General features: G+C 41.1%; 1 long non-coding RNA gene across 2 annotated transcripts; it reads right to left on the bottom strand.

Annotated features, from left to right (window-relative positions):
- Window positions 1-43870: 43870 nt before the first annotated feature.
- LOC146755708 (uncharacterized) lies at window positions 43871-71464 on the bottom strand. 2 transcript variants are annotated; one of them, XR_014937969.1, is made up of 4 exons: window positions 69875-71464; window positions 65168-65252; window positions 63653-63873; window positions 43871-44182 (listed from the first exon to the last, which is right to left on the bottom strand). It is a non-coding gene; the product is annotated as an uncharacterized LOC146755708 (long non-coding RNA). The 2 variants fall into 2 exon arrangements; XR_014937970.1 differs by lacking the exon at window positions 43871-44182 and adding an exon at window positions 54918-58161.
- Between the last annotated feature and the right edge of the window lie 625 nt (window positions 71465-72089).

Below are 72089 nucleotides of genomic sequence, written 5' to 3'. Positions count from 1 at the left end.
AGAGGAAGGAAAACACATGGAACACTAAAGAATCAAACTCCAATCCAATAGCAGCACATAGCCTTGAGTGATACCCTTGATTTTTGAAACATTTAAGTTACATCATGATCTTTTTTTACTTGAATCCCCCGATTTTTTTAAAATGGAGAACAGCTTCATATGTGATACCTCAATTTGCTTTTAAAAAAACTCCAAATAGCACGAGGCTCCTGTGGCTGTTCAAGGGAACACAGGAAAAATGAGAATTAATCTCGTATTATTCAATGAAGTGAAACACCGTAGCAAGCACACCTGTAATATACTTTCTGCCCAGTTCAGCAGCCCAACCAGCTTCAACAGGGATGAGGTGCCAACCATGGCAGAAGAGCTGCATCTATTCCACCTTCATTGTGGATCATGCATCATCTGGTGAGGAACTGGCAGAGCCTACGGCAGGGCCCTGTGGCATCAGCCCATCTGGGGGGGACCCAGTGAGCCTCCCACAGGAAGGCCAGTAACTACTAGGATCTGCCATCACCAAGGAAGACTCCACCCCACCAGCAGCAGCAATACAACAGTGGTGGAGCTGGCAAGACTGTGGCTGTGTGGCAGCTGGGACACAAATCAGCTCCCATGGACTCCTGTCATTGCTGTCCACTTCCACCATGGAAATCAAGCAGAAACAGAGATGCAGAATCGTGTTGGTGCTGCCAACAGCATAGTGGTCATTGCCTCCCTACCCCAAATGCTTTCTCCCCTTTTTCCTGCTGCTGTGCCACTGTTACATTTCAGGCAGGATCCCCGTGGGTCTCAGTGAAGGGAAGAGCAAATTTCTGCAACTGAGGAGAAAAATCACCAGGCTCTTTCATAGATGGTGCCAACCATCTGGACAGTAAGTCAGAGTTCTGCTGGACACTAGGCAGAACCAGCAGGGAGCCCTGGCCACTAAGGTGAATGGTGTCCTGGGCTACATGAGGGCAAGTGCTGCCAGCAAGTGAAAGGTGGTGATCCTGCCCCTCTGCTCAGCTCCCAAATGCTGCACCTAGAGTTAGGCAGCCTAGCACATGATGGGATAAAGATGCCAAATTCTGTGATGTCTCTTTGTGGATCTAGTTCAGCTTTACAGAAAGAAAAGGCCACAAGCGTAAAAACGAATCAAGTTGGCCTAATTTTATTATGAACTTGCATCAAGAGTGGGAGCAAGACAAGAAAAAGCCACCAAGAAAATGTAAGGAAATAGATTCTGGTAAAATACACTTTTCTTTTTGATATCTGCAACATATGCATGTAGTGCAGAGCCAACAAAATCCATCAAATTCAGCAATGGCTGCATACATGACCATGCATATGTTGATTCACAAAATAAATAAGAAATCCTAGTTCAATTCTGCATCTGATGACGGTACTCATATTAGCAAACAACTCTCTGGATACCGAAAATAGATTATTTCCTTCCTCACATAGCCATCTTGGATATTTGAAAAACATTACCACATCCCACCCTGTCACCTTCCCTCTATGCTGAGAAATTGCTTCATTCAGGTGTGTCTTTCCCACTTTGATTATTCTCTTCTGTGAGCTCTCTATAGTTTGTTCACATCTTTCTTTAGCGTGATATCCAAAACTGAGTAAACCACACCAGGTGAAGAGTTTGGCAGTATCTCAGGTACTCAGCAAAGCAATTACTTCCCATTTCTGCATCCTAGAATTATCTTCTTTTGTTTGTTTGCTTTGTGTGGGGAGGTGACTTTACAAGCTTCCCCTTCCTATTGGTCTGTTTTCCAAAATGCTTATCAGTCTTATCAGTTTGCATAGATCAGCAACTGCAAAGTGCACAGCTGTAAAGAGTATTTTTCCTACTTTCTCTTGAAACTTTGAGACATTTACTTTAACTGTACAGCTACATGATCTTTCAATGTATTCTCATGCACATTTCTCCCTTTCATTCTCAACATGCAATATGTGGATTACTTTATTATTTCACAGATTTCAGCTGACCAATACCACTTGCAGTAAAAGAATCTCCTTACATGTACATACATAGATACTTATACCTATGTACACTCCACATATATGACGCATACAAGTTTTCACATTTATGTATACACGCACTTAGATATTGTGAATGCAACCCTATTCCATACCTTGTATTTGCTTATTATATTATTGCATTGCTGACAGCTCAAATGCAATATTCTTTCCAAAAATTTGCTCGCAATGGCAATTACACAAGACATTATTTGGAGTCCTGAAGGAGGAAAGGAATAGAGTTAAATACGCTTGAGAAATACATCCATGAAAATAATCAAGCCTGGATTTTTCCATGACAGAAGGCATGCTTAACACAAGTTAGAGTGCAGAGGCTGACATAAATTCGCCCCTAAAGGCCACTTTAAAGTCCTTGCTCACTTTCAGACTAGGACTCCTGTGGAAGTTACGTTTCCTCTGGGCTCAGTGATGGCCCTCTGCACGAAGGGAAGTTCAGCCACCTAGGATGACCCCTGTACCACTGCAATCACACCATGCTGTAGAAGCAGCCCAAAGGAGAAAGTCCAAGATATGCATCAGTGGGATTGTTGGGAAAGCAGACCTAACTTAATGTCACTTTGTATAAGAATGAAAATAAAAGGTCTTTCTTATACGTGGTAGCAAAAAGAGAATACAAAAGGGTCCTGTACACTTCAGACACTCATCAGCAGCATGGGGTAAGTGGTTCGGGGCTGCTCTTCCTGGTTTAGAACTGAGGCTCCCTCTCCAGGCATATTTACAGCCAGAGAGAAGAGCTGTAAAGAAACCACCAAATCACTTCTGTTTTGACAAAAATAAACTACCAGAAACTTTCAAACAGCTTTGTTGTATCTTTTCCTTCAATTGCTGCATGCGTCAACAGGAAGACTTATCTCCTCAACTGGGTATTGGATTAAGCTCATATAAGCAGAAATAAAAGAGGAAATCATAATCATGTGAGGCCTAAAATACTTGGCCTCCTGGTCTCTGGAAAGACAAGTCCCATTTATCAACAGGAGGCAGTTTTATAACCCGGAACAAACTTAGGTCAGTGGTAATATTTGTAGGCATGTACCCACACAGCAATAAAAAGGTTAAAATACTTCAGTGGTGCGGCTATAAGAACTCCAACAATTTTCATTTCCCTGGCCTTTCCTTAGAAAGATTCTGGGAGATGTACCCCCTGGAGTATAAATTAAGGAATAAAATCTCTAAGCTTGTACAAGCACTCTCTGGATATTATTGGTACAAGATAGAAGAGGAAACAAGTAATGTTCAAGAGTAAAAACAATGCTGTGGTTAATCAAACTGGGGTGGGGAGGGGAAGAATCCTTCTTGTCTTCAGTATAACTGTGGCATTTACTTTTTTTTTAATGTGAAATATGTCTTCCCCACAAGAGACTTAGGACTGACAATTATAAGAGGAAAAAGAATGTTTTAACACTTTATATTCTTATAAATCAGTGTTTGTCTGTGATGTTAAACCCCTCCTGCCTTATGAATCACCAGCCTTACAGGTAGAGCAGAGCATTCCAGAAGAACCCCAGACTCATCTTAAATTGGACCATAAACCCATTCATGCATCAACTGTATGGAAAATGTCCTCACATAAAGCAAATGAATGGAATAACACTCATTCAGCCATCACAAAGAGGAACTTGATGCATTTAAAATGACAAGCTAACAGAGCCATCAGCAGCCAAAACTAAGAAGCTTAGTTTCTACAAAGTTTTGATCCAAAGCACAGCTCTGCACTCTGTGTGCATTTTCCAAGGATTTTCGCTTTGTGGGAGCACGCACAAGACCCATCTTCTTCAATGAGACACCTCTGCTCAAGAAACTAATGTGAACTCATTCTTTTTTATTATTCTACCTCTCCATCAGTTAATTGGGTCAGGAGGTAGTTAGGAGGGAGAGAGGAAGAAAAAGACATAGCAGCAAGTGCAGCACAAGCGCACGGTTTTCATTTAGTTTTCAGTGATCTTCTACAGGAAAAAGAAGAATTGTAATCACTGTCCTTACTTAGCAAACCACAGAAAACTGAGGAACCATGGTCTGAGCTAACATTATACATTCAGTTCACCAGGTTCACTTAGGAAGACCAGAAAAAGTCTCCTGTACGCTGAAAATAGTAAACAGCTGAGCCCACACGATTACTTTCCCTCTTTCTTGCCTTTCTATGCCTTTCATATCATTCATGGAATATCATTTCCATTCCTGCAAAACCAGCTGGGCTTTGTGCAGCATCAGCAGCAGCTCAAGCAGACAGAGGAAAATCAGCCTTGTTAACAGCACAGGACCAAGGCAAATCTTGGTTTTCATTTGCTCATAAAACACCTGAGATTCACTCTGCAAAGAGAGGCGGAAATCTCAGGGAGCAAACTGTGGGGTCCTATCACCAGGGGAAAATGTATCCTTTTACAATTCATGGGATCTGAACAGATGTCCAGAAAATTAACTTACTAATGTTGTTGGACCCATAGCTGGTTCTTTCACCTCCCTGCAGTCCTACTTTTGCCGTGCCTCTGTGTTTGCCTGGGTAAGGCACTTTGCTTTCCATCTGCAAAGCATCAGTCCCATGCAGTCCCTGCCAGGCTGAAGCCCTTGCTGTTGTTTCTCGCTACATGAAAAGAGTGGCTGGATCCAGAAGACAGAAAATGGAGCAAAAACACCTGCGTGTGCTGTGTGCCAAACCAAACTGCAACAGAACTTCATTAAAAGTTTTCAGCCTGAAAGGTAACTCCCATTTTACCACAGTGTCAAGAAACATTTTTTCAGTAGGACCACAGTCACAGTACCAGGCACATGGCTCAGTGAAACAACAAAATCCCATTGGATTTTGCTGCTTCCCTTGCTTTTTCATTTTTTTAACCACTTTTATGTTCAATGTGTCTACTCTAAAGGGCAGAGATTTGAAACAGTTGGTTCTATGTCCTACTTATTAGAGTCCTTTAAGTTACACAGTATGCACAGTGAGCTTAATTATGAGACAATGATAGGAAATTAAATTTTTCCAAAGAGCAGTAGATGTTAAAAATGAAAATGTGATGTTTAATTTGCAAATGGACTAAAAATGTGAATTATTAATGGAAGAAGTAACTCAACTTATAGTGGTCTCAAAGATAATGGCTCTATTATTTTTTAAAACCGATATACTATTAGTCCTGCATTGGCTAATAAATAAAAATAAGCAGCAAGACCAGCAAAACCACTAACAACCTCCCATTACAGGAAGGAATGCTGCAAAAATAAGATGCATAGGCAAGGATGATTAATACCAGCGTAAGGGAGCATGCACTTTGTGTAGACCTCCACGTTTAGAAGAAACTCTGAACAGTATGGACACCTGTGATATTCTCACCCCAGACAATTAATCAGACCAATGTACTTCAAGAGAAAAATTGACCAGATGTGAAGGGGTCTGGAGCACCAGCCAAAACTGAGAGATTCTACGTACCCAGCAACAGTGTTTGTGCTCACTGGGTCATTCTTGCCAAAAGTTGGAGTGCAAAAGAGCTTCTAATACTAGCAAATAAAAGTTGGTTCACCATAGAGTAAAAAAATATATATATAACAATGACTGGGGAATCTTTGTTGAAGCTGAACATCCTGGCCTCCTTCCCTGTGTTCCACAGGAAAAAGATTGTTTGTTATCAGAATGCCTTTATAAGAAGAGTCATAAATTCATTACAACCATGCAAGAAATATCTCTATCACATCACTGTCTGTAAGCTAATTGTACAAGACTCCATTCATGTTAAACACAAGGAAGACAAACCAAGAAAACACTGAAATAGCTTCAAAAAAGAAACAGAAACCCAGTCGCGCCGCTATGCGGTAGAAATTCCTTCAAATCTGATAAGGTACTAAAATCTCTGATAAAAACAGTAATGGCCAGAAGGGTGACCGAATTTCTGATGCACCTGTCACAGTGCACTGAGACATGAGCAAACTACAACCCTGCTCAGTTTAAGACTCTTGGGAAGCAGATCACAGGATAAAAATCCAAGTACATAACGTCTTTTTGTTACTGTTGTCAATCAGACTGCATCTTTTAAAAAGTACATGTAGCTGGTCACAGAACAATTATATCCAATTTTATTAAAATAAAGAGAAAATGCTCCTCAGAATAACACTATCTATAAGCTCTTCAAAAAGTAGTAACATAATTCAAGGAAATACGACTTTTACTATCTTCCCTTCAGAGAAAACCAATGTAGATGTTACTGCTTACTTTGTCCTCGATAAGGAAAACTATGAAAGCACAGAATCATTAAATGCCTTGTGTTAGAAGGGACATCAAGGATCACCAACTTCCAACGCCCCACTGCAGGCAGGGTTGCCAGCCACTAGATGCTGGTAAACGCTTCAGCATCACCGAATAGGTTTCACACATAAAATTCTTTCCAAAAATTTCCCAGAATTTCCAAGGGGAAAGCACTGGAAGTGTCTGCACCAATACTGGCAGAGTTTGATTTCAGTAAATTAAAATGTTTCTCCTCCCTCTGTGCTCACACTCTAATAAAACACATCTGGAAAATAGTGAAAATATTCAGAGAAGCAAAATTTTCTTTGATTATGATGATTCATTGAAAGCGAAATCAAATCTGTTATTAGCCATTAGAGTCTAAACGCTATGATGAATGTCTGGGATTTACATGGCACTTTGCATCTTCAGAGTACTGTAATTAATTACTCTTACACTGTGAGGCATTGTTTTCACACAAGGCTCTCTCCAAGACCAACTAGATGTTAATTATAAGGGCCCCTCTCCTCAGATGGCATAATACAGTAAGACTCTGTTCATGTACCTAACACTGATATCAAACAGTGCTCTACTGAACCCTGCAATGACATAGCAGCACTTCTGATGCTTTTTATTAAAATCTCCCTCTAAATATGTTTTAAAGGGTTTTCTTTCTTTTTTTAATAAGAGAAAGCTCCAGAGGGAGCCCATGCACAAAGAATATATACATAAAATAGCTTCCAGACTAATAGTAAAACTGTGTGCAGAAAGTTCTTCAAATCTATTGTTGAGGTTTCAAGGCAATCTATATAGGGAACTATAAATTCCAATATATGGAATAATGCTCCAAAGAACTTTTACAAAACAGGGCTTAACATTGTTTTATTTAGTGCATGTATGTCAATAAACAGAAAGAAAAAACACTACAGAGTTGTAATGGAAAGAATCTCTAATATCAAAGATATTAAATCTCAGATAGAGAAGAGCTCAGGATAGCCTGTGGTTAGTTACTCATGGGAGATGAGAGACATCTAAAAGAAATATTAAAATAACAGTAAGAGATTGGGGGCTGAAGAGGAATGGCTATATTGCAGCACCCCAGGACAAGTATCCAGAAAGCCATCCAGCCAGAAAGCCATCCAACAACAGCCTGCCACAGAATACATCAAGGTAATCAGGTGCACAATGGACTGCTTTTCCACCTCGCCTCTGTCAAGAACTGTTCCATGAAATATATCTTACATTCTGTTCTCACATATACACAATTCATCAGCTTTCTCTGGAACTCCTCTTTCTTCTCTAGCCCTTTCTGACACTGCAGATTAGGCCCTCTCCTAAGGCCTCTTCCTCTCTGTTTCAGTCCCCATGGAATTAAAGAACCAAACCCCTCTACTAGCATTTCACTTTAAGTCTACAGAGAATTTGAGCCAGTTTGGAGACTTAATAAAAAGGTTAACCCAAAGGAGAAAGTGCAAGAAGAGTAAAACAGTGAAGACGAAGATATTTCAGACAATGCCACAATGACATTCCTCTAAGGACTGGTGTTGAGAAGGAGCATCTCATTCCCTTCTCCTCCAGCACTTGCATAACATTTCTCATCTTAATCATTGTGAACCTTCACATCTTCATTTTACAGCCAGGAAAACCCAAAGCTAGAGGTTCAGTAAATGAGTTGTCCCAGATTAGAACACACGTCAGGGAACAAATCAGAAGAACTCCACAGTTACTCTCTCTAGATCCCAGCCTGAGCATTGTTGATCTTAGTGAAATTTGGGCTCTTTCTCTTCAAAATATCCACTATTGCTTTGCTTTGGCTAGAAACTACAAATCCTCCAGCAACTAGTCTTAAGACAATTTACCATATGGGTTCCCTTCTGATATTAAGCGTTCTTCTAACCCCAAACTCTCCAGTGGACTTCAGTTTACAGTTACTGTGGAGTATCAGGCAGCAAGGGCAATAGCAACAGTTCCTCAATGGACATCGATTTTAGCATGCTCTTTGCTAAGAGCAGAGATGCACAAACATACAGATGAACTAAAATAATGCTATTGCTTTGTCTCGTTTGGAAGGGCTACAGGGAAAAAGAAAAAACTACCCGAGTGAAGAATGGAAATATTTGCTATGTTTGACAGGGGAAGCATGATTAAAAAGCACTGACGCTGAAATAATGACTAAACTCTATCAAGACTAACACACACACCAGCTCATACCACAAGTACGTACCACAATTTGTAATGTGGGTAAGAATATATAAAAGCCATCCTGTCTCAAGGCACACCTTATAACTTGTGGCTATTACCATTAAAAAGACATTTCCCAGAATATCTCACAAGACTCAAAGAGGTAGAGTTGCCTATCAATGCATCTCTGGAAATGGGCAGGAATTTAGCCCTGCCAGCAGACGCCCCTACATAACCATCACTTCTCTGCTTGCTTGCTCAGTACTCTCTTGAAATTCCCACCCTACACGAACTTCATTAAGAGTACTTCAACCAGGTGTAGCTTGGGTCAGAACATATTGGGATCCTCCCTTGTGCCTAATTCAGTGGCAGATGAGAGCACTGTCCCTGTAACTCAGGCCTGAAAGGGTCTTGTGGTCTTTCTGTCAGGTTTCAGAAACACACTGCAGAAAATGAACTTAACAGCCCCATTCAAACATGTGAGGTCCCAGGCAGATCAGCAGCAGTGAGGTGAGTCTGGCCCTCCTGGGATCGTTTCGTATTAACAGTTCAACGTGAGTTCCTCCTGTTTCAATCCTTAGCTGCTTTTTTCTTCCTTTTGAAGTTTTGCCCAATCACTTATAATAATAATGAATAATTTACTAAAAGAAAATCAAAGAAAACATAAGTCTGTCTTAATATTGGCATGTCAAATGATGTTTAACAGTTGCTTAGCACCACGGATTTCAGTAGAGCATTTCCTCATCCTCATTAGTGTAAGTCAGAGAAGCAGCAGCAACACAATGAAACATTTGCAGAATTTTCTAAGTGGCTTACTTCATCTAAGAGGAACAGCACTTCACTATAATAGGAATGATTATATGTGGATTTAGCTCAATTAAGCATCACCTTGGTAATGCTCTCTCTTTTGTTATCCAAACATCCTTGTGTATGTTTATCAGGACGACTGAAGTTTGCCCAGGAAGCCAAGTTAAATTTCTAGCTTTATAGTTAAAGGAGCCAAGTTTAAAGAAACATTTCAAACACGTACTGGCTGTATTCCCTGACAAATCCCTTCCACCTTTTTTCTGAACCTTACCCACGAAATTAAATATATTAGGTTGCATGATCAGAGAAAGAGTGGCTGGTCATGCATTCCCACTAAGCATACAAGGTACCTATAGAAACTAAGAAAGACCTCTCCCAGGCAGCTGCACAGATAAACTCATTTTTCAGAGTTGTTCTGGACTCTATGCTTCTGTAAAAGATAATACACATTTCCAGATAAAAATCTCATTTCCCATCTGTGCTGCATCCGATGCATCATGACAAACATCTTGAATAAAAAGAAATATAAGGGACTCCTAGAAATAAAGTATAAACTCAAAGGGCATTTGATGGAAACTTCAAGAACAACTTGTGAGTGGTTTTTTCATGTTTTGTATTTGCACCTATGTGGCATATTAACTTGGTACCAGCCTGCACATGCAGACCCCAGAAAATTATGCATGAATGCTCTGTGTCCTATCATTTATAGGGAGCAAGTTCCAAACACACTGCCTACTTTTTCCTTGTCAAATGGCATACACAAGAGGCAGTGTTTACCATATTTATAACACAATGTTCAGGTTTGTAAGGCTTAAATCCTACCTATGGCAGCAAAATTATTCTGTGCTCAAGTTACTCATGTCCCCTCGTTAACTCTTTACTACAATTGGTGCCTCATGGCAGACAAGCAAAAATCTAAATTCCTGCATTAAGGTGTCATAAATCACAGTGTGGCAGACTCAGATTACACCAGGATTCATGCAGGCTTTTAAAAAATTGCATAGTCAGAATGAGCAAGCTAACTGCTGGGAGGTTAAAAACCATGGCATGTCTTTGCGGCAGCTTTTCCTCTTCTGGTCTGTGTCCGGACAGTTTCTTAAAGCTGATCACACATTCATGTGTTCAAAACTAATAGTGACAAAAGCAAAAAGATAAACAAAGAGACATAGCAAGTTCTCTTAAAGCATTCTGAATTCATAAAAAATTAAGGTGATAAACAAGAAGTACAAAGATCATGCTCCTTTAAAATAAGAAGGCTCATCACGAAAGAAAACTCAAACGACAGTCACCTCACAACAGAAATATCCTGGTTTTCAATGTTTCTTTAACTATTCAAGCGCTCCAACAGCCAATAAGATCAAAACACAATGTATTTTTAGTAAGGTACCCAAATTTGACGTATTTCATAACAAAAACTCTCAGAGAGCATTCTTGTTCTTCTATGTCAGCTACTGCATTTGCATCAGTTTAAGGGCAAAGTTCTTCTAGTTCAGAAGAGAGCAAGCAGTGCGTCATAGAATGGCTCAGGTTGGAAAGGACCTTAAAGAAAATCCAGTTCTAATTCTCCTTAATATTCTTAATATTTTTTTCCCCACTGAAAAGGACCGTGCTTAGTAGAAAAAGGTTTAGATACCAGTCCCATGAGGTCCTTCGACAGTGCTAGTACTTATTTTTCTCCTTCACAAGGTCATTTAAATTTCAAACATTAATTGACGTGGTCCTTCATGTCAAAAGAAAACAAACTTGTTGTCACTCAGTCCATAGGTTTCAGATTACTTCTCAATGAAACATCTTCTTAGACATTTTATATACATTCACCCAAAATGGTACATGAAAAGAGGTAGATGTTCCTATCTTCAAGGAGCTTAATTCATCTTGCATTTTATACCCCTCTGGACAGGAATTAAATAAAAAATACCCAAAAAGAAGCATAGAACTTTCATATGACACGGGAGGAAGAAGGCCCAAAATGAAATTATACTCCAAATAGAACAGAAATACAAGCAAGCACTAGCGAGGGGACAGTTCATCTTTTTGCAGTAGAATTTTCACCTTCAGCCAGGAATTGCTGCCCCTGAGCCTTCAAAGCTAGCTGAAAGAGAGAAGCCTCAAAACCACTTGCTGGGAGACAGCATCAATTCAGCCACAACTCAAATAGGACAGTCCTTATGCAAGTCACAAGGCAAGTCTGATACTCAGTAGCACTTTGAAAGCAGTAACAAAACATCCATTCACTTATGTGGGTGCCATTTTCTACATAGTGCCAGTACAGCATTCAATTGGGCGATATTCTGTGACAGTAGATATGCTCTCCATACAAGTGAAGGTGTAAGAATCATAAAGTACCTTTGTCTGGAGATCAGCTAGAGCTGAACTGTTGTTGGTAATGCACTACATTTTCTCCACTGAGTGCTAATAACTTGATGTATGTGCATTTGACTTCTGTTTTGTATCTCTTCCAAAACAGAAAAACAAGACACTGGATGTAAGAAGTAACTTTTTTACTCTAAGATAAATCTACTCCAAGATGGCTTATGAAAATGGCTAAAGCACAGTGTTATGTACAGGAATAAAATTTATATACTTACTAATAAAAACATCACTTTACTAAAAAACAGAAAAAAAAAATATTTTTAATCTTCCATAATAAAAAACCATGTAACTTTCCTTTACACCAGCAGCATATGTCCAACTAAATACTTGGATAGAAAATTGTTTCTTATTTTACCTTCTTCAAACTACTTGATATAAAAATCTTAAAACAGATTCCATACACTGGCAGTGAAAATTCATTAACAAAGGTTTCCCTCAGCATCTAAATCAGAGTGATCTTGGGTAACACAAAATCATAGATTCATGAAGGCCGAAAAAGATCTCCAAGATCACCAACTTCAAGAGACAGAGGGAAGCAGGAAATTTTATTGAATAATAAAACGTGCAGCACGTGAGGCTGGCGCATAGTGATGACCAAGCAGTGGATGACGGCGTCGCTGTGGGACGGGTGGTGATGTCCCCCAGTGAAGGCGAGGCCCAGCAACACGGCCAAGCCCTGGTCTGTGACATCTCCGTGCGATGGATTGTGACTGCTTGGCCCACACTGCTCCAATGCGGGCGCAGCAGCCCAGCCCAGCAGTTCGTGCCTGGCCTCCAACCGAGCGAGTGTGCGAGGACTGGAGTGTGGACAGGGCGAGTTTTGGAGCTGGAACGTGATCTGGGTGTTGCTTGCGCAGCACTCAGCCGCCGTCCCAGAGCCTCTTGAGCTGTACCCCGACCCTGCTGGTTGCAGGCGTCTGGGACATCTAGGAGAGGAGCGTGCAGCAGCGCAGGTGGGCAGCGTGGCAATGCCTGACGCCAGAAGCTGGGGGTGCTTCTTGAGGGCCCCTCCCCAGGCCGGCCTATGCCCGTGGGGACATGGCCCCCGCAGTGGCAGGAGGGGAACAGGGACCGGGAGGGTTTGCTGATGAGAGACTGGGACAGTGAGTGACCGTGGCCTCTCTCTGTCTTTTGCAGTTGGTGACACCGTCTTTCTGCCTGCTGCAGCACCTGTGAGGGGAGCAGCTTCCCGACCTCAGCTCTCCCCAGCCCACCGAACAGCCCGGGCCATGGATGCGACATCCGACTGGACCTGCCCCATCTGTGGGCAAGTACGGGAGGATGTGGCTTACGTGACCCCCTGCCAGCACCAGCTGTGCTACGGCTGTGCCGTCTGGTGGGCACAGAAGAAGCCGAGTTGTGCCATATGCGGGCACAAAGTCGCCACCATCCGATACTCGGTGAGGTCGGACGAGGATTACCTGGAGTGTGCTGTCCCGCAGCCCGCAGCGCACTCAGGTGACGGCCTGCAGGACGAGCAGGGGCCTGCAGAGCCGGTGCTCATCCCAGCTGAGCACAACTTCCCAGCCGAGGTCTGGGCTGCCTTCTTCCAGCAACATCCGGAAGACCTCGGACCCCTGCTCCGATGGCTGCAGGGAGAGATCCATGAGGTGTCCAGCGACGACTGGTGGGAAGTCTACGTGGCACAGTGCACCACCGTGAACTTCCTGTGCCAGCACGGGCTGGACCAGGAGGCCTTGGTGCAGGCGCTGCAGATGACCACCAGTGGTGACGTGGTGCCCTTCGTCAGAAGGCTCATCGGCATCGCTGCAGCCCTGTACGGCCCCACCATCCGCCACCAGCTGGACCACCAGGACACCCGTGCTGCTGGAGGGAGGGAGGACAGTCCTGCAGCCAGCACCATCACCAGCACCTCCCATCAGGAGCCTCCTGCCTCGGGCCCAGGCCGCTCCACCAGCACCGCAGGGCCCAGCACGGAGCCAGGGCAGGCGGCCACAGCGGGTCCCTCTTCCCAGGGCAGCGACCGCTCGTCTGGGGGGCCCCGGCGCCCCCCGAAGAGGAAGGCCCGCAGCAGCCCCCAGGACTCTGCGCCGCCCTGCAAGAGGCGGCCCCGGCGGCGGCACTAGGCCGGCACCGCAATGCCGTCACAGCACGGCTCCGGCGGGCCGGGAGCCCAACATCTGCCTCTCGGCCTGCTGCTTATAATACCTAATAAACATCCCTTAAAACTTAGAACAAAAAGTCTCTGTGTTTTTGACAAGACTGCTGGCGTTGCTGTTCCTACCCATGCTGCCCATGCTGCTTTCTCCATATTTCTGTCCTTATAGATAGAGGGTGTTAAATTTCATCTTTGAAATTTATGACCGTAAATCAGCACTCCTGATATTACTAATAAAAGAGACAAAGACCCTAATAAGCAGAAGATGGACCGATTATGATTGCATGTGATGACACTGCGTGATGACATCACAAAATCAGACCCCATCCCAAACCATCCCACTGTGAGTAATGCAGGAACTCATCAGAGGAAGGAAAACACATGGAACACTAAAGAATCAAACTCCAATCCAATAGCAGCACATAGCCTTGAGTGATACCCTTGATTTTTGAAACATTTAAGTTACATCATGATCTTTTTTTACTTGAATCCCCCGATTTTTTTAAAATGGAGAACAGCTTCATATGTGATACCTCAATTTGCTTTTAAAAAAACTCCAAATAGCACGAGGCTCCTGTGGCTGTTCAAGGGAACACAGGAAAAATGAGAATTAATCTCGTATTATTCAATGAAGTGAAACACCGTAGCAAGCACACCTGTAATATACTTTCTGCCCAGTTCAGCAGCCCAACCAGCTTCAACAGGGATGAGGTGCCAACCATGGCAGAAGAGCTGCATCTATTCCACCTTCATTGTGGATCATGCATCATCTGGTGAGGAACTGGCAGAGCCTACGGCAGGGCCCTGTGGCATCAGCCCATCTGGGGGGGACCCAGTGAGCCTCCCACAGGAAGGCCAGTAACTACTAGGATCTGCCATCACCAAGGAAGACTCCACCCCACCAGCAGCAGCAATACAACAGTGGTGGAGCTGGCAAGACTGGGGCTGTGTGGCAGCTGGGACACAAATCAGCTCCCATGGACTCCTGTCATTGCTGTCCACTTCCACCATGGAAATCAAGCAGAAACAGAGATGCAGAATCGTGTTGGTGCTGCCAACAGCATAGTGGTCATTGCCTCCCTACCCCAAATGCTTTCTCCCCTTTTTCCTGCTGCTGTGCCACTGTTACATTTCAGGCAGGATCCCCGTGGGTCTCAGTGAAGGGAAGAGCAAATTTCTGCAACTGAGGAGAAAAATCACCAGGCTCTTTCATAGATGGTGCCAACCATCTGGACAGTAAGTCAGAGTTCTGCTGGACACTAGGCAGAACCAGCAGGGAGCCCTGGCCACTAAGGTGAATGGTGTCCTGGGCTACATGAGGGCAAGTGCTGCCAGCAAGTGAAAGGTGGTGATCCTGCCCCTCTGCTCAGCTCCCAAATGCTGCACCTAGAGTTAGGCAGCCTAGCACATGATGGGATAAAGATGCCAAATTCTGTGATGTCTCTTTGTGGATCTAGTTCAGCTTTACAGAAAGAAAAGGCCACAAGCGTAAAAACGAATCAAGTTGGCCTAATTTTATTATGAACTTGCATCAAGAGTGGGAGCAAGACAAGAAAAAGCCACCAAGAAAATGTAAGGAAATAGATTCTGGTAAAATACACTTTTCTTTTTGATATCTGCAACATATGCATGTAGTGCAGAGCCAACAAAATCCATCAAATTCAGCAATGGCTGCATACATGACCATGCATATGTTGATTCACAAAATAAATAAGAAATCCTAGTTCAATTCTGCATCTGATGACGGTACTCATATTAGCAAACAACTCTCTGGATACCGAAAATAGATTATTTCCTTCCTCACATAGCCACCTTGGATATTTGAAAAACATTACCACATCCCACCCTGTCACCTTCCCTCTATGCTGAGAAATTGCTTCATTCAGGTGTGTCTTTCCCACTTTGATTATTCTCTTCTGTGAGCTCTCTATAGTTTGTTCACATCTTTCTTTAGCGTGATATCCAAAACTGAGTAAACCACACCAGGTGAAGAGTTTGGCAGTATCTCAGGTACTCAGCAAAGCAATTACTTCCCATTTCTGCATCCTAGAATTATCTTCTTTTGTTTGTTTGCTTTGTGTGGGGAGGTGACTTTACAAGCTTCCCCTTCCTATTGGTCTGTTTTCCAAAATGCTTATCAGTCTTATCAGTTTGCATAGATCAGCAACTGCAAAGTGCACAGCTGTAAAGAGTATTTTTCCTACTTTCTCTTGAAACTTTGAGACATTTACTTTAACTGTACAGCTACATGATCTTTCAATGTATTCTCATGCACATTTCTCCCTTTCATTCTCAACATGCAATATGTGGATTACTTTATTATTTCACAGATTTCAGCTGACCAATACCACTTGCAGTAAAAGAATCTCCTTACATGTACATACATAGATACTTATACCTATGTACACTCCACATATATGACGCATACAAGTTTTCACATTTATGTATACACGCACTTAGATATTGTGAATGCAACCCTATTCCATACCTTGTATTTGCTTATTATATTATTGCATTGCTGACAGCTCAAATGCAATATTCTTTCCAAAAATTTGCTCGCAATGGCAATTACACAAGACATTATTTGGAGTCCTGAAGGAGGAAAGGAATAGAGTTAAATACGCTTGAGAAATACATCCATGAAAATAATCAAGCCTGGATTTTTCCATGACAGAAGGCATGCTTAACACAAGTTAGAGTGCAGAGGCTGACATAAATTCGCCCCTAAAGGCCACTTTAAAGTCCTTGCTCACTTTCAGACTAGGACTCCTGTGGAAGTTACGTTTCCTCTGGGCTCAGTGATGGCCCTCTGCACGAAGGGAAGTTCAGCCACCTAGGATGACCCCTGTACCACTGCAATCACACCATGCTGTAGAAGCAGCCCAAAGGAGAAAGTCCAAGATATGCATCAGTGGGATTGTTGGGAAAGCAGACCTAACTTAATGTCACTTTGTATAAGAATGAAAATAAAAGGTCTTTCTTATACGTGGTAGCAAAAAGAGAATACAAAAGGGTCCTGTACACTTCAGACACTCATCAGCAGCATGGGGTAAGTGGTTCGGGGCTGCTCTTCCTGGTTTAGAACTGAGGCTCCCTCTCCAGGCATATTTACAGCCAGAGAGAAGAGCTGTAAAGAAACCACCAAATCACTTCTGTTTTGACAAAAATAAACTACCAGAAACTTTCAAACAGCTTTGTTGTATCTTTTCCTTCAATTGCTGCATGCGTCAACAGGAAGACTTATCTCCTCAACTGGGTATTGGATTAAGCTCATATAAGCAGAAATAAAAGAGGAAATCATAATCATGTGAGGCCTAAAATACTTGGCCTCCTGGTCTCTGGAAAGACAAGTCCCATTTATCAACAGGAGGCAGTTTTATAACCCGGAACAAACTTAGGTCAGTGGTAATATTTGTAGGCATGTACCCACACAGCAATAAAAAGGTTAAAATACTTCAGTGGTGCGGCTATAAGAACTCCAACAATTTTCATTTCCCTGGCCTTTCCTTAGAAAGATTCTGGGAGATGTACCCCCTGGAGTATAAATTAAGGAATAAAATCTCTAAGCTTGTACAAGCACTCTCTGGATATTATTGGTACAAGATAGAAGAGGAAACAAGTAATGTTCAAGAGTAAAAACAATGCTGTGGTTAATCAAACTGGGGTGGGGAGGGGAAGAATCCTTCTTGTCTTCAGTATAACTGTGGCATTTACTTTTTTTTTAATGTGAAATATGTCTTCCCCACAAGAGACTTAGGACTGACAATTATAAGAGGAAAAAGAATGTTTTAACACTTTATATTCTTATAAATCAGTGTTTGTCTGTGATGTTAAACCCCTCCTGCCTTATGAATCACCAGCCTTACAGGTAGAGCAGAGCATTCCAGAAGAACCCCAGACTCATCTTAAATTGGACCATAAACCCATTCATGCATCAACTGTATGGAAAATGTCCTCACATAAAGCAAATGAATGGAATAACACTCATTCAGCCATCACAAAGAGGAACTTGATGCATTTAAAATGACAAGCTAACAGAGCCATCAGCAGCCAAAACTAAGAAGCTTAGTTTCTACAAAGTTTTGATCCAAAGCACAGCTCTGCACTCTGTGTGCATTTTCCAAGGATTTTCGCTTTGTGGGAGCACGCACAAGACCCATCTTCTTCAATGAGACACCTCTGCTCAAGAAACTAATGTGAACTCATTCTTTTTTATTATTCTACCTCTCCATCAGTTAATTGGGTCAGGAGGTAGTTAGGAGGGAGAGAGGAAGAAAAAGACATAGCAGCAAGTGCAGCACAAGCGCACGGTTTTCATTTAGTTTTCAGTGATCTTCTACAGGAAAAAGAAGAATTGTAATCACTGTCCTTACTTAGCAAACCACAGAAAACTGAGGAACCATGGTCTGAGCTAACATTATACATTCAGTTCACCAGGTTCACTTAGGAAGACCAGAAAAAGTCTCCTGTACGCTGAAAATAGTAAACAGCTGAGCCCACACGATTACTTTCCCTCTTTCTTGCCTTTCTATGCCTTTCATATCATTCATGGAATATCATTTCCATTCCTGCAAAACCAGCTGGGCTTTGTGCAGCATCAGCAGCAGCTCAAGCAGACAGAGGAAAATCAGCCTTGTTAACAGCACAGGACCAAGGCAAATCTTGGTTTTCATTTGCTCATAAAACACCTGAGATTCACTCTGCAAAGAGAGGCGGAAATCTCAGGGAGCAAACTGTGGGGTCCTATCACCAGGGGAAAATGTATCCTTTTACAATTCATGGGATCTGAACAGATGTCCAGAAAATTAACTTACTAATGTTGTTGGACCCATAGCTGGTTCTTTCACCTCCCTGCAGTCCTACTTTTGCCGTGCCTCTGTGTTTGCCTGGGTAAGGCACTTTGCTTTCCATCTGCAAAGCATCAGTCCCATGCAGTCCCTGCCAGGCTGAAGCCCTTGCTGTTGTTTCTCGCTACATGAAAAGAGTGGCTGGATCCAGAAGACAGAAAATGGAGCAAAAACACCTGCGTGTGCTGTGTGCCAAACCAAACTGCAACAGAACTTCATTAAAAGTTTTCAGCCTGAAAGGTAACTCCCATTTTACCACAGTGTCAAGAAACATTTTTTCAGTAGGACCACAGTCACAGTACCAGGCACATGGCTCAGTGAAACAACAAAATCCCATTGGATTTTGCTGCTTCCCTTGCTTTTTCATTTTTTTAACCACTTTTATGTTCAATGTGTCTACTCTAAAGGGCAGAGATTTGAAACAGTTGGTTCTATGTCCTACTTATTAGAGTCCTTTAAGTTACACAGTATGCACAGTGAGCTTAATTATGAGACAATGATAGGAAATTAAATTTTTCCAAAGAGCAGTAGATGTTAAAAATGAAAATGTGATGTTTAATTTGCAAATGGACTAAAAATGTGAATTATTAATGGAAGAAGTAACTCAACTTATAGTGGTCTCAAAGATAATGGCTCTATTATTTTTTAAAACCGATATACTATTAGTCCTGCATTGGCTAATAAATAAAAATAAGCAGCAAGACCAGCAAAACCACTAACAACCTCCCATTACAGGAAGGAATGCTGCAAAAATAAGATGCATAGGCAAGGATGATTAATACCAGCGTAAGGGAGCATGCACTTTGTGTAGACCTCCACCTCCACGTTTAGAAGAAACTCTGAACAGTATGGACACCTGTGATATTCTCACCCCAGACAATTAATCAGACCAATGTACTTCAAGAGAAAAATTGACCAGATGTGAAGGGGTCTGGAGCACCAGCCAAAACTGAGAGATTCTACGTACCCAGCAACAGTGTTTGTGCTCACTGGGTCATTCTTGCCAAAAGTTGGAGTGCAAAAGAGCTTCTAATACTAGCAAATAAAAGTTGGTTCACCATAGAGTAAAAAAATATATATATAACAATGACTGGGGAATCTTTGTTGAAGCTGAACATCCTGGCCTCCTTCCCTGTGTTCCACAGGAAAAAGATTGTTTGTTATCAGAATGCCTTTATAAGAAGAGTCATAAATTCATTACAACCATGCAAGAAATATCTCTATCACATCACTGTCTGTAAGCTAATTGTACAAGACTCCATTCATGTTAAACACAAGGAAGACAAACCAAGAAAACACTGAAATAGCTTCAAAAAAGAAACAGAAACCCAGTCGCGCCGCTATGCGGTAGAAATTCCTTCAAATCTGATAAGGTACTAAAATCTCTGATAAAAACAGTAATGGCCAGAAGGGTGACCGAATTTCTGATGCACCTGTCACAGTGCACTGAGACATGAGCAAACTACAACCCTGCTCAGTTTAAGACTCTTGGGAAGCAGATCACAGGATAAAAATCCAAGTACATAACGTCTTTTTGTTACTGTTGTCAATCAGACTGCATCTTTTAAAAAGTACATGTAGCTGGTCACAGAACAATTATATCCAATTTTATTAAAATAAAGAGAAAATGCTCCTCAGAATAACACTATCTATAAGCTCTTCAAAAAGTAGTAACATAATTCAAGGAAATACGACTTTTACTATCTTCCCTTCAGAGAAAACCAATGTAGATGTTACTGCTTACTTTGTCCTCGATAAGGAAAACTATGAAAGCACAGAATCATTAAATGCCTTGTGTTAGAAGGGACATCAAGGATCACCAACTTCCAACGCCCCACTGCAGGCAGGGTTGCCAGCCACTAGATGCTGGTAAACGCTTCAGCATCACCGAATAGGTTTCACACATAAAATTCTTTCCAAAAATTTCCCAGAATTTCCAAGGGGAAAGCACTGGAAGTGTCTGCACCAATACTGGCAGAGTTTGATTTCAGTAAATTAAAATGTTTCTCCTCCCTCTGTGCTCACACTCTAATAAAACACATCTGGAAAATAGTGAAAATATTCAGAGAAGCAAAATTTTCTTTGATTATGATGATTCATTGAAAGCGAAATCAAATCTGTTATTAGCCATTAGAGTCTAAACGCTATGATGAATGTCTGGGATTTACATGGCACTTTGCATCTTCAGAGTACTGTAATTAATTACTCTTACACTGTGAGGCATTGTTTTCACACAAGGCTCTCTCCAAGACCAACTAGATGTTAATTATAAGGGCCCCTCTCCTCAGATGGCATAATACAGTAAGACTCTGTTCATGTACCTAACACTGATATCAAACAGTGCTCTACTGAACCCTGCAATGACATAGCAGCACTTCTGATGCTTTTTATTAAAATCTCCCTCTAAATATGTTTTAAAGGGTTTTCTTTCTTTTTTTAATAAGAGAAAGCTCCAGAGGGAGCCCATGCACAAAGAATATATACATAAAATAGCTTCCAGACTAATAGTAAAACTGTGTGCAGAAAGTTCTTCAAATCTATTGTTGAGGTTTCAAGGCAATCTATATAGGGAACTATAAATTCCAATATATGGAATAATGCTCCAAAGAACTTTTACAAAACAGGGCTTAACATTGTTTTATTTAGTGCACGTATGTCAATAAACAGAAAGAAAAAACACTACAGAGTTGTAATGGAAAGAATCTCTAATATCAAAGATATTAAATCTCAGATAGAGAAGAGCTCAGGATAGCCTGTGGTTAGTTACTCATGGGAGATGAGAGACATCTAAAAGAAATATTAAAATAACAGTAAGAGATTGGGGGCTGAAGAGGAATGGCTATATTGCAGCACCCCAGGACAAGTATCCAGAAAGCCATCCAGCCAGAAAGCCATCCAACAACAGCCTGCCACAGAATACATCAAGGTAATCAGGTGCACAATGGACTGCTTTTCCACCTCGCCTCTGTCAAGAACTGTTCCATGAAATATATCTTACATTCTGTTCTCACATATACACAATTCATCAGCTTTCTCTGGAACTCCTCTTTCTTCTCTAGCCCTTTCTGACACTGCAGATTAGGCCCTCTCCTAAGGCCTCTTCCTCTCTGTTTCAGTCCCCATGGAATTAAAGAACCAAACCCCTCTACTAGCATTTCACTTTAAGTCTACAGAGAATTTGAGCCAGTTTGGAGACTTAATAAAAAGGTTAACCCAAAGGAGAAAGTGCAAGAAGAGTAAAACAGTGAAGACGAAGATATTTCAGACAATGCCACAATGACATTCCTCTAAGGACTGGTGTTGAGAAGGAGCATCTCATTCCCTTCTCCTCCAGCACTTGCATAACATTTCTCATCTTAATCATTGTGAACCTTCACATCTTCATTTTACAGCCAGGAAAACCCAAAGCTAGAGGTTCAGTAAATGAGTTGTCCCAGATTAGAACACACGTCAGGGAACAAATCAGAAGAACTCCACAGTTACTCTCTCTAGATCCCAGCCTGAGCATTGTTGATCTTAGTGAAATTTGGGCTCTTTCTCTTCAAAATATCCACTATTGCTTTGCTTTGGCTAGAAACTACAAATCCTCCAGCAACTAGTCTTAAGACAATTTACCATATGGGTTCCCTTCTGATATTAAGCGTTCTTCTAACCCCAAACTCTCCAGTGGACTTCAGTTTACAGTTACTGTGGAGTATCAGGCAGCAAGGGCAATAGCAACAGTTCCTCAATGGACATCGATTTTAGCATGCTCTTTGCTAAGAGCAGAGATGCACAAACATACAGATGAACTAAAATAATGCTATTGCTTTGTCTCGTTTGGAAGGGCTACAGGGAAAAAGAAAAAACTACCCGAGTGAAGAATGGAAATATTTGCTATGTTTGACAGGGGAAGCATGATTAAAAAGCACTGACGCTGAAATAATGACTAAACTCTATCAAGACTAACACACACACCAGCTCATACCACAAGTACGTACCACAATTTGTAATGTGGGTAAGAATATATAAAAGCCATCCTGTCTCAAGGCACACCTTATAACTTGTGGCTATTACCATTAAAAAGACATTTCCCAGAATATCTCACAAGACTCAAAGAGGTAGAGTTGCCTATCAATGCATCTCTGGAAATGGGCAGGAATTTAGCCCTGCCAGCAGACGCCCCTACATAACCATCACTTCTCTGCTTGCTTGCTCAGTACTCTCTTGAAATTCCCACCCTACACGAACTTCATTAAGAGTACTTCAACCAGGTGTAGCTTGGGTCAGAACATATTGGGATCCTCCCTTGTGCCTAATTCAGTGGCAGATGAGAGCACTGTCCCTGTAACTCAGGCCTGAAAGGGTCTTGTGGTCTTTCTGTCAGGTTTCAGAAACACACTGCAGAAAATGAACTTAACAGCCCCATTCAAACATGTGAGGTCCCAGGCAGATCAGCAGCAGTGAGGTGAGTCTGGCCCTCCTGGGATCGTTTCGTATTAACAGTTCAACGTGAGTTCCTCCTGTTTCAATCCTTAGCTGCTTTTTTCTTCCTTTTGAAGTTTTGCCCAATCACTTATAATAATAATGAATAATTTACTAAAAGAAAATCAAAGAAAACATAAGTCTGTCTTAATATTGGCATGTCAAATGATGTTTAACAGTTGCTTAGCACCACGGATTTCAGTAGAGCATTTCCTCATCCTCATTAGTGTAAGTCAGAGAAGCAGCAGCAACACAATGAAACATTTGCAGAATTTTCTAAGTGGCTTACTTCATCTAAGAGGAACAGCACTTCACTATAATAGGAATGATTATATGTGGATTTAGCTCAATTAAGCATCACCTTGGTAATGCTCTCTCTTTTGTTATCCAAACATCCTTGTGTATGTTTATCAGGACGACTGAAGTTTGCCCAGGAAGCCAAGTTAAATTTCTAGCTTTATAGTTAAAGGAGCCAAGTTTAAAGAAACATTTCAAACACGTACTGGCTGTATTCCCTGACAAATCCCTTCCACCTTTTTTCTGAACCTTACCCACGAAATTAAATATATTAGGTTGCATGATCAGAGAAAGAGTGGCTGGTCATGCATTCCCACTAAGCATACAAGGTACCTATAGAAACTAAGAAAGACTTCTCCCAGGCAGCTGCACAGATAAACTCATTTTTCAGAGTTGTTCTGGACTCTATGCTTCTGTAAAAGATAATACACATTTCCAGATAAAAATCTCATTTCCCATCTGTGCTGCATCCGATGCATCATGACAAACATCTTGAATAAAAAGAAATATAAGGGACTCCTAGAAATAAAGTATAAACTCAAAGGGCATTTGATGGAAACTTCAAGAACAACTTGTGAGTGGTTTTTTCATGTTTTGTATTTGCACCTATGTGGCATATTAACTTGGTACCAGCCTGCACATGCAGACCCCAGAAAATTATGCATGAATGCTCTGTGTCCTATCATTTATAGGGAGCAAGTTCCAAACACACTGCCTACTTTTTCCTTGTCAAATGGCATACACAAGAGGCAGTGTTTACCATATTTATAACACAATGTTCAGGTTTGTAAGGCTTAAATCCTACCTATGGCAGCAAAATTATTCTGTGCTCAAGTTACTCATGTCCCCTCGTTAACTCTTTACTACAATTGGTGCCTCATGGCAGACAAGCAAAAATCTAAATTCCTGCATTAAGGTGTCATAAATCACAGTGTGGCAGACTCAGATTACACCAGGATTCATGCAGGCTTTTAAAAAATTGCATAGTCAGAATGAGCAAGCTAACTGCTGGGAGGTTAAAAACCATGGCATGTCTTTGCGGCAGCTTTTCCTCTTCTGGTCTGTGTCCGGACAGTTTCTTAAAGCTGATCACACATTCATGTGTTCAAAACTAATAGTGACAAAAGCAAAAAGATAAACAAAGAGACATAGCAAGTTCTCTTAAAGCATTCTGAATTCATAAAAAATTAAGGTGATAAACAAGAAGTACAAAGATCATGCTCCTTTAAAATAAGAAGGCTCATCACGAAAGAAAACTCAAACGACAGTCACCTCACAACAGAAATATCCTGGTTTTCAATGTTTCTTTAACTATTCAAGCGCTCCAACAGCCAATAAGATCAAAACACAATGTATTTTTAGTAAGGTACCCAAATTTGACGTATTTCATAACAAAAACTCTCAGAGAGCATTCTTGTTCTTCTATGTCAGCTACTGCATTTGCATCAGTTTAAGGGCAAAGTTCTTCTAGTTCAGAAGAGAGCAAGCAGTGCGTCATAGAATGGCTCAGGTTGGAAAGGACCTTAAAGAAAATCCAGTTCTAATTCTCCTTAATATTCTTAATATTTTTTTCCCCACTGAAAAGGACCGTGCTTAGTAGAAAAAGGTTTAGATACCAGTCCCATGAGGTCCTTCGACAGTGCTAGTACTTATTTTTCTCCTTCACAAGGTCATTTAAATTTCAAACATTAATTGACGTGGTCCTTCATGTCAAAAGAAAACAAACTTGTTGTCACTCAGTCCATAGGTTTCAGATTACTTCTCAATGAAACATCTTCTTAGACATTTTATATACATTCACCCAAAATGGTACATGAAAAGAGGTAGATGTTCCTATCTTCAAGGAGCTTAATTCATCTTGCATTTTATACCCCTCTGGACAGGAATTAAATAAAAAATACCCAAAAAGAAGCATAGAACTTTCATATGACACGGGAGGAAGAAGGCCCAAAATGAAATTATACTCCAAATAGAACAGAAATACAAGCAAGCACTAGCGAGGGGACAGTTCATCTTTTTGCAGTAGAATTTTCACCTTCAGCCAGGAATTGCTGCCCCTGAGCCTTCAAAGCTAGCTGAAAGAGAGAAGCCTCAAAACCACTTGCTGGGAGACAGCATCAATTCAGCCACAACTCAAATAGGACAGTCCTTATGCAAGTCACAAGGCAAGTCTGATACTCAGTAGCACTTTGAAAGCAGTAACAAAACATCCATTCACTTATGTGGGTGCCATTTTCTACATAGTGCCAGTACAGCATTCAATTGGGCGATATTCTGTGACAGTAGATATGCTCTCCATACAAGTGAAGGTGTAAGAATCATAAAGTACCTTTGTCTGGAGATCAGCTAGAGCTGAACTGTTGTTGGTAATGCACTACATTTTCTCCACTGAGTGCTAATAACTTGATGTATGTGCATTTGACTTCTGTTTTGTATCTCTTCCAAAACAGAAAAACAAGACACTGGATGTAAGAAGTAACTTTTTTACTCTAAGATAAATCTACTCCAAGATGGCTTATGAAAATGGCTAAAGCACAGTGTTATGTACAGGAATAAAATTTATATACTTACTAATAAAAACATCACTTTACTAAAAAACAGAAAAAAAAAATATTTTTAATCTTCCATAATAAAAAACCATGTAACTTTCCTTTACACCAGCAGCATATGTCCAACTAAATACTTGGATAGAAAATTGTTTCTTATTTTACCTTCTTCAAACTACTTGATATAAAAATCTTAAAACAGATTCCATACACTGGCAGTGAAAATTCATTAACAAAGGTTTCCCTCAGCATCTAAATCAGAGTGATCTTGGGTAACACAAAATCATAGATTCATGAAGGCCGAAAAAGATCTCCAAGATCACCAACTTCAAGAGACAGAGGGAAGCAGGAAATTTTATTGAATAATAAAACGTGCAGCACGTGAGGCTGGCGCATAGTGATGAGCAAGCAGTGGATGACGGCGTCGCTGTGGGACGGGTGGTGATGTCCCCCAGTGAAGGCGAGGCCCAGCAACACGGCCAAGCCCTGGTCTGTGACATCTCCGTGCGATGGATTGTGACTGCTTGGCCCACGCTGCTCCAATGCGGGCGCAGCAGCCCAGCCCAGCAGTTCGTGCCTGGCCTCCAACCGAGCGAGTGTGCGAGGACTGGAGTGTGGACAGGGCGAGTTTTGGAGCTGGAACGTGATCTGGGTGTTGCTTGCGCAGCACTCAGCCGCCGTCCCAGAGCCTCTTGAGCTGTACCCCGACCCTGCTGGTTGCAGGCGTCTGGGACATCTAGGAGAGGAGCGTGCAGCAGCGCAGGTGGGCAGCGTGGCAATGCCTGACGCCAGAAGCTGGGGGTGCTTCTTGAGGGCCCCTCCCCAGGCCGGCCTATGCCCGTGGGGACATGGCCTCCGCAGTGGCAGGAGGGGAACAGGGACCGGGAGGGTTTGCTGATGAGAGACTGGGACAGTGAGTGACCGTGGCCTCTCTCTGTCTTTTGCAGTTGGTGACACCGTCTTTCTGCCTGCTGCAGCACCTGTGAGGGGAGCAGCTTCCCAACCTCAGCTCTCCCCAGCCCACCGAACAGCCCGGGCCATGGATGTGACATCCGACTGGACCTGCCCCATCTGTGGGCAAGTACGGGAGGATGTGGCTTACGTGACCCCCTGCCAGCACCAGCTGTGCTACGGCTGTGCCGTCTGGTGGGCACAGAAGAAGCCGAGTTGTGCCATATGCGGGCACAAAGTCGCCACCATCCGATACTCGGTGAGGTCGGACGAGGATTACCTGGAGTGTGCTGTCCCGCAGCCCGCAGCGCACTCAGGTGACGGCCTGCAGGACGAGCAGGGGCCTGCAGAGCCGGTGCTCATCCCAGCTGAGCACAACTTCCCAGCCGAGGTCTGGGCTGCCTTCTTCCAGCAACATCCGGAAGACCTCGGACCCCTGCTCCGATGGCTGCAGGGAGAGATCCATGAGGTGTCCAGCGACGACTGGTGGGAAGTCTACGTGGCACAGTGCACCACCGTGAACTTCCTGTGCCAGCACGGGCTGGACCAGGAGGCCTTGGTGCAGGCGCTGCAGATGACCACCAGTGGTGACGTGGTGCCCTTCGTCAGAAGGCTCATCGGCATCGCTGCAGCCCTGTACGGCCCCACCATCCACCACCAGCTGGACCACCAGGACACCCGTGCTGCTGGAGGGAGGGAGGACAGTCCTGCAGCCAGCACCATCACCAGCACCTCCCATCAGGAGCCTCCTGCCTCGGGCCCAGGCCGCTCCACCAGCACCGCAGGGCCCAGCACGGAGCCAGGGCAGGCGGCCACAGCGGGTCCCTCTTCCCAGGGCAGCGACCGCTCGTCTGGGGGGCCCCGGCGCCCCCCGAAGAGGAAGGCCCGCAGCAGCCCCCAGGACTCTGCGCCGCCCTGCAAGAGGCGGCCCCGGCGGCGGCACTAGGCCGGCACCGCAATGCCGTCACAGCACGGCTCCGGCGGGCCGGGAGCCCAACATCTGCCTCTCGGCCTGCTGCTTATAATACCTAATAAACATCCCTTAAAACTTAGAACAAAAAGTCTCTGTGTTTTTGACAAGACTGCTGGCGTTGCTGTTCCTACCCATGCTGCCCATGCTGCTTTCTCCATATTTCTGTCCTTATAGATAGAGGGTGTTAAATTTCATCTTTGAAATTTATGACCGTAAATCAGCACTCTTGATATTACTAATAAAAGAGACAAAGACCCTAATAAGCAGAAGATGGACCGATTATGATTGCATGTGATGACACTGCGTGATGACATCACAAAATCAGACCCTATCCCAAACCATCCCACTGTGAGTAATGCAGGAACTCATCAGAGGAAGGAAAACACATGGAACACTAAAGAATCAAACTCCAATCCAATAGCAGCACATAGCCTTGAGTGATACCCTTGATTTTTGAAACATTTAAGTTACATCATGATCTTTTTTTACTTGAATCCCCCGATTTTTTTAAAATGGAGAACAGCTTCATATGTGATACCTCAATTTGCTTTTAAAAAAACTCCAAATAGCACGAGGCTCCTGTGGCTGTTCAAGGGAACACAGGAAAAATGAGAATTAATCTCGTATTATTCAATGAAGTGAAACACCGTAGCAAGCACACCTGTAATATACTTTCTGCCCAGTTCAGCAGCCCAACCAGCTTCAACAGGGATGAGGTGCCAACCATGGCAGAAGAGCTGCATCTATTCCACCTTCATTGTGGATCATGCATCATCTGGTGAGGAACTGGCAGAGCCTACGGCAGGGCCCTGTGGCATCAGCCCATCTGGGGGGGACCCAGTGAGCCTCCCACAGGAAGGCCAGTAACTACTAGGATCTGCCATCACCAAGGAAGACTCCACCCCACCAGCAGCAGCAATACAACAGTGGTGGAGCTGGCAAGACTGGGGCTGTGTGGCAGCTGGGACACAAATCAGCTCCCATGGACTCCTGTCATTGCTGTCCACTTCCACCATGGAAATCAAGCAGAAACAGAGATGCAGAATCGTGTTGGTGCTGCCAACAGCATAGTGGTCATTGCCTCCCTACCCCAAATGCTTTCTCCCCTTTTTCCTGCTGCTGTGCCACTGTTACATTTCAGGCAGGATCCCCGTGGGTCTCAGTGAAGGGAAGAGCAAATTTCTGCAACTGAGGAGAAAAATCACCAGGCTCTTTCATAGATGGTGCCAACCATCTGGACAGTAAGTCAGAGTTCTGCTGGACACTAGGCAGAACCAGCAGGGAGCCCTGGCCACTAAGGTGAATGGTGTCCTGGGCTACATGAGGGCAAGTGCTGCCAGCAAGTGAAAGGTGGTGATCCTGCCCCTCTGCTCAGCTCCCAAATGCTGCACCTAGAGTTAGGCAGCCTAGCACATGATGGGATAAAGATGCCAAATTCTGTGATGTCTCTTTGTGGATCTAGTTCAGCTTTACAGAAAGAAAAGGCCACAAGCGTAAAAACGAATCAAGTTGGCCTAATTTTATTATGAACTTGCATCAAGAGTGGGAGCAAGACAAGAAAAAGCCACCAAGAAAATGTAAGGAAATAGATTCTGGTAAAATACACTTTTCTTTTTGATATCTGCAACATATGCATGTAGTGCAGAGCCAACAAAATCCATCAAATTCAGCAATGGCTGCATACATGACCATGCATATGTTGATTCACAAAATAAATAAGAAATCCTAGTTCAATTCTGCATCTGATGGCGGTACTCATATTAGCAAACAACTCTCTGGATACCGAAAATAGATTATTTCCTTCCTCACATAGCCACCTTGGATATTTGAAAAACATTACCACATCCCACCCTGTCACCTTCCCTCTATGCTGAGAAATTGCTTCATTCAGGTGTGTCTTTCCCACTTTGATTATTCTCTTCTGTGAGCTCTCTATAGTTTGTTCACATCTTTCTTTAGCGTGATATCCAAAACTGAGTAAACCACACCAGGTGAAGAGTTTGGCAGTATCTCAGGTACTCAGCAAAGCAATTACTTCCCATTTCTGCATCCTAGAATTATCTTCTTTTGTTTGTTTGCTTTGTGTGGGGAGGTGACTTTACAAGCTTCCCCTTCCTATTGGTCTGTTTTCCAAAATGCTTATCAGTCTTATCAGTTTGCATAGATCAGCAACTGCAAAGTGCACAGCTGTAAAGAGTATTTTTCCTACTTTCTCTTGAAACTTTGAGACATTTACTTTAACTGTACAGCTACATGATCTTTCAATGTATTCTCATGCACATTTCTCCCTTTCATTCTCAACATGCAATATGTGGATTACTTTATTATTTCACAGATTTCAGCTGACCAATACCACTTGCAGTAAAAGAATCTCCTTACATGTACATACATAGATACTTATACCTATGTACACTCCACATATATGACGCATACAAGTTTTCACATTTATGTATACACGCACTTAGATATTGTGAATGCAACCCTATTCCATACCTTGTATTTGCTTATTATATTATTGCATTGCTGACAGCTCAAATGCAATATTCTTTCCAAAAATTTGCTCGCAATGGCAATTACACAAGACATTATTTGGAGTCCTGAAGGAGGAAAGGAATAGAGTTAAATACGCTTGAGAAATACATCCATGAAAATAATCAAGCCTGGATTTTTCCATGACAGAAGGCATGCTTAACACAAGTTAGAGTGCAGAGGCTGACATAAATTCGCCCCTAAAGGCCACTTTAAAGTCCTTGCTCACTTTCAGACTAGGACTCCTGTGGAAGTTACGTTTCCTCTGGGCTCAGTGATGGCCCTCTGCACGAAGGGAAGTTCAGCCACCTAGGATGACCCCTGTACCACTGCAATCACACCATGCTGTAGAAGCAGCCCAAAGGAGAAAGTCCAAGATATGCATCAGTGGGATTGTTGGGAAAGCAGACCTAACTTAATGTCACTTTGTATAAGAATGAAAATAAAAGGTCTTTCTTATACGTGGTAGCAAAAAGAGAATACAAAAGGGTCCTGTACACTTCAGACACTCATCAGCAGCATGGGGTAAGTGGTTCAGGGCTGCTCTTCCTGGTTTAGAACTGAGGCTCCCTCTCCAGGCATATTTACAGCCAGAGAGAAGAGCTGTAAAGAAACCACCAAATCACTTCTGTTTTGACAAAAATAAACTACCAGAAACTTTCAAACAGCTTTGTTGTATCTTTTCCTTCAATTGCTGCATGCGTCAACAGGAAGACTTATCTCCTCAACTGGGTATTGGATTAAGCTCATATAAGCAGAAATAAAAGAGGAAATCATAATCATGTGAGGCCTAAAATACTTGGCCTCCTGGTCTCTGGAAAGACAAGTCCCATTTATCAACAGGAGGCAGTTTTATAACCTGGAACAAACTTAGGTCAGTGGTAATATTTGTAGGCATGTACCCACACAGCAATAAAAAGGTTAAAATACTTCAGTGGTGCGGCTATAAGAACTCCAACAATTTTCATTTCCCTGGCCTTTCCTTAGAAAGATTCTGGGAGATGTACCCCCTGGAGTATAAATTAAGGAATAAAATCTCTAAGCTTGTACAAGCACTCTCTGGATATTATTGGTACAAGATAGAAGAGGAAACAAGTAATGTTCAAGAGTAAAAACAATGCTGTGGTTAATCAAACTGGGGTGGGGAGGGGAAGAATCCTTCTTGTCTTCAGTATAACTGTGGCATTTACTTTTTTTTTAATGTGAAATATGTCTTCCCCACAAGAGACTTAGGACTGACAATTATAAGAGGAAAAAGAATGTTTTAACACTTTATATTCTTATAAATCAGTGTTTGTCTGTGATGTTAAACCCCTCCTGCCTTATGAATCACCAGCCTTACAGGTAGAGCAGAGCATTCCAGAAGAACCCCAGACTCATCTTAAATTGGACCATAAACCCATTCATGCATCAACTGTATGGAAAATGTCCTCACATAAAGCAAATGAATGGAATAACACTCATTCAGCCATCACAAAGAGGAACTTGATGCATTTAAAATGACAAGCTAACAGAGCCATCAGCAGCCAAAACTAAGAAGCTTAGTTTCTACAAAGTTTTGATCCAAAGCACAGCTCTGCACTCTGTGTGCATTTTCCAAGGATTTTCGCTTTGTGGGAGCACGCACAAGACCCATCTTCTTCAATGAGACACCTCTGCTCAAGAAACTAATGTGAACTCATTCTTTTTTATTATTCTACCTCTCCATCAGTTAATTGGGTCAGGAGGTAGTTAGGAGGGAGAGAGGAAGAAAAAGACATAGCAGCAAGTGCAGCACAAGCGCACGGTTTTCATTTAGTTTTCAGTGATCTTCTACAGGAAAAAGAAGAATTGTAATCACTGTCCTTACTTAGCAAACCACAGAAAACTGAGGAACCATGGTCTGAGCTAACATTATACATTCAGTTCACCAGGTTCACTTAGGAAGACCAGAAAAAGTCTCCTGTACGCTGAAAATAGTAAACAGCTGAGCCCACACGATTACTTTCCCTCTTTCTTGCCTTTCTATGCCTTTCATATCATTCATGGAATATCATTTCCATTCCTGCAAAACCAGCTGGGCTTTGTGCAGCATCAGCAGCAGCTCAAGCAGACAGAGGAAAATCAGCCTTGTTAACAGCACAGGACCAAGGCAAATCTTGGTTTTCATTTGCTCATAAAACACCTGAGATTCACTCTGCAAAGAGAGGCGGAAATCTCAGGGAGCAAACTGTGGGGTCCTATCACCAGGGGAAAATGTATCCTTTTACAATTCATGGGATCTGAACAGATGTCCAGAAAATTAACTTACTAATGTTGTTGGACCCATAGCTGGTTCTTTCACCTCCCTGCAGTCCTACTTTTGCCGTGCCTCTGTGTTTGCCTGGGTAAGGCACTTTGCTTTCCATCTGCAAAGCATCAGTCCCATGCAGTCCCTGCCAGGCTGAAGCCCTTGCTGTTGTTTCTCGCTACATGAAAAGAGTGGCTGGATCCAGAAGACAGAAAATGGAGCAAAAACACCTGCGTGTGCTGTGTGCCAAACCAAACTGCAACAGAACTTCATTAAAAGTTTTCAGCCTGAAAGGTAACTCCCATTTTACCACAGTGTCAAGAAACATTTTTTCAGTAGGACCACAGTCACAGTACCAGGCACATGGCTCAGTGAAACAACAAAATCCCATTGGATTTTGCTGCTTCCCTTGCTTTTTCATTTTTTTAACCACTTTTATGTTCAATGTGTCTACTCTAAAGGGCAGAGATTTGAAACAGTTGGTTCTATGTCCTACTTATTAGAGTCCTTTAAGTTACACAGTATGCACAGTGAGCTTAATTATGAGACAATGATAGGAAATTAAATTTTTCCAAAGAGCAGTAGATGTTAAAAATGAAAATGTGATGTTTAATTTGCAAATGGACTAAAAATGTGAATTATTAATGGAAGAAGTAACTCAACTTATAGTGGTCTCAAAGATAATGGCTCTATTATTTTTTAAAACCGATATACTATTAGTCCTGCATTGGCTAATAAATAAAAATAAGCAGCAAGACCAGCAAAACCACTAACAACCTCCCATTACAGGAAGGAATGCTGCAAAAATAAGATGCATAGGCAAGGATGATTAATACCAGCGTAAGGGAGCATGCACTTTGTGTAGACCTCCACGTTTAGAAGAAACTCTGAACAGTATGGACACCTGTGATATTCTCACCCCAGACAATTAATCAGACCAATGTACTTCAAGAGAAAAATTGACCAGATGTGAAGGGGTCTGGAGCACCAGCCAAAACTGAGAGATTCTACGTACCCAGCAACAGTGTTTGTGCTCACTGGGTCATTCTTGCCAAAAGTTGGAGTGCAAAAGAGCTTCTAATACTAGCAAATAAAAGTTGGTTCACCATAGAGTAAAAAAATATATATATAACAATGACTGGGGAATCTTTGTTGAAGCTGAACATCCTGGCCTCCTTCCCTGTGTTCCACAGGAAAAAGATTGTTTGTTATCAGAATGCCTTTATAAGAAGAGTCATAAATTCATTACAACCATGCAAGAAATATCTCTATCACATCACTGTCTGTAAGCTAATTGTACAAGACTCCATTCATGTTAAACACAAGGAAGACAAACCAAGAAAACACTGAAATAGCTTCAAAAAAGAAACAGAAACCCAGTCGCGCCGCTATGCGGTAGAAATTCCTTCAAATCTGATAAGGTACTAAAATCTCTGATAAAAACAGTAATGGCCAGAAGGGTGACAGAATTTCTGATGCACCTGTCACAGTGCACTGAGACATGAGCAAACTACAACCCTGCTCAGTTTAAGACTCTTGGGAAGCAGATCACAGGATAAAAATCCAAGTACATAACGTCTTTTTGTTACTGTTGTCAATCAGACTGCATCTTTTAAAAAGTACATGTAGCTGGTCACAGAACAATTATATCCAATTTTATTAAAATAAAGAGAAAATGCTCCTCAGAATAACACTATCTATAAGCTCTTCAAAAAGTAGTAACATAATTCAAGGAAATACGACTTTTACTATCTTCCCTTCAGAGAAAACCAATGTAGATGTTACTGCTTACTTTGTCCTCGATAAGGAAAACTATGAAAGCACAGAATCATTAAATGCCTTGTGTTAGAAGGGACATCAAGGATCACCAACTTCCAACGCCCCACTGCAGGCAGGGTTGCCAGCCACTAGATGCTGGTAAACGCTTCAGCATCACCGAATAGGTTTCACACATAAAATTCTTTCCAAAAATTTCCCAGAATTTCCAAGGGGAAAGCACTGGAAGTGTCTGCACCAATACTGGCAGAGTTTGATTTCAGTAAATTAAAATGTTTCTCCTCCCTCTGTGCTCACACTCTAATAAAACACATCTGGAAAATAGTGAAAATATTCAGAGAAGCAAAATTTTCTTTGATTATGATGATTCATTGAAAGCGAAATCAAATCTGTTATTAGCCATTAGAGTCTAAACGCTATGATGAATGTCTGGGATTTACATGGCACTTTGCATCTTCAGAGTACTGTAATTAATTACTCTTACACTGTGAGGCATTGTTTTCACACAAGGCTCTCTCCAAGACCAACTAGATGTTAATTATAAGGGCCCCTCTCCTCAGATGGCATAATACAGTAAGACTCTGTTCATGTACCTAACACTGATATCAAACAGTGCTCTACTGAACCCTGCAATGACATAGCAGCACTTCTGATGCTTTTTATTAAAATCTCCCTCTAAATATGTTTTAAAGGGTTTTCTTTCTTTTTTTAATAAGAGAAAGCTCCAGAGGGAGCCCATGCACAAAGAATATATACATAAAATAGCTTCCAGACTAATAGTAAAACTGTGTGCAGAAAGTTCTTCAAATCTATTGTTGAGGTTTCAAGGCAATCTATATAGGGAACTATAAATTCCAATATATGGAATAATGCTCCAAAGAACTTTTACAAAACAGGGCTTAACATTGTTTTATTTAGTGCACGTATGTCAATAAACAGAAAGAAAAAACACTACAGAGTTGTAATGGAAAGAATCTCTAATATCAAAGATATTAAATCTCAGATAGAGAAGAGCTCAGGATAGCCTGTGGTTAGTTACTCATGGGAGATGAGAGACATCTAAAAGAAATATTAAAATAACAGTAAGAGATTGGGGGCTGAAGAGGAATGGCTATATTGCAGCACCCCAGGACAAGTATCCAGAAAGCCATCCAGCCAGAAAGCCATCCAACAACAGCCTGCCACAGAATACATCAAGGTAATCAGGTGCACAATGGACTGCTTTTCCACCTCGCCTCTGTCAAGAACTGTTCCATGAAATATATCTTACATTCTGTTCTCACATATACACAATTCATCAGCTTTCTCTGGAACTCCTCTTTCTTCTCTAGCCCTTTCTGACACTGCAGATTAGGCCCTCTCCTAAGGCCTCTTCCTCTCTGTTTCAGTCCCCATGGAATTAAAGAACCAAACCCCTCTACTAGCATTTCACTTTAAGTCTACAGAGAATTTGAGCCAGTTTGGAGACTTAATAAAAAGGTTAACCCAAAGGAGAAAGTGCAAGAAGAGTAAAACAGTGAAGACGAAGATATTTCAGACAATGCCACAATGACATTCCTCTAAGGACTGGTGTTGAGAAGGAGCATCTCATTCCCTTCTCCTCCAGCACTTGCATAACATTTCTCATCTTAATCATTGTGAACCTTCACATCTTCATTTTACAGCCAGGAAAACCCAAAGCTAGAGGTTCAGTAAATGAGTTGTCCCAGATTAGAACACACGTCAGGGAACAAATCAGAAGAACTCCACAGTTACTCTCTCTAGATCCCAGCCTGAGCATTGTTGATCTTAGTGAAATTTGGGCTCTTTCTCTTCAAAATATCCACTATTGCTTTGCTTTGGCTAGAAACTACAAATCCTCCAGCAACTAGTCTTAAGACAATTTACCATATGGGTTCCCTTCTGATATTAAGCGTTCTTCTAACCCCAAACTCTCCAGTGGACTTCAGTTTACAGTTACTGTGGAGTATCAGGCAGCAAGGGCAATAGCAACAGTTCCTCAATGGACATCGATTTTAGCATGCTCTTTGCTAAGAGCAGAGATGCACAAACATACAGATGAACTAAAATAATGCTATTGCTTTGTCTCGTTTGGAAGGGCTACAGGGAAAAAGAAAAAACTACCCGAGTGAAGAATGGAAATATTTGCTATGTTTGACAGGGGAAGCATGATTAAAAAGCACTGACGCTGAAATAATGACTAAACTCTATCAAGACTAACACACACACCAGCTCATACCACAAGTACGTACCACAATTTGTAATGTGGGTAAGAATATATAAAAGCCATCCTGTCTCAAGGCACACCTTATAACTTGTGGCTATTACCATTAAAAAGACATTTCCCAGAATATCTCACAAGACTCAAAGAGGTAGAGTTGCCTATCAATGCATCTCTGGAAATGGGCAGGAATTTAGCCCTGCCAGCAGACGCCCCTACATAACCATCACTTCTCTGCTTGCTTGCTCAGTACTCTCTTGAAATTCCCACCCTACACGAACTTCATTAAGAGTACTTCAACCAGGTGTAGCTTGGGTCAGAACATATTGGGATCCTCCCTTGTGCCTAATTCAGTGGCAGATGAGAGCACTGTCCCTGTAACTCAGGCCTGAAAGGGTCTTGTGGTCTTTCTGTCAGGTTTCAGAAACACACTGCAGAAAATGAACTTAACAGCCCCATTCAAACATGTGAGGTCCCAGGCAGATCAGCAGCAGTGAGGTGAGTCTGGCCCTCCTGGGATCGTTTCAGTGCCCCTCACCTCAAGGCAGCACCTACTGCATTATCCATGAGGTGCCAGCATGAACATCAGAAACAATGTAATACAACTTTCTGATCATAGAATCACAATGTTGGGAAGGACCTACAAGATCATCTAGTCCAACTGTCCTCCCATTACCATTGCTACCACAAGCTACTAAACCATATCTCATAGCTCCTCATCCAGACGCCTCTTGAACACTGCCAGGGACGGCGACTCCATCACCTCCCTGAGCAGCCATTCCAGTGCCTGACCACTCTTTCAGATAAAAAGTTCCGTCTTATGTCCAGTGTAAACCTCCTCTGGTACAACTTATGGCCATTTCCTTGGGTCCTGTTTGTTGCCTGGGAGAAGAGGCCAAGCCCCTCCTCATCACAACCTCCCTTCACAATGAAACCTTCAGGCTGGAATCAGATAACCCCCCTCTCAGAGACAGGCTCCCAGGTCTGCATATAAGAGAAGAGATGCTCTGCAATTTGATATTCCCCCAATCAATGACATTTACATGCCTTTATTCACAGACTCCTTCTGATTGTTTTTTTATAGCCCGCACCTGTGCCCATAAAACCCCCAGCCGAACGCTGATCATCATTTATCTTCCCTTTCGCTCTGCCAAACACCAGAGGTAATTTCTTAGTCAAAAGATAACCTGCTTCTCTTTTTTTAATTTTTTCCCTTCATTTCTACATTGTTTCTGAACACCTGTGCTTTATGTTGTACTGCAAAACATCAGGCAATTAAAAACTTAGAGAACAAGTGAAAACAAAGCTGTCTGTATACAGAGAATTATACATTAGACAGTAATGGCTACACTGCAGCCATGAGCTAAGACATTAATTTACACGTGTATTCAGCGCTAAAAATTGTTGGGATTTTTTATGTTTAGACTTTAAATTCCAAAGTAAAGAAATTCAAAAGTGAAGTACCCATGGCAACCTTAATTCTATTCATCTTACCCTCGGATGCAGCATTTGTTCAGCAATTACATACTCCTGAGTAAAGCTGTGCCTCCCAGATGATGGTAAAGCAAGGTTAAAGAATTCTCAAAATTAATAAAGTCCTCCCATACACTTGTAAGATTTACAGCTAGGGGCATTCTAAACATTAAAAAGGAAGAAGAACTTTCTTAGTCTTGTGTAGGAAAAACATGTTAATTGCCATCAAATAATTTTCATCTCCACTACACTTTTACTTTTCTTATTCCTTTTCACATTGCCCTCGGTCTCTCAGTGTGAGAAAGAAGCAGCATCTTAGTCATCACAGCACTGGACGCTGGGTTTCTGCGTCTTGGTATGTGCTCCAGTGAGAGCTGAAAAGCAGCATTTGCCATGATCGTTAGGGGATTTTTCCTAACTTCCCCCACTGAATGTTTTTATAATGATTTGTTTAAGTGAGTCAAGTATCATGAGGATGTTTAAGATACAGAGAACCACATCATAAATTCACAGGAATTTTACTATTTATTTCTAGCCTAGTTTTCTAATAGTAGTGTGCTGATATATTCATGCTGTCTGTCCAGCAAATGTGCAAACTGCAAGTCCTCCCCTATCATTTGAGTTCAGTAGCTAACTTCACCCGAATTTGAAAGGGGAGGGTATAGCCTCTAACATAACTGAGTTCTTACAAGTTTAGTGGATGCGTAGGCAGAGTAGAGAAGACAGAAATCAGCACAGCCAGCAACACTCCAGAAGAGAGACAAGCAGAGCAGAGCCGTCTCCCATTCTGCTTTACAGCAGCCAGGTGGCATTAACATACTGACAATGCAAGGCTGCAGGTCAGCCATGGGGTTACTGCAGTAGTGCGGGCAGGAGGGACAAATCACGGGTTTTCCTATTGGCAACATTCTCCAACGCTGCCAATAAGCAAGATTTTTCAGCCATACTGTTTCCTCAGAAAAGTCTAATGCCTCAGCGGATTGAGGTGTTCTCAGCTAAGGGGCACCGTGCTTGATGGAAAGATTTATGTAGCCACACAACAAAGGGCAGCAGAATGAGAATGTTAGGGCAGCTGGTACACTTCGAGAAGGGGCTACAGATTACAGAGTTACTGCAGCATTCAACCCAGCAGACACACAAGGCAGCAAGAGGAGACCACTACTCCAAATACACTGCTAACACTGAACAAAGAGTTGTATTACTCAAAAAAAAAGTGCATTACTAATATCACAATCATATTAGATAAAAAATAAAATAACAGGATTTTCACTTCTCCCTGCTGGGAAAAAAAAAAAAGAAAGAAAAAGAAAAAAAAAAAAGAAAGAATAATATTCAGCATTAACTCTGACAATGACAAAATGCATTGGTAATAATTAACATAGTCCTCACTGTAACTTTAGTGACAGTGTGGGAAGTTGCAACTGAAAAATACTCCTCAGCCACCCAATATTCCACAGGACTCTGATCGCAGTTTGGGGCACATAGCAGCACTGCTCCAGAGTCTCAAGGAGCTCTTAGATGGCCCAGTTCCTTGAGAAAGAGCATCTGATACTGAGAAGTATTTTGTGGAGATCTTACACATGTAAAGAAATTTCAGTCGTGCTCAGAATCTAGATAGGTCACATCTACATCTGTCTTCTACAGTCAAAGCTACAAGCTCTTTCTGTGGGCGGAAAGAGCTATGAGCAGCCCTCACTATACACCAAAGAGTAAATGAGACCAAGGAGTACACAGAGAGAAACCCATCTCCCTTGCTTCAGCCCAGTGCCACTCAATTCTGAGCAAAGGTGTCTTCCAAGAGGACTGCAGGTAGGAAGCAAAGCAAATGAAGTTCTGTATACTCGGACACATTTCTCTCCTAATAACAAATATTTGAGGCCACAAATGCCCATCTCTTCCCCATCCCTTTATCCTCATGATGGGTTCCCACCTAGTGGGACCAGGCTGTGCTACTCTAAATTCTGCTTCAGCCCCCTCAGGCCCAAGAATTGTTCCTCTTGGATGAGAGGGACATTTCCCTCCTGAGCCTTCCCCAGCCTCCTCTCAGCAGCAGCTAAATCCTACTATTGGCCCAAGGTCAAGAAGGACCTGCTGGGGATCTGTTGTGCTAACAGGAGGCTGCTGGACCATTATCCTTGTGATGTGAGGGACTTCCTTGCCTTTAAAAGCCATGCAGAGCCCGGAGACTGCTCGCAGCCTCAATAAGATGGGTAGTTGTGTGGGCTGTTTCACTGGAGTAACCAAGGAGAGGCACCGGAAACCTGATGCAGGAGAGTAAACCAAAAAGCATGGAGATCCTTCTGAAGGTAGACAGGTCAGCTAGGAAGGGCATACAGCAGAGGAGGGTGGAAGGCAGCAGCAGGGAGAAACTTAGAGGGCCAAAGCCAGGATAGGATGCAGAGCATTAAATGTTCAATGGAGTTTCAATTTGAAACCCCCACTTCCCATTGTGGTTTCTTCAGCCATGCCCAGAGGTTGTCCATCAGTTGCTTCTCAGGACAGGGTACATAAGCACTCTCCAGGCACACAAGAAAATGAGTTTCTCTCACAAAACACAGAGTCCATTACTCTCCAGCAAACGCATAAGACTCAGAAAACGCTACCTTGGCTCTGTTAGCAAGTTTATCAGTTTCAGCTCTCACAGAAGCCACACCATTCACATGAGCAGCAGTGCCATTCTCAGACATTTTGTTCTCATTTGAAAAGGGTGATGCTACAGGCAGCTCCAGCTGATGACAGTTGCCAAGCTCTGCGTGCATCACACCTGTGTTCTGAAAGAAGCAGCACTTTCCCCAAACAGGTGAAGAGAGGGAAGCTCACACATCTTCTCTGCTAGCCATCTAGCTGTTAGTGTAGCTGCAGCCCATTCCTCTAAAGTTCCAGTAAAGAAAGCATGTTGAGAGATGTCCTACAGATGAGGCAGCACCAAAGGGGGCTGCCTTGATTAAACCAGGTTGTTCTGCTGAGAGTCCTCAACGCACGCTCTTGGTTATGGCTGTTAGAGCTGCAGCAGGGTGACATGAATTGCCTTTTATCTAATTGGAAAACTCCCACAGAGTTTAGAAGTACTCATTTAGACAGGCAAATCAATAAAGGAAATGGTAAGTGTGAGAATATAGTGAGACTATAGAGTCTATGTGGGTCCTGTATGCTTCTGCTTTAAAAAGGTTAACTCTTGCCTTCAAGAGTTTACTGCAATGCCAGCACTTGGAAAACAGCAAAATGGGTAGGTTCTACCCAAAATTTCAGTGAGTAAGTTGGTGGCTGTATATAAGGGCAAGACAACAAGTTTTCTGTTAGAGACCAGAAATTCAAGAAGAGTCACAGAAATTCAGAAGACACTGCAGAGAAGGAGGGAGAGAGGGAAAACTAATCTTAAATGTTACAGCTCTGAGGCTGGCAATGAGATCAGAAGTTTTATTAAAAGGAAAAGGGAGCAAAACCTGATTTGCAAAATAGTAAGGGCTAGAGCTGCATTTCTACGGAGTTCTGCTGTCACAAGGAACATTGGGATAAGGGAAATGAGCAGAGAAATTACTCCTGCTTTCTCACCTAAGAGCTTTCCTTGTCCTTTCACATCCACCTTCATCAGGGGCTCTGCAAATCCCCACCCACAGAGCCGCTCCAAGACTTCAAAACCATTAAGAATAGTTATTTAGTTGCTTAAAAACTCTAGGTTTCAAGGAAAATCACAAGAAAAAGCCCACAGTTCTTACAGTTGCTTGGTTTAGAATTAGTTTTGTTTTTCTTATTTCTCTCTGGCATTCCTTCTCCTAAATCTCCAATCACTTTCACAACAGGCTTATGCTGAGTAGCTTCAGGTAGCTGAGGAAAAAAAAAAAAACAACCTGTTTAGCAATGTAAGTTATCTCTTCTCCCACCAATGCTAATAGGAGTTTTGTGCATAAATCAGGCACACACTGATGGGAGGAGAGATCGTGAAATCTATGTCTGTTTTTTTATCCACTGCAGTGAGGGTTTTATTCTCCTCTAATTTACACCAAAATATTGGTCTCAGGAGGAATACTTCTGACACACCTGGTATAAGACAGAGGAGAACTAGGCCCATGGGGTGATAGCAGATAATTCAACATCTTCATCCAGTGACAAAAGGCAAGTATATTAGAGTACCACAGACTGACTCATAGTGGCTTCTTAGAAGCCAACAGCATGGGATAGGCTGGGATTCATGGTCCAGCCTCATCCATCCTTGCCTTACCATCCCTCTTCTCCACTACAGTCTGGCAACCACACGTTCAGCCCTTCCACACATCACAGACATACAGATAGCCTGGTACTGCCTCACTGGAGGACAACTGGTTAGAAAAAAGGTCTGAGAGGGAGTAGACAGGACTGACAACCACTTCAGACTGAGTATGAAACCTCTGCTAATAACCACTGCATGAGGCACGATTCCACAGAGCTCACTGTGTATTTTTCAGTATGGGACTACTAAAACAGGACATCCCTTGCTTCCTTCTTGCTCCTACTTAGAAACATCAAGAAAGTCTTCATGCAGTGACCTCTCCAAGCCAGTTCTAGGGAAAGAGAGTGCACAAAACAAATGTAACACTGACCATTTTTATCTGGCAAAATTCTGATGCCTCTGGACTGCCAATAGCATCTTTTAACATTGGCTTTCATGATGCCCTCCAAAATATCTGGTAGGTCAGAAGGCAGTCACCTCTGCCAAACACATATCAGGGTTTGCAGCATAGGTCACTGAGGCCAGTATTTCTTTTTCCCTAATGTGGGTAACTGGAGGCAGAACAAATGTCTTAAGAGAGAAATATCATGACCAAGAGAGCCTAATGGAATACAACTACAGCTGGGATGATCAGGAGCTTCCTAATTGGCATATAAGTGCACAAAAGTAATCTTTTTGGGAGAAGGTCTACTTTCATAACAGTAGACCTACTAAAGATTGTGAGAAAACACTCTGTTTTTTAAATATATATGTATATTATCAGGATTTTATGTAAGGTTTTATATATGTATACGATATATGATAGCTTGAATTCCTTTGTTCATGTTTTCTTTAAAGCCAAAGTTTTATTGATCAGCATTAACAAGCAAAAATAAACAGCCTCTTTAAAAAAAATAAAAAGGTACTTTTTATTGTACTTATGTTCAGTTGGAGAAGGAAACACATAATAAAATTAATTGATTTTTCATGAGTTTCGTTTCTTACTGACAAAGTGCGTATTTTAATAAGGACTTTATCTCCCCTTCCTTGATCCTACACTGAAGTCATGATCCCGTACTTTGGACATCAGTCTGTTGCCATGGAAATGATCATAATATCGCTCAAAAAAATGAAGTATTATGATTTCACTGCAGGATCAAGGAGAGATAAAATGATAGGCTGCAAGGGATCAAGTCTTCAAGCTGCAAAAGCCTTAGTTACTAACAAAAAGAACATTTACCGAAAACGTCCAATGTAAATTCCCTTACATCTTGCAATGTTCAAAAATTATTTTTCCCCCTATTTATTTTTTAAAGCACTAATTTCAGAGATCATAAGCACTCCGTTTCTCTTCTTTTGATCTGCGGTCCCACCCTCAATTTGAAATGCACCTTTTCTATGAATGGATCCTGGTCATCTTTCATTCCATTCCTATTCAGTGCCCACATAGAACCTTCCCACCCAATGTGTTGTACCACATTATTACTTAAAGGACTAACATTTTATTCAGAAAAATTAATGCAATTGAAAACAATCATTTAGTTCGGGTGATGTGTGTGATGGGAAAGGTTGGCACGTGCCAGATCTTACTTCGAAATGGAAATAGTACACGGCTAGCGTAACACAGATATCATTAAGTTCCCTCTAAACCTCAAAGCACATACTTTTAGACACCAAGTATTCCCAGTACTGTAATTTACCTCTAAGGAGGTAAAATGAACCCTCCTGTTCATTTTCACCATCTGCCACAGCACTTCTTCGTAGTTGTTAAGAACAATGTTAGATCTTTTCCGAGAAGTTCAGGGAGCCAACCCGAGAACACACTCTTCAGAGATGTCCAGGCCACTTTCAGATGTCACACAAATCCAAAGGTCCAGACTTTGAGGCCTTCTCTTGTATCAAACACTTACTGAAACCTGAAGCTTCGTCCCCAAAGGCCTGCACAGATGAATTAAAAACTCAGAATAAGTTTTCAAAGTCTCAAATTTTAATGGCTCACAAGGGGACCTGCAGGAAGGTAGGTTCTACTGTACTTCACTGATGTCATTCCCGATAGGAGCAACAACATCACAAGGGCAACAAACACACTTTGAAAGACTCCAGAAGAGAGTTGTGACCTTAATAATTTGCTTTCAGGCCTTATCTGTTTTGACGAGCTCTATTCTAGTGACCACTTTGAAGGGTTGCCAAGAGCCAGAGAAGGGAAGAGAACAGGTGCTGCTAACAGAATTCAACTTTAGACTTTGAGCTTTAACAAGCATGACTTTCTCCCAAAATCTGTCAGCTTTGGCAGCTCTCTTAAGAGCTCCTTTCCACATATCCCACATCAAACAGTTTCCCCTACAACCCTGTCACAAGAAGAAAATAGGATTTGTAGTGGTAACAGACAATACAAAAGGTGCTGGAAGAAAGATTAGGGAGAAAGGAGGAAAAGAAATGGTTGAGATAAGAGTGTTCTCCTTCATGGGTTCTCTCATTTTCTTTGGGATGGAAAAAAAAGTCTTTATTTTGAACCCCAACATAAACACTTAAACATAAGCATAAACAAGCTTATGAGCTTGTGATTGCTTCTGAATTCACACGAATACAGCTTGAGTTTCTCAACATTACTAAATCTTCCAAGTGAGAAAGCCTAGAGCATCTGTATTACATACCAAAAGACTATTCACTCCCATTAAGAAATCACTGATTTTTTCTGCCTCCAGATGTGTTTTAAGCTGCTGGGAAGCCTCAGAATTGAGCAGATTAATGCATTCTAAATGTCATTTGACAAAGGGCACTGCCGCCAATGGTTCATTCACACTGTACGGATTTAATTATCTAAATGAAGTACACTCCAAGAAGTGCACGTTGGGCTTTTTTTGTTCTTTGCAGTTGTGTTTTATTGTTGTTTTTTCTGTTATCTTTAAAAACAAAAAAACACTCCACTTCAGTTTGTATTTTTCCATTCTAATTGAAATTAATTTCCCTGGCTGTTTTATTTTTGAAAACACCTGGAACAGGGCTATTATTTCAAAGAGGTAATTATGAAATTAGAAAGATAACTACGATACTTACTTCTTTAATTACGGATATAAATAGGGACTTTAATGCAGAAATTGCTTACAGACATCTTCCTGGATTGCGCTGGAAGAAAACTGCAGAATCTGCTGCTCATCTAATTCCAAGGAGATACGAACCAAGATGAAATGAAGAGGTTGCTATATCTGCTGGAGTTCTGTCTGAAACTCTGACAAGGCCCTTGCCTCTCATAGTTCTGCTTTGGCAACCAGAGCAAAAATTGCTGGTTTTGGTTTTGCCACACAGGAGTGTGCTAAAGGAAGGTGACACTGGTGGTGTTTAAGAGCAGGTGAGATAAGCCCACCCCAGGCACAAAATGGCCACAGTTGGTGTGGGGCTGCCCAAGGCCTTTGGGTCTTCTCCCAGGCCCACAGCACTGTGCATTTGGGTCTCCAGACCAGGAACACCCAGCATAGACCTGAGAGACAGCAGCAACACAGCCAACAATCAGAGCTAAGTGCAGTTATTCACCAGTCCTGTTCAAAGCCCTCTGTTATTTTAGCCGGCCGTAGCAACAGCGATAATTAGGCACTCTTAACACAGCACAGTGCTTTTCAGAAATCAAGGCCCTTTCCTCCTCCACAAGAGCCGTGTCAAGGGGCAGCTTCCACTAGTGCTGGCTGCTGACCCCTCTCTGACATGACTTGATCGTTTGCAGTTATTGATCTCAGCTCTTTTTTCTCCCAAGCCACCTGCCAGGTAATAAAAATCTGCATCAGAATGCAAGGCACACAGGGTGCTGAGAGCCAGCAGCAACATTTGTCTTACAGACCTGGAAACCTGGCAGTGTCGATAGGGGCCAGTTATCACAGCGCTGTGTGATCTTTCTGCTGAGGCTGTAAATAACTTCCATCAGCATCCGAATAGGGACAGAGAGAATCTGCCACATTAACTACAGAAGCGAAGTGCTGCTTTGTCAATGGCAGAAGACACTGTTAAGCAACATAAACAGCGTTGACAAGATCTCTAAAGACTCCCTGAGTTTAAAAGGGAAGGTTTAGGATGCTGAACTTTTGATGCACCATCATTAATCGAGCCTTGCCTTTCTTCTGAATGTGTTTGTATGCATGCCCAATGCAAGCATTTCAAAATGTTTTAATTGAGTCCTATAAGGGTACATGACATTTCACTCCTAGTCTCACTCAGATGGCAAAATTCTGGATCCTTTTGCTCTCCAAAGCACCTCCATATGCCAGCAGAAACAAACAGATCCACTGTTTGAGATAAAAGCATGTGGGCGCTACAGGGATCTGCCTCTTTTCCTACTTACTCTTTCCTCCAGTGTGCAACCCCAGCAAGTGCTTTACATGGCTTTGTACCTGCATTAAGCCCCACCTTCCAAAAGCCCACATTGTGCCAATTTTACACTGAAAAGTCAGTGTAGTAAGCCAGCATAATGATGTAATAAAAGTGATGAAGAACTAGAGTTAGTGCCAATGCTTTTGCCAAAGAAGTAAGGCTTACAGATCTGACTGACTGCTTTTCCTATTCCCATTCCAGATCTCTAGCCCTGAATGAGCTAAAGTAAGCTGCAAGAGAAGACAGATTCAGTAAAAATTAGGCAGAAAAATAAGGGGGGGGGGGAGAAATAAAGGCAAACTCACAACAGCTGTTCTTCAGCGTGGCACACAGATTTACACAGATCCAAAGTGTGGAAACCAAAGCAAAACAAAGCGAAGGTCCATGCTTACAGAAGAAACTAGTTAGTCTGGGTCTTTGAGGGACAAACTAGACCATACATTTTACAAGGAAAACCCAAACTCCAAATGCATTTTGCTAATCCTCAGACCTTCAAAGATCTTTCCTGCAGTTCTGCCTGTCTCATCACCTGGAGTCTATTAAACATTGTTCACTGAAGAAACTATTCGTCATGAGGGTGAAATTTGCTGAATTTACTAGTGTTTTATGAATCTACAAGAACCACAATCTAGAAGACACATCAGGACACCTTTGATCCCATTTTGCTACCTTACATAAATCAGCTGTAAGCTCAAAGGTGGAGTGGTTTTGTACAGTCTCTTCATTTTCAGCAAGATACATTGAAAGTAAGCCTGGAATATGAACGTATTTTTATGCCAAGTGTATTGGCTAGCTTTGGGAACTGATAACACACGTACCAGACTTCCATTTCATCTCAATTTCTTTTATAGATAGTGATTAAAGCCTGTTGTAGTTAAAGGGGTTTCTGAACACACATATAGAATGATTCAGTGGTTTCGCTCAAGTTTTTGGATGACAGTGGTCCATTCTAATACCACTAAGCTCAGGAGGGATGGGGCAGGGGAAGAGGGAAGTAAACTTATATTTAATCTCCATGAGTAACTATCTCTCAGTAATTGTCACTGAAGCATCCCTGGTGGTGTAGACACAGAAGTTGACAAGACAGTGGGCTTTTTCCTTATTAATACATTCAGATCTAGAGGACCTTTTCTTGCTATCCCAATCTAGTCCCTTTAATAAACAGTAAATTATCTGTTTAGAAATAATCTTTGCTTCAGTTTAGTTGTTTAAAGCATTGCATCAGGAGACATTTTACTCATCTTCTTACTTCAGATAGATCTACGATGCACAGATAAATGGATGGTCATATATTTAAGGAAGATTTTAAATGCATTTTTTAGTAGATGTCAAAAAGGATAGCATTTTATAACCAAAAAATGAACACTGGAAAAAAACAGAAGCAGACATGCTGAGAAAAGTCCAGTCTGCTGTTTTTGTAGATCACACAATAATTTGACATAGGTTAGGAAATTTCTTTTAACCACTGTCTGTGCCTCCCTTAAACCTTAATGGAGTACAAAGATTACCTTCCAAAACTTAGGACCGCATATTACTTAAGCTTTTCTGGCCAAGTTTTTTCCCCTTTTCTTCAACGTGATTAGAAATATGAAAAGATTTGAACCACTGGAGCTAAGGACTGAGTTCTCCTTTACACAAAAGTAAAATGAGGCAGAACTCCAAAGAGAACACATCTCCAAAACTGAATAGATTGCACCAAACAATCCTTATCTTGAGGTTATGTTTTCCTACTGAAAAACAATAAAAAAACTCACTTATCTAACAATTTCAAATGGGTAGCTTATGAGATCCAGCACTTTGGGGCCACAGAATATATATATTTTTTAAATGAACTGAATTTATGAAAGTACTTACATTGCATCATTACTCTCAGAGCTAAAATCCTTAACTTAGAATAGAGACTTGAAGCTAGATTTGCTCCTAAAAGCAAGATTTTTCTGGGGAATGTAGTTATTAGTTATCTCCCTGGAAAGTTGCAACTCAGAAAACTTCACTCAATTGCAGCCTTTTCCTGGAAGAAATTAAGCTCTTTATTCATTTTCTTATTTGACTGGAAATTGTCATATCTGAAATTATTCTTCAGAGCCTGCCCAGGAAGGCCACAATGGTAATGGTGCAAAGCCAGGCTGGAATGAGCGCAGCTAAGGCTGCACCCCAGCTCTTCTTTCCATTGTCTCTCTTTAGGGAGATTCAAAACTAATTCTCCAAAATGAGCGTTGCAGACACCTGCTTAAATGGAAGGCACCCAAAGCTCTGCCTCTTGAAGCTGTGATACCATGCAGGAAGGAACCCTCAAGACATCAAGGACTCAAGTCCCTGCCCTGTCCTCCACAGAACCTAAGAGGGGTATCTTTTCTGTATTCTGTTACAGAGGCATGCAATGCCAGTTTTTTTAGTCAAGAATCCTCCCACCATCATCCCCATTGGGAAAAATAAAATAAAATAAAATAAAATAAAATAAAATAAAATAAAATAAAAAAAAATCACATATAGCATTAGTGGAGGCCTCTCCACCAAGTACCCAATCCAGAACCAGTAGAAGCAAAAAAAGCACCTTCTCTCCTAGACTTTTTACTCAGATGTAGCAAAGGAGTTTCCTACAGCCTGTCACCTAATGCAGAACTCAGCAATGATGAAGTAACACAAATCAGTATCACCCAAGGATTCTACCTTGTTTATCATACAAGATCTACAAATTCTGCAAATTTAGACCGATTTCAGTAACTGCATCTTCAAAAGCCAAGATGGTACACATACTACACTGTCACATTGTTGCATGACCTCTAACACCCATTGTATTTCAAATTATTTTCCAGCATTACTAATGCTGAAGAGCACATATTTTCAAGTTCTCATTCCCTTTTTCTTTTGAGATACTTTGATGACTCATATTACGAAGTTTTATTACAACACAAGTATGATTCTGCTCTATCAACACTTGCATTCAAACTGGATCCCCAGTGAATTAAAAGTCATATACTTCACATACAGCTGCAGAGCCTGATACAGCTCCTCTACTGAAAACTGAGTCACTTCCAGATGAGACTTGAAGCCAAGACAGTGTTCTGTGCACACACACACAACCAGACACAAAGCTCTCCCAGTTTCAGCACTATTCTTTTTATAGGCATTTTATAAAATCATTGAGCTTTGTTTTTTTTTAAGTGACATTTCTGACACCAGCAGCCAAGAAAAAAAAATAAAACTGAAGTTAAAGCTGTTGTTCTACATTTAATGTGCTGCATTGTGAGGCAACACGGGTCACACATCTGCATCTGTCACTTTGAAATGCGTCTGGCAGGTCTTGACAAAAAACAAAGATCAATAAGGTAAAAGGCATAGCTGGACATTACAAGCAGTGCTGGCCATCACCGCCTGGTCCCCAGGCTGACAACACTTGTGCACTCTGTGAAATGTCCTAAGTTGCAACAAAGCCTCCTATGCAAGCATGGTTTTTGTTTTAGTTTGGTTTTCTGTCTTTGTTCACTTTTCAAAGCTCATTCTAACATGGTTTCATAACCAAAAAAATAAAAAAGATAAAGTTTCTTGTTTTGTATAATTTGGCTTCCTCAGATTTGCTAATTCTGCTGAATTCTCCTAGTAACTGCCTCACTATGTAGCACGCAGCAGAGGTCTGATACCTTCCCTACTGAGACAAGTAGCATTGCCTTCTCCTTTGGGCTCTCCATACTCTTCCAAATTATTCTGATTGATATAGACCTCGATCCATGCTAATTATGCAGAGCTTCCCTTATAAAGTGTAGTTGCCATAGGAACAGTACCGGGTGAACAGGTGCATGGAAAGCTGTGATATATTAAATGACAGCTACCCTCTGCCACTGCGATGCAGATTGCCATTCTCAGGGTTTATTTATAGCAGGTAGTAATTAATCTGTGTGAATCTCATTTCATTGCGAAGGAAAAAACAAAAACGCACAGAATCATTAGCAAGATTCCTAATTACATCCATACCTTTGATTCTCAGAATTTTGTTGCCATCAGACAACCCTAACACAGAACTACTGGATTATTATTTGTGTGGAGCTGTCATTATGAGAAACTCTAAGCTGTCGCCTGTAACAAATACCTTCTTACAGCTACCACATTAAAACTTGCATTAGCGTTGCTGCAGTGGAGCAACAAAATAGTTTTTACCCTTTAAAAAAGTAAAGAAACAAAAAGGAGATATAAGCTTTAGTTGGCTTTTAAATGGAGGCTCCTAATTCTGGAATGGGAATCAAGTGTACAGAAACCTGAATTTAGCCCAGACACCAACTGTTTCTGTGCCTGAAGCAAGCCCCTTAACCTCCGTTTCTCAGTCACTGTCTCTCAGGTGTTAGGTGAACTAAGAGCAAACAGTCTGAAAGCACTTCAAAGATGAAAAAACGACTCGTTATGCTATGAAAGGGATAAGCACTGTAATTTAAATGACTGCATGAAGTAGACTCATCTACCAGGCATACCAGGCATGACTCAGCCTGGTGTCTTAGAGCTGCTTGCGTAAAGTAGATAAGCTTGAGAAGACAAAACTAAACTACATTTTCTGTGGCTGATGAGAACAATGATTCTCATAGCGAGGCACTACTAGCACCAGGTAGAGTACGTGGATCTTGCCTGTGTCTCAGTTTTCATCCTCTTGCTTTCTTATTATTATGTTTATGATCACAGTTAGCAGCAAACACTCCAAGAAAATAGAAGTGATAGAAAATGATCACATTCTCAAAACACTCTTCTAAAAGTTTTGTCAGTACACACCTCAGATGAAAACATACAGTGATTCCCAGTCGCTGTTAGGGATGCCATTGGAAACATTCTTACAGGCAAGTGTTAGAATCACAGCAGTGTTATGGGATACCCTGCAGAACATTATTCTAGAAATCATGCAAAGGATCCACATCAAGATTTAATTTCAGCTACATTCCAAAACAGCATTTCGTTCGTGGTTCACCAGGTTCATATTAGAACCCTGTAGGCAACAGGTAAACTTGCAGTTCTAAGATAAAGCAAAAAATCACAATGATGTAGCAATTACTCATTTCTTGAATAGACCCAGTTAAATCACAGCATGAAAAATGAAGGCTACATAGGTATATGCCTAACCTGCTGGGAAATCCTCCCATGATAAAATCCTTCTTGAGAATATAAATATTTCACAGAAATGGGTTACACATGGTCTGAACCCTGATATTAATCGCTGCCTACTCAGACCATGACCTAGTTTTTAAGCTAAGCACATTCCACCTTTGCAACAGGCTCTACCAAGCTTAGTTCTGATGCTGGATAATACAGGGCAATAGAGAGAACATAACTCCTGCTATTGAGAAACTAAATCCCCTTTTACTGAGTCTTATACTAGACCTGCCTATATTTGATCAAATCCAAGAGATCTGATGAACATGAATTGAAATTCATTAGCAGTGTTTCCACATCATTATAGAAAATGAGGTCTCAGAACAATGGAAATGAGTTACTCTTGCAGACGAGACTGTTTCCACATCCAGGCTTGCGTGCTAAAGCTTTCTTCCAACTGGCCAGGAAGACCCACACCATTCTTAGTCTCAAGCAGATATTGCCCTGTTAGACCAGGCATAGCTGGAGAATGGGATGCTGTAACTTTAACTGCTGCTTGTATCCAGCATGAGTCAGGGACACTGAGCAGCCTGCAGACAGTTTATATGTGCTTTGTACCAGTTAAAATGTTGCTAAACTGGGCAAACCCAAACAGATTTCATCCTACTTCACGCAGCAAGAGAGGCCTGAGTATTAATGCAAAACTTTAGTTGGCAGGATATCAAACCTGAACCTCTCGAATCAGCTCATTGCTCAAAAATCCCCATTCAGGCCAATTTTTTTCCTAAGTGTTCCCTGCCTAATTAAAGATCCCAACCTAATTCACAGGTCAGAATTCCTCATGTTTTCCTACATCTGCCACAGGCCTCAAAAAATGAAAGAACACAGAGGCCAGCTTGGCAATTGGGAGCTCACATCTACTGGATGTTAACATGTAACCTCACAAGTTTCATCAGTTCCTTCAAAATCACTTCTTTTATCCCCAGTACCTGAATTGTCAGCTAGGAGAAGCTGCTGATAGCTTCTGAAGCTTACTGCATTACGTACTTGGTCTTCAAAACCAAAACCACATGGAGAACTGACCTTTGTAAACATGCTTTTTTCACTGTCTCTTCCTGATGCTGCTCCTTTGCTTACTGCACCTCACCATGGAGTCTAGTCCCAGTCAGACTGCAGCTTCCCCCAGTAGGACCTCTCTCATTTTTAATCACACAACCACAGAACAGCAATAGTTCATAATGTAGTATATAACAGAGTTATGGTCAATCAAGGACATGGGCAAGAAAAGCACTGAATGGAAAGAGAAAATACTTCATTCTCCCCACCTCTCGCTAAGAGATGTTGGGGGGGAAAAAAAAAAAGACAAATTCTTTTACACCCAGGAGCTTGTCTTTTTTTTCCTTCCAACTCTACCCATTAGTTTAATAAAAGACAGTACTTGCTTTGCCTAATAATTATTAGGTCTAATGTCAAGAGAGTTAAGGTCTTAGTTAAACTCTATTTAAGCAGGATTTTAAATTTAAGCATGCAAACTTAGCACTCTTTACTGTGAGAGATCCCTTGTGTGCCTGTGTAAAAGAAGAAGGTGGACTGTATGGGTCACTGCTAGAACTCATTTAGAAATAGCAACCTGGATTATTTTTTTCTCCTCTCCCTTAGCAAAACCAGAAATATTAAAATGCAACACATGATTTCCACTAAGGCATTGGTTTTTACATGAAGCATATCAAGTACTCCATTTTGAACGCCTCCTCAGGGTCTCCCTTCTAAAGAAGCATCATGCAGTTCTAAGCTAAGGACCATACAACAGCCCTCTTCTGCAAATTCACATTCAGCTTGTGATTACTGTGTCACTTTTTCTAGGTGACACGACGTTTCTGCATCCAGAGGACAAGAGGAAAAGTTTTTCTGTTCTGCTAACGCAGGTTCCAAAGGTCTGATTCCTTATGAATCCATAAAAACAATCTCACAAGAGTTAACGCAGAATCAAAACTTATCACAGACTGATTACACCGCTGGGAAAATTGTCAGTAAAGGAAAAAGGGACCCACTATAATAACCCACATTCAAATTCCACTGCATGGCTGAAAAAGAGTCAGCTAGAATGACATCCAAACTAAACTTAGATTTGTGCAATCTGTGGAAAATACGTAATAACCATCAAGGTTTGGGTCCAGCAAACTTCTGGACAATTAAGGAAACCTTTTGTTGTTGTTTTGTTTTTAAATCAACAGGATTAACAACACACAGGAAATGGTCTTTATGAAGAAATCCAAGGCCTGCCTATCCAACTGTCTGTACAATTCATTGTCCGGTTTACTTCATGCTAACTTTGTCTTTCAGCCAAGCCAGCAAAGAGTTTCTCTATAATATTTACAAGAAAGCTTCGTTTCATTTCAGTCCTTTCCCCCAATCCCAAAAGGAAACTTCTCTTTTCTTCATTGAACACACTCCCCTTTTACATTGCTTTGATAATTCCCACTTCATCGGCCTTTGTCAGAACTGTCATCTTTTCACTTCTGGAAAACCTTACTGGGATGTATCTCGGGACATGGCATCAGTGACACTTTAGTGACCACAGAGTTTGCTGTTGAATGAGCCCAACCTGCTGACCCTCAGATTAGAAGTTAGGTACCACAGCAGGTCTCTGCTAGAGCTTCAGAGCAAGCAGCAAAACAGTAAAACATTTGGTAGGGAAAGGAGAGGCATCATCAAATAGCACAAACTTTCAGTATATGCAGAGACAGGAGGAAAGCTATCCATTGCAAATACTGTATCATTTTGGTTTATTTTCCAATCAGCCTCATCTTTCTCTTGCTTACCAGATTACTGCAAGGCACGGCTGCAGTTGTCCCAGGGCTCCCAGGCTCTGAAGGCAGCTTTCACTGAAGAGAATGGATTTTCCTCATAAGGATCCTCACCCTGCCTGGAAACTCTCAGTCAAGCATGCTCTGTGTGCCATGCACCCTGAACCAACTAGTTTAGACCATGCTTGTTTAGACAAAGAAAAAGGAAAGATCAGATCAAATTTCACTGGGATGTTTGAAGCCACTGAGGACTGCCAGTCCCACAGATGGCAAGCCTAGAAGAAACAACCAGCAGAAAAAATTAAGGGCACAATTATCTCAGAAGATACAATTGTTACAAGGTACGAGTGCACTGTATCCTAAAAATTTATGAAGAAACTTAAATTTATATTTATATACATGTATGTATGTATATACATATATACATACATACATAAAATAGATATTCAAAGAGAAGAGATGAGAATTCAGAGCCATCAGCTGCTATGGGACATCGATAGTCCATTGTGATGCAATTCCTGATCATTTTAGCTAATAAGCCAATAGATTGATCTACCCATGCAATCCCTGCAAACCCAGCTCTGTGCTCAGCAGGCATTTTGCAGAGGATATTGCATCTTTTTTACTGCAGCTTGAAGTAGATCAAAATTCAACCTCAGCAGAGGCACAACCAACAGCTGCTGCTCCCTAGCACAGAAAAAAGCCATTGGAGTGCTTTTCAAAGCTAACCTTCTCAAGCTTGTGCCTGTGACCTGCTCCCCTCTCCATTCTGACCTCACCCAGGAAGCTTGCCTTCCTTGTAGCACATTCATTTTGTCTCTTTTGCATGGGTTGTACAGGCTGCTGTGTTTTCTTTTCCATCCACATCTTCACCCTCATCCTTCCCCCTACCTTTTTTTTTACTTCTTTTTTTATACTGTGCAGGCAAGCTGCCAGCATTAACACTTTGGTTAAGGACTAAGCTCAATCACTGGCCTGTTTCAATACAAATCCCTGAGCTGCTCTCCTGGGGGAAACAGGTTCTTCACTCCCCACTCCTCATTCAGTTTTCCCTCAGGAAACACCCGGCAGGGAACAGGCAGGGACTGGCACTGTACCCCGGAAGGACAGAGGAATAACTGGCTCAGACACTGCCCTCAGACCCAATGCACCTTCGTTCAGTGAGAAATAAGGTAAGCAAATAAAAAAGCAGGGGAGAAGTTTCTCACCGCTTGCCCTACTCTGCTTTTGGGACATGCATCCAAATAGCTCAGAACTGTTCATACAAACACCTCATAGTGTGCACATCTCCATTAAATCAACACAGAAGCTTTTCCAGATAAATCTTCTCTGGAGAACAAACTTGGAAAACATGTGATTCTATTTCTCTCCTCACCTCATTAATTAATGTGGGAGCGTTGTCTGACTCCCACATCCCGATCTGCTGCTGAACTGGTCTCTCTGGGCTGCTCTGCACATTGAGGCTCTTCTCACACATTACCACATGCCTCCTGCTCATCGAGATTCAAGTGCAAAACTCACACATCTATTTTTTTGTCTGTTTACCGATCAAGACGAAGGTATCCTAAATTGACCTTTTCAGGAATTGCTGTCTTTAATACAGTTACTCCTCTAAGAAGCCCAGCCCTACACAACCCTATCAGAGTAGAGAAACAAAACAAAAAAGGGAGAGTGGTGCCCAAGGTTCATGTTCTCCTCCACCTGCATACAAACCATTCTCACTGGATTCTGTCCTTGAAGCAGCTTTTACGCCAGCCTGCAGCCCGCTGTCTCTTGGGCAGAGTGCTTGTACTTCCAAACACAAACACCTTCCAGCAGGAGAGCAACTCTCAGCAGTTCTCCTCTACTCTTGTTGTCTCAAGCATAGCAACCTTGTTTAGTATGACTGAATATTAAGACAGTCTTAAAAGCATGTTCTTATCTTCCTCCTTGCCCCACAATTGCTTCTAACTAATGTCTTCACTGATGTAGCAAAGTTATAAGCAATTAGTAAGTTCTAAATAAGGTGATTTGGCTTGCTGCAGGTTTTTGTTCTGAATTTAAAACTTAAGCATTTTTTCAGTGCCAGCCCGTTGCCTCCAACAGTCAAGACAAACAACCAAGGAGCGAGTTTTAGGACTGAGTCTCCCCTCACCTTAAGAATTCTAATCCACACCTTTTCACAGCACCCAGGTATACCTTGCCAGTGCCTGATTATTCCAGGTCACTCAAACCCTAGCTAGTGTGCGCACAACTCACCAAGGCAGACTGCTGGCTTCTTGCCCCCTCAAATCATCTTCCCAGCTCCAAGGCAGTCACAGGACACACTCAAGATGTGTTTCATGAATAAACTTGTTTGGAGTCACAATGCCCAAACAGGTCACAGAATTAGTCCAAGAAATAAACTGATGTGGGGCAGAGGGAGTGACGTCTTCTTTTTCACCCAGGTAATCTCAAGAGTCAGCTTTCCAGCACAGACCTGCAAACTGCAGCACAAGGCACCTGAACCACATGCCAGCTTTCTCCCTGAGGAAAATAGATAGCAGAGCCAATCCGACTCCTTCAGAGAAGAGCAGCTAGTCAGACAGAAGGAGAGAAGGGACTACTAAAAGCTGAGCCAATCCAGCAATAGGAAGCCAAGTCAAATCCATAAAGATATGTCCTTGGTTTTGGATTTTGGCTTGTTTTAAGGATTTTTCTCAGTGGTGTTCATGTTTGGTGAACTTTTTGTTGCTGTTGTTCTTGTGTTTTGTTTTTTAAATATAGTGTTCTTGAAGAGTTAAACTCACTCAAGTTCATTTTACAATGAAATCGGAATGTTTTAGATGGAAACAACCTCTTATAAGTGTAATCCTATATTCCTAATAAGCAGAATTAACAGTTCTAGGACCACTGTTCTCTCACACACTGTAATGGAGAGCATTATACCAGCAATGGACCATCTGGAACAACAGGCAGGGAGAGCCTTGGAGGATCAGAATGGATAACCATTTGCAGACTACATGGTTTTGGGGGAGTGAGACTTTAATAGCAGAGTGCAAGCATCTGTTTTCCCAGATACATGATCTGATTTGAACCATGACTCTTTGATACTGGTACCTACTGTTTTACTAGAGCCAAGTGGCTCTAAACAATGTCTATTCAGTTACTGCTAGAGAGAAATAAACAAATTAACAAGCTTATTTTCAATAAAGTTTTGAATTGGAAGAAGAATTTACTTATGTTGTGTAAATCTCCAGCTAGAAATTAAAATATCTGGACTTGGTTTAATTACATTTTGAATGTGGCCCCCAATAGGACTCTGTAACCTTTAGGGTTTAATAACTTCAGCTCATTTAATGTCCTTTCATTACATTACTGTAGCAATCCAAGAGTAAGGTTTGAAAACTAAAACTCTGTGCTTCCTCCTGGGCTTTCCCATATGTTCACCATCTTTAGCTTAGACTCCCAGGATACTCACGCCAAGTCTTACAAAATTGCCTTAGCAGAACAGAAAAATATCTTCTTTCACTTTATTCTATATACTTATTCTTTGTAGAGGAAGGAAAGGGGAAAAAAAGTTTGCCAAGCAATGCTCTGCTGAGTACCTACAGAAGATCCTGCCTAACTTCATGGAGAAAATCCAGGCAGCTCTCCTCATCCAGCCCCAGGAATAGGTCAGATAGCAAGGTACAGGCCCAAGACTGGCTGCTATGTTATGACCTGTTAAAAGACAGATTGCCCAACTTAAAACCTGCCACTAATAACCATGAATTTGAAAAACTCTGGATGAAGAGTCATAGAATTAACCAGACTGGAAGAGGCTTTTGGAGGTTGCATAATCCAACCATGCTCAAAACAGGGCTAACTTGCCCTAGTTGTAACAGCAAAGGACCCATTTGACAAAGTCTCCTACAGCACCTCCACTTCTCTCCTATGCATTATGTCAAATGAAGTGTTTTAGAATGTGGTTCTTGTGCTGACAGGCAGAATTAAAACATCTGGAGACTACATTTTCACATCTATGAACTCTAATGTCAAGGCAAAAATCATACTGGTGTGCAGGAAAGCAGAACCACAGAAATGCAGAGCGGGAGGCCAGTAGATGGGAAGCACCTCACTGCAGGAACCACTCTGTGCTGACACCACAGGTGGGCTGCACATCACTGAGCTTCAGAGCTGATGACTGTGATACAAACATCTACTCTCCCTCCATAATCAGTGGAAAGAAATAAACCTCTCAGGCACAATTAATCTGACCTATTTAAGTGTTGCTTTAAGATAGCAGGAATTGCACTCGAGAATCTACTGACTGTCCTGATGTGATCTCCACTGACTCTAAAGAGACATAGTTGTAAGGAGATGAATCCTACCCAGTGATTGCTTTTACTCACAGCAAACCTTAAAATAGAAATAATGTGCATATGTGAACAAAGCAGGGGTGGAATATACCTTTCAAAGCCAATACCACTCAATGGAGACTGTAAAAGGATAGCGTTTCTCTTACAGTGAATAGATACAAATCTGTACAAAAGACTATCTAAAAATACATAGACATACACTTATAAGTGTTTCTCAGAGTTCCTTTCAACTACAATTTCTGCATCTCCAGGCAGCTGTCCCCCTTCATTAACAAGTGCGAATACATATCGAGATGCCTCTGCTCCACAAACAAACTGAATTCATGCTTTTACTTTACAGGGTGCTTTAAGAAAAAATATATATGTGTATATATATATATATATATTTTAATGACACCTCATTAATTTTTTTTCCTAAATCCTGTTCATAATAAACTAATTTCTCATGGCCCAATAACAGTGTGGATAGGAGGATGTTCTCTCCATGGATTAACATCAGGACTGTAAGTCCCAGTGCCACAATTTGGCCATGCCCACACAGACAAGTACTCTTCCCTCATTTGCCACTAAGGAAAGATTAGGACATCGTTTAATTTCTAGACTGTTCTAAATCCAGAACTGCTAGAAACAGAAAAGACCAAGATTCTTTTGATTCAGAGCTACTAGATATTGGAAAACACTGTGAAATTAATGCAACAGCCCAGAAAGGGAATGCAGTACATGGAGTGCTAACGCACAGATATAGAGTCTGCTGGCATATTTTTTCTTGTCTAAAAGCAGCCATAAGGAAGAGCAGCTCTTCAAAGCTCAAAGCCCAAGAGGACATAGCAGTTGCAATGCTCCACTACGAAATGAGAAATGCATGCAGGACGTTTCAGCCCTATTGTGAACCTATTTCCTAAGAGAAGGTCAACTCAGAGAGGCACGGAGGGTATTCAAAAGGCAAAAGCTTTTGACCCACAGGAGCTGTTGCTATGCCTGATATGGCTCTGAACAAAGACAACTCTTAAATCCAGGTATTATACACATATAGAGCACTTATACTTGAGTGCATAAAATAGCCACTAGGGCAATTACCATTTAAAACCATAAAGGCAATGTTATAACAGAAGTCTAGTGTTGAACATCCTCTAAATATTATGGATATAAGTTAAGGTTTTAAGCCTGATACCTACTCCACTACAAAATGAACGTGAAAACTGCAGCACCAGACTATAATCCGACGTAGGTTTAATCAAGACTGAAATTTGTCACTACAGACCTACATTTAATTTAACAAATACATAGGTGAAACATCTGTGAATCTACCACGGCAAGTTTCAACTTGATGTTATGCGCCCCATGTTTAACACAGGCCAAAAAGACAAAGCTCTGATGATGGAAAGCCTCAAATCAGGAACAAACAGCTCCAGATTTGTATGGCTTTGTACTGCTGCCATAGCACCCATATATGTCATTTATGTATACAAATCCACTCATACACACTGCTGAGCTATTACCAAATCTTGAAAGGAATTTCCCAGCTGCACAAAAATGAACTACCACTTGGGCTAGCAAATGAATTTGTATGTGCAGCAATAACATCTGATTGATGTCACTGTCACATTCTCTTTAGTTTCAGAGAATTTGATAACCCCATCAGATACTGCTGCTGTGAGGAGAATCCCTATTTGTTAATCCAAATGGCATCTGTTACTGGAAAAAAGTAGAGACATCATTCCTCAAAGATGCAGTTCATATACTGTTGTTCATATATTCCCAGCTAGACATGATTTCAAGTACTCTGAAGATTAAAGAGGAGCTGTTTTGTGTTTCAATTAAGAAACAATTTGAATCAAACAATCAGCTTGCCTGCTCCTAAGGAATTATATTCTCGGTACATATATTTATGCCTACATAAATTACCTTTTGTGCATTCTCCTGAGTGTGTGTGGCATGTAGCTGTGTGTTGAGCTGCCCAGTGGGTGCTGGCAGACACCACACCTCTGTACTCATATTTGGGAGGAAGACGTACCAGCAACTGCCCCTAAGAAGTGTATTTATTGATGCTTGTACGCAAGTATGTCATGATGACCCATCGCTTCAGTTTTTCCTTCTGATCTCTTCCCCTCCCCTGCAAATCTCTGCTGAAGGCATAACAGTCCTTGAAGTATAGTTTTAAAGCAGATAAATGATTTCATTTAGGACTCGCCATAGATCCCTTTTTGTACCCAAGCTATCAAGACCAGACACTATCCTCTTCAATTCTGCTAAAAGAGCAGAATGATACAAGTACAAGAACAGAGGTAAAAGTTGAATATGACAAGATTCATGTTATAGTCAGACATCAATTATATTACAAAAGCATTTTCATTTGTGTCTCTAACAGCTCTAGAAATAAACAAAAGGAAGGCACATATGATTTAAAAGTTACATCCGATTTTTAAAAGCCTGCTTTAAAAGTTCTGATTCCTATAACATATGTAAGAGCATTGAAAGTGGAAGAAGCACATGACTCTAAATAAGTACATGAAGATTTAATGCAATACAGGGTAGGCAGTGTAACTGCCATTAGTGAAGTTGCAAGAGCAATTGACCTTATAGGACAATGATATTTTAAGTGTCTATAAACTGGTAGTAAAGATGTTTCAACATTAAGTGCCCATATAAGACTTCAATAATGTTTGCGGGGTTTTTTTTGAGTACTTCATGTTTTACTACACTGCATTTCTGGTAATAACAGAGCAAGTAAAACACAGCTTAAGATTTATAGCTTAAGATGGTCAAGAAATAAAGTCAAAGTTTTCTTTAAACGTAAATTATTTCTGCTCTCAAAAAATAACCTTAAATATCCATTGTTCACTATGCTCTCAATAAAGCAGTCTTTAATGAGACACTAAAATTTGTTTGTGGAGACTTGTTTTGTAACAGCACTGAGGACAAATCTATTCTAGCGTCATGTACAACCGTAACAGTGTTCCCTTTAACTTATCATCTTACATTACATTTTTAAATTAGAAAGACCAGATTATCTTTAACTAGCTAGTCAGCTGCAGCTGATGCGCTGAGGACCCCACAACTTCAGGTTTCTCACTCATATTGTGAGAATGGCTCTTCCTTACAGTTTCAAGCACCCAGGACTGACGAATGAAAACCTAACATGATGCACTCTGCCACAGCTACTGAATGAAATCTTGAGTGTGCAAAGCATCTGACCCAAAGCCCAGATGTAGACATGAAAGGCATGCAAAGCGTTTCCATTCAGAAATGAGCATAACAAAGCAACTTTGATTTCCCATGAATCTGACGTCCAGGATGATCAGAAGGGTGAGCGAGCACAGTGATTTTCAACCTGAGATCCATCATCCAGAGACACTGAGCCTGTTGGCCCAAGCCCCATCATCAACTAATGCAATGTGGGACTCTTACAGATGCCATGAATTCTGCAGGTTTCATTAAATGCCAGCAACTGACCAAAACATTCATAGGACTGCTCGTAAGTGTGGAATTTTGAAAGGCACAAGTTTCCCAGCCAATCAGACTAGTTTTCATATCTCCTGAGCATTATGTACCAGCATTTCCTATTTCCCTCTGATATTTTTATAATAGAAATTTATTACAAGAATTTAAATTAGCATCAACAAGATTAGTTAAGAGGTTTGTGACTTTACTAGTTTCTAGAGCATCCCCCTCATGTGATTTGACACGTGGCTGAAATTGGTTAAATTAAGTCAATGAAAAAGGGCTTGCATTACATATTTTGTTCAATTGCATCTATGCAGATTCACAAATTCTTCTTGCTTATAAAATGAAAGAGTCTGAAGTTAAATTGGATTTTATGTCATTTCCTTTAGGTTCTGTCCATAGGTTAGTACAGTGAGGTTACAAGAGTGTTCATGAAGAGCAAAACTGCTTTCCAGTTATGATTCTATTACACTGGGCTCTTCCTACCTCCTCTCTTCACAGCAACAATGTGAAATTTAATTTAATCTATTTCAGAACTGCAAAGACAAGTACTTTTTTAGCAAAGCATAAGAGGGTTATCACTTTGAAGAACCACATTAGGCACTATAGTTCAGTCTTACACAAGAGATTAATTGACATGTGCTGTAGATTAATCAGAATAAGGCTTTTCATTATGAGTGGCCAAACATAACCAAATCACTTTGGAAGCAAATTACTGACTTGCCTAGAAATATATATGCAACAATTGCAAGTTTATTATTGTTGCTTGATCAAATGAAACAACCTTTCAAAAACATTTACCTTGATTCTACATGAACCTCCTCTCACCTGCAGAATGCCTACATTAAAACTAAAACTAATCAAAAGCTACTCCACACTCAACAGGGTACTAAGTTGTCAAGCACAACTGGCATTCTCCTCTCAACAGCAGTGCTTGAGTCAAATTTCTGGCTGAAAAGGCTGCATCCTTTCATATACATCCAGTTGATAAACTATGTTCTACAAAGAGAAGTTTAATGAACAGGAAGAAAAGAAATGGAAATAGGAAAAAGAAACCACAGTTCTCCTTTTGTAGTATAGCCTTGTAACAAATAGTGCAGCGAAGAATATAGAAATTCTGATCTTTTGTCACCTGTCAAGGAATCCAAAGGAGGCAATACATGTTGTTGACACTGTGAAACCCAAACTTTTTCGTCTGACTCTCACACCCACTTTGCCCATTTTCCATTTGTTTTTAAATAAGGTCTGGAAAAAGCCCATAGAGCTACCACAGACTAAGAGCACAATTTAGGGCTGTAACACAACAGAAAGCACAACTACAACAGCAGAGGAGCAAGATCACAGGCTGCAACAAGTGAGGATTTGCTCAAACACAGCAGACACAGAAATAAAGAAAAGTAGCTACTTACTTTGAGAAGGCCTCAGGTATACAGGAATCTCCAACAAGATATCCTCACCTTCACCACCAACCCTCAAATGAGGTGCTGGAAAGGGTAGATCTTGGCTCCAGCCCTTCCAATCACTCAGACACATTACATGCACTTAAGCTCCCCTGGGTAGGCCCTGCCTTCCCACCAGGAGCTCCGTCACTGGTGCAGGCTGTGACTCAGCAGTTCTGCTTCAAGAGTATCTATGGGGAATGAAATAGAGAGAAACTTACCAACCACTGCACCGTGAAATTCCACAACATGAAGAGTATTTTCCTGAGTGCCACACCACAAAAGAAAAACCTTCATACACGTGTCCCATTTTTTCATAGGCTATTACTTTGGTTACATGCTTCACCCACCAGAAGGCAAGTTCTAGTTCAAATTCATTTTGATTCAAGTTAATTAGCATCCTTTTCATGGAAAATTATCCTGTGTAACTGCTGACATGTCAGTGCATCACATACTTGTTGATCTTTGTTTGGAAGCGGAGAAAATACATTTTTATGGCATTTCAAAAGAAAAGTACATCCACGTGGAAAAAAAAAAATCACACACTTGACTATAAAACACAAAAGAACTTCACGTGTACCAAAGCAGCAGCATCTGTACACTCAGCCCAGAAAATAATGTTTATTTCCTGTGTTAAGTGCAAGTTTCTAGCACAAATTTACTTGGTGCAATTTTGTTCTGGAAAAAAAAAATAAAATGTTAAAAACTGTTTGGATACACAGTGAAATCAGATGCAGTACATCTTTATTTTTAATGGAATAATAATTGTACCCAAATTTCATATTCAGCCTCTGAAACATTTACCAGGGAAAAAAAAACCCAACAAAGGTGTGCTGTGAAGGTTTTTTCAGCATGACTCATATTGCTGTCATAAGAGTAAAAAAGTTTGAATTGATTTTGGTTGTATTGTTTCTTTATCTATAGCAATTGTCTGTCCTCTACTATCTATCTGGCCACCTACTACTTGTGTCAAACGAAGAGATCATCTAGCAAGTGACCCCTGACTTTGATTAGGACACTGATTGCACTATTACCTGATTGCATATTTGTATTCCTTGTAAAAGAGTCTGAACTACAAGAAGAAAGTATCTAAGCTCAATTTTGAATGAAATATTTTTGTTTTGTTTTGCAATAGATTCACCTCTCCTAGCACCTATATCACACCATCTTCTAGAAGTAAACAAGTGTAAGCCTTAAGTGAGATCTGATTTTGTCACTTATCATCTAGACACAAATGGACACAGAGCAGTCTTGTAAATAAACTTACAGATAAACAGGTAAAGGGCAAAGACCAAAGATTTCAAAACAAGGTTTATATGAATAACGTGTCCTCTCTATGAACTCTGTTTGACAGTGGATTGTGCACATATGGGTTTTCCAGGGCATAGGACAGGATATGTCAGTCAGAATAAGGTCATGAGCCCAAATGCTGACAACTACATTGCATGTGGAACACAGAGCTCAAATGCCAAGACTGGGACTCACCTTCTGGCATAAACCACCCACGAATCCCAGAGCCAGCAACTACCAGCAACTCATGAGAAATGAAGCTTGCCAGCACGGGTACAACCTGGAAAACAAATCAAGGACTGATTGGCCAGAAATTTATTCCCACGTAAGGAGTATGTTATTTGATTTCCATGCCATTGTTCTTCTTTTCAGAGGAGAAGCTGAGTTATTCAAGCTCAGTTTCTCTTTGTACTTATTCAGTTCATTAGTTAATGAAGGCTTCCTTATATTAGTTAAATTCAGCCACCATTCATCTACCTGTTCCAGAGTTCACAACAGATGCCCTCTGGCACTTCACAAAGACCAGAATCTGCCTCAAAACAGGAATAATATATCTTATGAAAATGGAGATGCTATTGTTCATATGCTTTACCACTGACCTATTTCCTCTGCACTCACAGGGCTGACCTGTTCTCTATAATTTTATACTGACTAAAGCAGTAAAAGGCTGAAGTTTATTGTAATATTCCATCAGTCTTTGTTTAGCCAGAAAGGAGGAAACTGCATTCAATCTGTTTGGGTTCTTACTGAATAGTGAAGAGCTCTGTACTCATCCAAAAGCTGCAGGTTCCTCTTCTTCACTAGCAAACACTGATAGTCAGTTCCCTTCCTCAGGTCTTTTAATCCCTATTCTGCTACTACACACACCAGCTTCATTTATACCCCTACAGGTCACCTTCAGCTCTTCTCTTTCAGTCTTAATTAAAGCAAGTGGGTGCTGCCTACCTGTAAATCTTTCCCAGACTCAAAGCTGCTTCTTCTTCTCTTATTTCAGAGATGCTGATGCACACATTTTCATACTCCCAAACTGACTATCCTTGCTGGCAATCCTAACTCATTGTTTAACAGTTTGTAAGGAGCAAACTCTGAATAACGCACTGATGTGTCAATTATGTGGGGTGGCCACAAACTGCTTGCTGACATTCTTGGCAGTGCCAACACACTGCCTGCCTCTTAGCTAACTTAAGTGCTGCTGATTGTTAAAAACTCCACATTGACACCATGAAATGTGGGAAAAGGTACAGAGCTGTGGACACCACCTCACTGTGGGAGCAAAGGGGAGCCCTGCTGGTGGAGTCTTACTGATATTCAATCCCCACAAAAAAACAGAGCTTATTCCTACTCAGAATGTAACTGATCCAAGGCTTTGCAAACTTCCTACTTAAAGATTAGAGACTGCCTGACTCTAACATGAGCCATCCCAACCGTCTCAGTGAATAATGGTGCTGATTATGGATCAAAGTCTGGTAACTCAGCTTTTCCATCAGCAAACCCACAGAGGGCTGCTTTCAGTCACCTTTCTGACCAGGGTGTAGGATTGCGCACCAGAAAGTTACCACATCACTCACTTTCCGTGCTTGAATGTGAACTTCAGGATTCTGCCTTAAATATCCCCAGCTTAGGCATAACCCACTGCTCACTTGTTTTGAGAGCTTCTCTCCTGATTTGCTCAACACAGCAGACATAGTTATTTCCTAATTGCAGACAAGCTCCAGATGTAGGTCAGGGAGTATTTAGCTAGAAGAGGCTAATAAAACAAGTCCCCAAGTGATGGGCTTGTCTTTGTTTCCCTGACATTGCTTACTTTTGAACATCAGAGACTACGAGACTGTTTTGGTACAGGAAGTATGTTACGGCTGATGTAGCATAACAAATACTAGCTCTACATCCTTCTATTTAGGCTTCAATAATGTCAGAGGGCAGAAGTGACAATCAATGTATTTTGCATTCAGCAGAGATGACAGGCAGCTAAGAGCAATGGACAGACACAACATGGCAGAACAGAAGGTACTTGCCTGGAATAAATATCGTCTTTGCTCCAGGCCTTCAAGAAATAACATTTCCGGTTTAGATTAATTCGTAATGCACAATGTATGATTGCAGACCTTGATTTTGTACACAGACCTGGCCTTAAACATTGTTTGAACTGGTGTTGTCAGTCCTTTCTTGATCATTAAATTTATTTCCTAAAACTTAAGAAGCGTAAATGAAAGGCAGCTTCTGAAAAACAGTATTCAACATTTTTATGGAAAGTAGGTTTCTGGCTCTGCTCTTACTAATGCACCCTTCAATCATAAATAATAAAACTGGTGAGTTCTATCTCTTTTTCAGAAAAGTTAGATGGAACTATCACCCAGTGTATACAAAATAGGGCTTCAAAGACACCCGCACTGTAACATAATAGAAGAAATGGTGCTGAATGATGGATGGGAATCAGTTAAACTGATTTCTGGGACACGTTGTGCATTAATAAATCAGAGGCTGTGTGTTCACTGAAAGAAGCGTAGGAGGCACATTAAGAACTTTTATGGGAGTAAAGAAAAAAAAAGTTAACACTGTATTTCAAAGGAACCTACAGGAGGATTAGTACTAAAATCTTTTTATGAGCACTAATTCTGAGCACTTACATGAAGATCAAGAAAATAGTCAGCTCCACAGGAAATCCTGGAAGTTAATTTTTTTAGAAGACACTGCCACATTTCACTGCATTTAATGACAACCACGCGCTATTTCTGAAGCGCTCTTGCCCAGCTCACAGCAAAGGTATTAGTTCCAACACTGATTGCTAATTCTAACACTACAAAAACACCTTCCTGCTTAGCAAGAACACAGCTTCAGAAACCAAGAGAAAAGCACTGAAACTAGAATCAAATATACACCTTCATCATGGATCCCAAGAAGTGCCCGCTGCAACACTATATTGTGAGCAGAGAGAGAAGCCTACAAGTCCTCGTGACTTGAGTCTGCAGACAACCTCAGTGCTATCTTATCTTCACCTTCCAAGTGGCTGGCTGAACTACATTTTAAAAGGAGGAAGAAAAAAAAAGAAATAAAACTCCTCCCAACCTGAACCAAAGATTGACTCCTTGCAGCTCCCAGGGACACAGAACTTGTGTAGGCAGAGAAATTTCACCGGAAAAAGGAAAAAAACAGATATTTTGTCTTATTCATTTACAGAACGACCCTGCTGCTAATAGCACATTGAGGGTGCTGTTAGAGGCTACAGAGCAAAATGATTAAGACAACCATAGAACAGCTATATGCTAGGGAAACAACATTTCAGTTAATAAGACAAGATGGTGCAGAAGTCTGTGAACACAGAACCACTCTTCTGTCAATAAACTCTTACCCTGTTTTCCTACTTTATTCAATTACAGACTCTTAGAATAGATGTACCACCATATAGTGGGCTTATATACCATTCAGTTAAGGTAACCTAACCATAAATACTTCCATGATTTCAGTAAATTGGAAAAAAAAACACGGTAAGTGAATACAAAATATGTCCTTCATTTACTGTCATTGTAATATAGTCGAGCTACAACACAATCTTCATTTAGGCAGCTCTAGGTACTAGACCACTTTCAGCAATGGACATGTTATAGCACAAAGAAACACGGGTTTCTTGAAAGCACTCCTGCATCAAAAGCTTAGCATTGTTATGGTGTGTGCATTTTAATGGAGTGGATTGTGTTGTGTATTCATCCTACAGCTCATAGGAGACACATTTTCTAGAAAGCTAGAGGTTAGACAGCATTCTTAAGATGAAGAGCAGGCTGTTATGAGAAAACATAAAAACATGATTTGAGACAACTAAACTAGAAATTTAGAAATATATTGCAAGGCTTATAAATAATTGAAAAGAGAATGTTCCAAAGTTTTGATGTGTCATAAAAGCTTAGTTTAGAAGGTGATGAAATTATTTCAATTAAACAGAACAAATGTCAGCCGTGAATGCCTAAGCATTTTAATGTATTCATCCTGTAAAAGTACGGTGCATGCTGAGGCACGGAGGTGGTAGGGGCTCGCACAAAGGCAAGTTATTTGTGAATATAATTTGGACTGTACAAGAAATACGTTCCCAGACTGAGGAAGAGTTTCTCAATACAAAATCTGTAAAAGCTCCAGTGTTGCAGTAGAAACACTGACTTCAGAATGACAATATACAAAGATGAGGATGCAAATGGTCCAAAGCTACCGAAACAGTTTGGTCATAGCAACAGAAAAAAAAACTTCTTTAACTTGATCCTAATGCATATAAAACAGTTTTGGAACAGACTGATTCCATCGTCTTAAATGGTAGCACTCCCCACCCTGTAAAGGATACAATATTTTGTCTAACATAGGAGAAATATCTAAGTACCTAGTCAGTCCAAAGACAACATTCCCCTCAAGCAAAAACATGAACAAGGCAAAGAAGCTACGCACAAACAAATACAGTGGGTAAACCTGGTACTCAGATTATTTCCCTTTAAGAAAAAGTGACCAGAGAAAGAAAATAATCAGAAGGCAACAAGCTTTAAAGTAAACAAAAACAACCTGCTGCTTGGGCACTTCAGAAACTATCAACTGTAGGACCCCAAAAGCACTTCAGAATACAGCTGGTTTTGATACCATTTCTTCTTCTTTGAGCCTGATTCCCTCAACCAACCATATCATTGAACTTGATACCAGATTTATCATATTTGCTAAATAGTGAGCATACATTACATACAGGTGAGTAAACAACCTGTGATGGTGCCCAATACTCCAACCTGTGGAATCCAGAGATCCCAAGCTACAGACTGTGTCATATGCATGTATTCAGTATGCTGATGTACAATGTGCATTGTTAGTTATGATACATTTTCAATTTGGCTGCATCTAACAGCAGCACCATGGACTCAGCTGATGTTATATTACCTGTAGATGAAGGTCTTAGGAAGGTGGCTTTGTCACATTGTAGAGTGAGAACCAAAATCAGTACTTCAGGAAAGGTCTCTTTCAGGCAACTTCGTATTCTTACACATCTTCCTGTAGGAGAGCAAATAAATGGATGATACTTGTAGCTGCTCACAGCAGTTCCTAAACACCTAAGAACAAATGGATTTGAGTTATGACAATCATATCAAACAGACAAACATACAGAAAAATATAATACAAGCTCGAAGCACTAAAGAAGAGTGTTTATTACTGGTATTTAGCTTCTCCCAGTATCTTCCAGTCATTCTATCCAGCCAAAAACCAAAGCTTCCAGATCATACAAATAAAACCTGATTCCTTTGCTCCACAGTAATAATAATGTACTGGACTATATTTCATAGAACTTATTTGTGTCCTGCGAAACAGACTTTTCCATGACTGCCTGTTGTTAATAACCTCTCATGGGCTCACGGGAAACCTCAGTTTATGGCACAGCGGGAGAAATGTCTCCAAATAATAGTTTCATTTTAAACTTCTTTGGCAATCCAGCCAGGTGCACCAACCTCACTAAGGAACAGGGATAGAGTTCCATCTAAGAGACTGTCAGATGAGTGGTAACTCACAAAGCCAAGGAAAATGGGTATTTGGTAGGTAAAATCAGGCCTGTTGGAGACTTCACATGGGACAACTGGAAATATCAAAGGCTTGCTGAAGTGCAAGACTGAGCACAGCAAACTGAGAACAGACTACAGTAATAGCACTTAGGGAATGGTGGAAGCTGTTACACAATCATTACAAACAGAAAGAAGGCAAAACACTGCAGGTATTCAGCAATTTGTAAGAAACAGCAGCCTCTGACAGGGTGTGAGCTATGTAGACAAAGAATGATTATGGATCTTCAGGCTACAAATGAAATTCATTCCTAGGATTCAAGTGGAGAGCAAGCCAAACTTTTGTGAAGAAAACTAGGAGGAGGTCTCTTCATCACACAGAGAGAGGAACAAATGGTGATACTTAAAAAAAAAACAAAAAAGTCATGAGAAGCATAGAAAAGGGGGGAAAAAATCTTTCAATAATAATAGATGAGTCCAGAATAATCAAATGAAACACTTGGAAAATTTAGATATATGCAGCCATAAGCATAAAGCATAAGCATAAAACTACTTAAATCTGCTTTTAATTTCTATTGTAATTTTTATCTGCCCAAAATGGCTATTAGAGTTTGCTGAACAGCACAGTCATTGATATGTTGATACATGATTACACAAGGCACAATGTCACATTTGGCAATCCAAATCCTAATTAATGAACAGTCCTTGAAATAATACTAACTCGAATGATCAAAATTTAAAGTGATGAGCTTGCAGAAGGAAGCAGCATCCCATGATTTCTTTTCCACTGAACCATGAGATCTACAGGAACAAAATAGAAAATGAAAAATAAGCTTTTATGCAATCAAATTAAAGACAAAAGCAGAGAAGAAGAAAAACAATAACAGTTTCTTTATCATCCCGAGCACTGGTAGTAAGAGTAACTTATTCCTCATAGCCTGGAATGTCATGGCTGAAGCTGGAATCGAGAAATCAACAAGTCACAATCAGCATCTGGTTGATGGCCAGAAGGATGCTCAACATGTATTCCGGTATTAAAGACAATCTACAAGCAGATAATAACGTTGCAGCTTGCCTTGCCTAATGGTGTCCAGTGAATCCATATTTCACATCCCAGCCACACTTCTTGCACAGCCATCCTTTACATGAGGATTTCATACATTACAGAGGTAGTTAATCCGATACCAGCAGAAAGCACTTCCAGGCCTCCCATACATGCAGCAACCTATAGTAGCAGTAGCTGCATTCAACTTATAAAACTAAAACCAAGAGCCTCCTATTTCTAGGAATATATTATATGGCGAGGTACAGAGTAAATGAACAATACCTTGTATCTTTTCCTATGTATCATGGATTTAAGTTTTAACGAGAGCGAGAAAAAAAACAAACACTTTTATAGAGGATTTTACTAAGATGAGTGACACTGTTCTAATTACATTGAATAATCTTGAACCAAAGAATTTTTTCCACTTCATGCCTTTAATGGATTTAAAGAAAATAAAAAATAAAAAAGAAAGAAAAAAAGAAACCCACAAATTACCGTAAGAACTGAATAGTTCTGACGATTAACAATATTTAACCAGAAAAATACTTCAAAGACATTA

This window comes from Coturnix japonica, chromosome 31, assembly GCF_054131305.1.
Source record: "Coturnix japonica strain WE chromosome 31, WE-NBRP24, whole genome shotgun sequence".
Lineage (NCBI taxonomy): Eukaryota > Metazoa > Chordata > Aves > Galliformes > Phasianidae > Coturnix > Coturnix japonica.
The sequence above is the reverse complement of the archived record's forward strand: the minus strand, read 5'-3'. Positions and strand labels throughout refer to the sequence as shown.